The sequence below is a fragment of the Triticum aestivum genome, chromosome 1B, assembly GCF_018294505.1.
Source record: "Triticum aestivum cultivar Chinese Spring chromosome 1B, IWGSC CS RefSeq v2.1, whole genome shotgun sequence".
In the NCBI taxonomy this organism is placed as follows: domain Eukaryota; kingdom Viridiplantae; phylum Streptophyta; class Magnoliopsida; order Poales; family Poaceae; genus Triticum; species Triticum aestivum.
The window spans coordinates 424295298-424367386 of record NC_057795.1 but is presented as its reverse complement, the minus strand read 5'-3'; positions in this window follow the sequence as shown (position 1 = coordinate 424367386).

The following is a 72089-nucleotide window of genomic DNA, read 5'->3' as shown; positions in this document are numbered from 1 at the left end:
ACCGGTCCACCCACATATCAAATTATCAATGTACCGAACGTGATGAAAACTAGCTTGACGATAATTCCCATGTGTCCTCGGGAGCTCCTTTCTCATTATAAGAAATTGTCCAGGCTTGTCCTTTGCTAGAAAAAGGATTGGGCCACCTTGCTGCACTTTATTTACTTTCATTGCTTGTTACTCGTTACAATTTATCTTATCACAAAACTATCTGTTACCTACAATTTCAGTGCTTGCAGAGAAAACCTTACTGAAAACCGCTTGTCATTTCCTTCTGCTCCTCGTTGGGTTCGACACTCTTACTTATCAAAAGGACTATGATAGATCCCCTATACTTGTGGGTCATCACTGCCGCGCCTGCTCCCGTTAATCCAAAAATTAAAAATCCTGCCGCGCCTTCTCCCGTCAATCAAAAAATTTAAAATCCTGTCGCACCCAAACACGAGAGCAATGCCGCGGTGGATATTCAAATTTACCCGCCGGCAAGGAGATAAAAAGGGGTGAAAAAACAAATGTGGCGGTGGCCTAGCTAATCGATCGCACTAGCCCAACTAGCTAGCCACCGTGCTTCACTGATGTACTTGGCGAGAAAGGTGGTCTTTTGTGATTTGATGACTCATTTACTTGCTTTGGCGCTACGACCAAGGAGGACCCATAAAATGCGCGGTTGGACGTCCCACATCTCGGCAAGGAAAAATATATGCGTGCACCACCGAGGAAGACCCCGAAACCGCGCGGTAGGGTGTGCCACGTCTTGGCACGGAGGAAAAATGTGCGTGTAAAAATATACTGTATCAGATGTAGTACCTATGGTTCGACCTTGGGACCCAGCCAGTCGGTTGAAAACACCCTAATAGCCACACAACTTCATCATGCAAACATGGCACGGAGGATAGGTGTGGTTAGCTCCATCTCGACCAGCCACAACGTCTCTTGTTCTAGGCGATTCTTCTATTTTCCAAGTTTTTCCTAGTTATAATAACACCACGGCAAGCTAGCGCCACTCTTCATGTGTGCCTGTGCAAAGGTTAGACGATGGAGAGGAGAGAGACATCGCAGACCTGGGACCCACTAGTAAGTGAGTCAACGGTCACACACGTGTTGACAAGGCACTCCCTCTACTCTACTCAACGTAATACTGTATAAAATCAAGTTATGGGACAAAGCCAACAACCATTGTTGTTTCAGGCTATCGACTTACGCTTTGTAGTCCAAGTTGCCAGTTCGAATCTCGTCTTTCAGATTTTTTAGTTTTAGGTCCAAATTTGATTAATGAAAAGTGCGACCCCCGTGTGTTGTTCCGATATGTAGGATGTTTTTTTTGAACAAACACTTTGCGTGGTTAGACAAGTAACAGCACGAGTTACACGTATTTTGCAAGTTTACGAAGAAAAATGACAGCGGCATAGAATATCACATCCACCCCGCAGCTTAGATGCTATGGTGATACGAGTTTTTACATCGTTGGAAGTGAGATCCAATGGCTTGGGAGTAGTATTGGTAATTATGCGCAATTTCTAAACTCTCCAAAGGTTCTTTTGCAAATAAAACATTCAGGCCTCGTGTGTGTCGCTGCATCTTGGATCCAATGGCTCCCCGTTGCTCATATTAGGTGATCTCCATAGCTTAATTAGCTGCTACGATGATACGAGCATCTAGGTCGTATGATCAGTGATCAGATGGCACATGTGTAGTACTTGTACTTTCTGTGCAATTCCCAAACTCTCTAAGTCGTATATTGCAAAAACATTCAAACCTCCTATTGTGGGCCGTTAGATCTTCGTGAACTCGTATCACCATAGAATCTACGGTGCGGGAGCACCTCATATTCTCCCGTGCGAGAAAACATAAGGTGCTCTTGCAGCTTGGATGCTACGGTGGTACGAGCTTCAAGGTTGTTTGATCTGAGATCCAATGGCATCTGAGTAGTCTTTGTGTGTGTAAGAAGTGGCCGAACTCTTTGGGGGCTTTTCTGCAAAAAACCATTTGAACCATCGAGGAGTTGTTGGGTCACAAATCCAACGGCTCCGAAGATTGTATCACCAAAGCATCTAAGGTGTGGTAGCACATGATATTCTTACATACAGGAGAATATGATGTCCTCCTTCATCTTAGATGCTACGGTGATACGAGCTTCGAGGTTGTTGGATATGGGATCCAAGGGCATCTGTGTAGTTTTTGTACAAATAGTGTGCAATTCTCAAACTCATCAAGGTTTCCTGTAAAAATATTAAGACATCATGTGAGCTGCTATATCTCAGATCTACAAGCTCCAAGCGACTCGTATCGGCATATATCATCTAAGGTATGGGGGCACATGATATTCTCTCAGGGAGGAGGGGGGTTCACAACCAATCGGTGTTTGGGAGGGTGGGAACAAATATAATCTAAACAACCCTAAACAGAGCTTCATAATTTTATCTAAGGTCGAGGGGTTAACCTCCGACAATCTACATAGCTCCGCCTAAACACAACATTTGCACGTACTGTAGTACTAGACTTAATATTCATGTTTCAATTTCCTATTCATTTTAAATATTGAATTGAAGACCATGCATGTCTTACATTTTACTCCCTTTGTTCCTAAATATTAGTCTTTTTAGAGATTTCAAATGGACTGGCACATACGGATGTATATAGACATATTTTAGAGTGTAGATTCACTCACTTTGCTCCGTATGTAGTCACTTATTGAAATCTCTAAAAGATAATATTTAGGAACAGAAGGAGTATTTTTGAATTCATGTCATACATGCATGGTTTGGAAAAATAGATGCACTATACTTATTGGATTGTTGTTGTGTTCGTGGGTGTGTGTTTGTGCGTGTGTGTGTGTGTGTGTGGTCATATGCTTGATACGTACAAAGTTTTCTCACCACCATATTGTTCATCTTTTAAATTTGAATTTGCAATGAAAAACTTACTAGGGATACCTTGAAATGTGAAATCCACGTTGAGATCACTATATCACAAACTCACTCTAATTCAAGAACTCATCATAAATCAATTACCACGTTGAGATTACTATTTGCAAGGAAAATACGGGCATTGTAATACACATAGATTCGTTCAACAATTTAAAAGATTCCTTTCATATTCTTGAATGGTAGGACCCAACTGCGTACCAGCCAGACCTTGGCTCGTGTTGATCCTTAAAAAAACCGGGCTCGTGTCCTTCTGGTGGCGTACATGGTACGCACATTAGGCAATCCCAACCAGTCGAGCCTCCACGTTTTGAGTCGAAATATCTGGTGGCCAGAATTCCAGCCCTAGGAAATTCCCCTCATGTCCCCGGTCCATAATGACTACCGATGAACAATGGAGGTGAGCTTTAGTAACTGGACAACGTTACCTACCGTGCCAAGCACAGTTCAATTCCCTTGGTCGCCACTCCCCAAGGTCACCCGTCAACTGCATTGCCTAGTACTACTACTACTACACCAGGATGAGGACAGAATTGAGCCTGTTTGTTCGTGCCTAGTACTTGAGTTAATATATCAGGCAATGCACTGGTACGGAGGGATTATCCTTTTACTCTACATATATAACTTGTCTGAAGTCTAACTAAGAAAAATGTTTGACCAAATCCTTTCCTAAGAAATACAACAAGACAGATGTATGGCTTGAAAATTTATTGCATGATGCAGGTTATGATATTGTTTCGAATCCTGGATTTTAAATTTCAGAAAATCCAAAAGTGACCAGAAATTCATGAAGCTGAGCATGGTCATGTGATATGGCACAAATATTCCTTCATAATCTTTTTCTTCAATTCGAGACAAGCTACTTATGACAAGTTGCACAAATGAAGAGCCAGGGTATTTTGGAACAAAGACTTGTCACGTTAAGGAAAACACTTTAACTATTGAAACCATGGGCGTTTACGTGCCGCCACGAGCCCTGCTTCTCATCGGCAGGTGCCGTCCGAGCAAGCGTGTGAGTCAACAGGAGGCATGCGAGCAGACCGTTGCGCCAGCTGGCAGGGAGGCGTGCGAGCAGACCGCTGCGCAGGCTCACCGGGAGGCGAGCCCTTTGACCAGGCTCCGCTACCCACCTTCGTCCCAACTAGTCCCACTTTTAATGTCGCTTGCGCCGCAGTTTAAAATCAACCCCACACTACCCGGTATTGCTACAATCTTCTCTCTTCCTCTCCTATTCTCCTGTCGTCTACCTCCAACCAGCCTGACCTAAATGTATGCCATGCCGCATCACGATGGTCTGCCCTTAGTCTTCCAGTTTCCTGAGGAAGATACCCAGCCGGAGTCTCAAGAACATAAGACGCTTTGGGACAAGCTTGGACCGGCCTTGCGGGAAGATGTCGCACCTGTCCCTGCTCCCGTTATGGCTCCCATCGCCCCGACTACGCTAGTGCCCATCCCCGTAGCATTGATGGGCTTGGAGTCGCACATTGTCACTGAGCTTGATGCCACGGGGTTCCACGAGGTCCCCGCGACTTTCACATGTCCGTGCACCTGCCAGCGCATGCGCCTGCGCGTGCACTGACGCGCACGCCCGTACCGGTGTCCATGCACCTAACAGTGCATGCGCCTGCATGTGCACTGACATGCACGCCCGTGCCGGTGCCCGTGCACACGAATGTCTCTGCCGCGCTGTTGCCAGCATCTCTCCCCGCGCGGGTGCTAGTGCCCCCCTCAGCGGCATGGATGGCCGCCCTCGACCGCTTCCTTGCACCAACGCCAGTTGCCTCCTCCCGCCAGTTGAATCGCTCCCGGAGACCGAAGTCCAGAACATTGTGGCCTTCCTTGAAGCTTGGGCCAACGTCCAGGAGTACGCCTAGCACGCCGCAAGACGCCGCCATCGCCATCGTCGTTGCTGTCGGTCAGTGGCCCGACAACACATAGAGCACGACAGAGGAGCCGCTTCCCACCGCAAAATGCCCCCGCCACCGCCGAATAATCTAAATTTGCCATGAAAAAGTTCGGATTGCATGCTTAAAATCCGAATGTTTATCATTTCTGCTTATTTTAGAACGATCGTCGTATGAATGTAAAGTCAGAGTCAGACTGAATGTCGGGGAAACTGATCCACGAACACCTATGGGGCCGGCGGACCGGGCCCCTTTCGGTTCGGCGGGGGGCGGAGATCGCACGAAGAGCGGATCGAGGCGAAGCACACGAGCCGTTTACCCAGCTTCGGAGCTCTCCGGAGAGATAACACTCCTACTGCTGCTTGTCTGGTTATATTATCTGGTGTTCTTGGTCTCCAAAGCGAGAGGGTGATGTTCTCTGGGCTCGAATGAATCGAAGCTCACTGTCCGAACCTACGAGCCGAACCCCCCCTACGTTGCGCATGGGCCACCTTTTATATGCTAAAGGGGTCACCGACAGGTGGCAACGCAGAGGAGGGTAAAAACGTAAAAAGCGAGGTAGTTGATACAGTTGCTTGTACAGTGCACCCTACCTAACCCTGACGGCAGGGGACAAGGGCATTAAATGCCCGTCTGAGTCACCCGAACAGTGCAGAAAAGGACCGTTAGGGGCGCCACCGTTCGCCACGATGGTGATCTTGTCATCTTCGCATGCCACTGCGCACTGCTGGCTGCATAGCCTCCTGCCACGCGCACCCGGAGAGGCCCCCAAAGCGACACGTTGGTGGATGTGCTGGAGCATGGACGTAGAGTGGCCGCCTGCCGCGGCAAGCACCTTGCCGCTGTCGTTATCTTGTCGGGTCTGGAAGCTTATCGCTCACCAGGCCTCGAGGTACCTTGGTTGGTCTTCCCGGCAAGCTCCTCTTGCCGGGGCCTTGCTGCCTTGCCGGAGCGAGTGGCGCGTCGCGGCAAGTTCCTTGGAGCGCCTTGGTTGGCCTTCCCGGCAAGCTCCTCTTGCCGGGGTCTTGTCTCCTTAGCTTAAATACTTTGTTCTTGGATGACTCCAAGGGAACTTTGGGGGATCTTGGCGTTCGCCCGGCAAGCCTTTGCCGCGGGGTGCTGCAACTGCCCGTGCACAAGTTCAGGGTACTAGGGTACCCCTATTCTAGTACACCGGCAGGAGCCCCCGGGCCTGGGCCAGACACGGTGCCGAGCGCTGTTGGGCCAGGCCCAAGACAGGGCACGGGCACATGCGGGCTGGGCCACACCAAATCTTGTTCTGTATCCACCGCACTCTCCCATAACGGCACACGTTGAATGCGGCATCATGGGAGAGATTGTGGGTGGTTGTTTAAGTGGAAGGTCGAAACGTCCGCCCCATCCCTCTTTATAAGCAGAGGAAACAGGGGCAGTTCGTTCCCCCTCGCTGGTTGATGCTACTCCTTCTTCACAAACTCCGCCGCTCCCCCCTTCTTCCTGAAGCCGAGAGAGCAGCGCTCTGCCCCCCATTGCCACCAGCATCACCACGCCATCGACCTTCCCCACCACCTCCTCTATGGCCCCGAAAGCCGACAAGGGAAAGGGTGTGAAGTCGGCCGAGGCGCAGCGGCTCGCGGCGCTGCGGAAGGAGCGGGCGATCTTCACCCCCCAGCTCGGCGTGCAGGAGCTGAGGGAGTACTTCTACCTCTTTTGGGCGACGGAGACGCGTGCGCATCCGCGCACGAGGGTACTCCCGGACCGCTGCCTCGGAGTCGGCTCCAAATGGGTACCCGTTCTTCCCGCTATTCTTCTATTGCGGGCTCTGCCCGCCCTTCTCGGAGTTCTTTTGTGACATTATGAACACATATGGATTCCGCCTCCTTGACTTCACCCCCAATGCTGTCCTGACCATGGCGGTTTTCGCACACTTGTGCGAAAACTTTGTCGGAGTCCACCCTAGTGTAGCCCTTTTCCGCCACTTCTTCATACCTCGGGTAGAGAGAGGAGAGCCGCTTGCCGCAGGGATTGCCTGGGTCTCGAGAGTCGGCAAGAAAGAGGCATACTTGGAGGGTGAGCTTCGCAGCAAGTGGGAGGAGTGGAGAGTGGAGTGGTGTTGGATCGTCGAGGAGGATCCGCAGCCCTTCACCGCCGTGCGCCAAACTCCAATAGTGCACGGCAATGACTGGAGCAACATGGCCCCGGAAGACGAGAGGCTGAAGATCGCCATCACTAGGATTCTTCGCCTCAGGCTTGCCGGGCTCAACGTAGGTGCTGTCGGGGCAGATTTCCTCCGCCGCCGCATTGCCCCCCTACAGGAGAGGAGGAGGCCTGCCTGGGAATTCAAGAATTTGGCAGACATCATGAGGCTGCGGCCGGGCCTGAACTACAACTTCACTGTCTTGGAGTTGGACGCAATGCTCTTGGAATTATTTAAACGCGACCCCCAGCACCCATTCACACTGCCGAGGGGTGTAGTTCCTTTGTGCAATAACTCTTCGCTTGACCGGATCCGCGCCATGATGCCGTTGTGCGATTCACACGGCGTCGTCCCAACTTGGCAAGAGCCTGCGGATGACGTTGTGCGGGCGTTCTTCGACACCTTGGAGGAAGTGCCAGTCCGCGCCGACGAACAGAAGAGCCTCACCCGTGACACCACCGACGAGGAGCTGCAACTCATCGCTACTAGGGCGGAAGAGGCTGCGGCCGCAGCTGCTGCGGGTGTGTTTGGGTTCACTGTGGAGGAGGCGGAGGCTGCACAGGCGACAAACCTTGCCGAACGCGCGGAGTTCATGGGCGAGGAGGAGCCTGCCGGTTCCGAAGCCGAGTCGAGCGAGGCCGGCGAGGAGGAGGCTGAACCTTCAGAGAGCTTGCCGCAGGCGGAGCCCCCGGCCCCGCCAAGGAGGCGCCTTCGCAGGGCCAGGGACGCAGCAGGGCGGCAGCCGGCTCCACAGCCACCGAGCCACGCGACGCGCTCTACCGCGGCAAGCAATGTTGCCGCGGGAGTGCCTCACACAGCAGCCACAACTGGAGCGGGATCTTCCCGGGCCACTGCCACTGCCCCCGTCAAGCGGGCAAGGGATCCTACTCCTCCACCTCGCCGCACTGGAGGAGGGCTGGACTTCGATCTTTCCGCGCTCAGCTCCGACGAGGAGGAAGAAGAGTGAGTTTCTTTGGTGCTCTTATAATCCTTCAATCTTGCTGTTTATATCTTGTATCTGACTTGCTCCAATCTGGACTCCTTTCTTTTCAGAACACTGGCCTAGAGAGCGGCGAAGAGGGCCAAGGCCGCGGTGATCGTTATCGAGGATGACCCCATCACGTCGGCAGGAGGTGGGTCCGAGACCACCTTGACGGACCCGACAATCACCCCTCGGAGCAGCCCCCAGCGCAGCCCCCAGCGTAAGTTCATAGTTTAGCCTTCTGCTGTCGGGCGCGCTTGAGTGCTTTTTCCTTTGTTGATATCTTGCTTGTTGACTTGTGCAGGAGCAGAGCAGCCTCATCAGGAGCGCCCGGAGGCCGATCCCGAAGTGCCACCTGCTTCGACTGTGCCGCCACGGGAGGAGTCCCCGGCAAGGGAGCGCTCTCCGGCAAGGGGGGACTCTCCGGCAAGGGACAGCACTGCTGATCCTGCGGCGACCGAGGCCGCAACTGAAGATCTTGGCGCAGGTAATCCACTTGCCCAAAAACTTTCCCTTGGGTCCTGCTTCTTCTGTTTTTCCTTTCTTGAATTTTTTTTTATTGATTTTCCTCCCCTCTTTGTTCTTCAGACCCATCTTCGGCTGAGCCAATGGAGACAGAGGGCGCCGGCGAGGAAGGTGCCGGTGCTGATGAGACCGCCGGCGAGGAGGCCGCCGGGGCTGCTGCTGCGGAAGCCGACGAGGGGTCGGGCGATTGCACTGACGACCCTGAGGCCGCAGGAGCGCCGGGCGCTACACCGACCGCCGAACCCTCTGCCGCTTCCGCGGAGCCGGGCTCCGAGGAGCCCCAGCCCGACGCCTACTTGCAGGCCGGTGACAACATCTTCATCAAGCTACCCTGGGCGTCGAGCTCCAGGGCGTCGGTCGAGGGGGAGACTTTTGACGGGGAGGTGCTCGCCTCTGCTGGGCTGTCATTGGTTGATGCGCCCGGCAGCAGCAGCGGCGAGGCTGAGGAGGAGCAGCTGCTGCGGAAGCTGCTGTCACTCTACCGCACCCGGCAAGCCAAGCTGGCTTCCCAGGAAGCACTTGTCGCGAAGGCGGGAGTTGACATGGAGAAGCGCACGGAGGAGCTCCGGGGACAAAATCAAGAAGCTCTTCGGTCCCTGGCGCAGGAGCGGGAGCGAGTAGATGAGGAGCGCACGGCCTTTCTTCTCGAGAAGGCCGAGGCTGAGGAGGAACAAAGGCTTGTTGCCGAGAAGCAGTCCACGCGGGAAGGCGAGCTAGTGCAGCGGAAGGCCCACCTCGACAGCTACGAGGAAGAGCTCGCCGAGCGTGAGCGAGCACTTGGCGGGGCGCTCAAGGAGGCAAAGGACGCCGCGGCAACTGCAGAGGCCGCCAAGAAAGAGCTAGAGGAGAAGGTGGCGCAGCTGGAGGCCGACATTGGGAAGAGCGGCGAGGAGCTTGCCGCGCTCAAGCGTGAGCGCGAGAAGGATGTTGCCGCCCACGGTGAGCTGCAAGGCCTTCTCGCTGAGAGGGGCAAGGAGCTCAGCGCCGCCAAGGATTCCAAAGCAGACCTGGAGCTGAAGCTGGCCACGCTGACGCTGACGCTGGGGGCCGCCAAGGAGCGGGAGAAGACCTTGGCGGAGAAGGTCAAGGCTGACGCGACACTGCTGGAGAGCATTGCAGTTACCCAGAACTCATTCAGAGACACGGTGGAGCACTGGACCGAGGGTATGGTGAACACTGCCGCCGTCATCAACGAGGAGCTGGCGCAGCTGGGGATGGATGACTTTGGGTATCCTTCCGACGAGAGCCTTCAACCCAGCGCCAAGCTCAGCCTATTCTTCAAGGGCGTGGCGATGGCACTCCAGCGGCTCCGGGAGAGGATCCCGAAGCAGCTGGCCGACGAGTCACGCAAAATCTGCGCCGGGGTTCTCCAGAAGGTGCTGATGAAGGTAGCCTTCCGCAATCCAGGCCTCAGCTTCACCAATGTCCTTCGATCTTTGCCGCCTGACGCCGATCTGGATGCACTCAAGGCCCTTGTCGCACCCATTGTGGACGAGGTGAGCGAGATCAAGCGAGTCGAGGGCGGACGCGTAGATTAGGCCGCCCATTTCTTCTCTTCCCTTGTCGCTGCTAGTCATGTTATGAGAACAGTCTGTTAGAGCTGCGACAAGTTATCTTTGTAATATAACTTTATTTCTGTTATCAATTGCAATGTTATTTCCTCTACTAGATTCCTTCCTTTGTATGTTTTCACCCTACGCTTCTAGGGAACTTGTCGGCGCAGGCGCCCGAGCCATGAGCGCTGAGTGCGGAACTTCAGCAGCCTGCTGGCGGCACTGCTTCCGACAAGAAACCTTGTCGCGACTAGATGCAGCACGCTTAAGCTGTTGAGCGGACTCGAAACAAAGTAAGGGCGCAACTAGCCACGAGCTGGTTCCTCCGTGCCATACAAAGCAGGGTCGTTCAAGGAAGATAACTCAAAAATTTAAAAAGTGACTGCTCAAACTTTGGCAACTTAGCTTTTCTGTCATTTGCTTCCCGGTAAGGCAAGTCTTTGCTTGAACGACGCCTGGCCCACATTTTCCGGTAAGGCAAGTCTTTGCTTGAACGACGCCTGGCCCACACCACAATCTTCTCCTGCCCCCCCGGCAAACTTGTGTGCGAGAGAACCTTCTTTTCCTTTAAAAGAAAAAGAAAGGAGAGAAAATAATAATATGGAGCTCTTCGGCTCGTTACTTCTTACCGGATGTAGGTGCTGCACAAAGTGTCAGATAATTGCATGCAAGAAAGGAACTAACGCATGAAATGGACAAGCTGTGCGGAGCACATGGGGTTTTACTTATGCACGGGATCTTCGCCCGGCTTTGTACAAAGGATTACATGCAACAGCGGCAAGACTTGTACAAAAGGTGGTTGCCGGAACGGGTTCCGGCAACCGCGCCTTATGGGAAAAACTTACGAAGATGTTCTATGTTCCAGGAGTTGCTCACTGGAATGCCATCTTCGGTCTCAAGGCGGACAGCGCCAGGCCTTGTGACTTGTCTCACCCAATAAGGGCCTTCCCACTTCGGCGTCAACTTGTTAGAATTCTTGGCGGATTGAACGCGCCGAAGAACAAGGTCGCCTTCCTCGAAGCTTCTGGCTTTAACTTTGCGGCTATGATAGCGGCGCAAAGCTTGCTGGTATCGAGCAGCTCGTACAGCAGCCTGAAGACGATCTTCCTTAAGGAGCAGCGCGTCGTCTTGCCGCAGCTGTTCTTGCTCAAGCTCATCATAAGCGAGCACTCGAGGTGATCCGTATACGAGTTCCATGGGGAGAACTGCCTCTGCTCCATAGACTAGAGCAAAAGGTGTCTGTCCAGTGGCTCGATTTGGCGTCGTTCTGATCGACCAAAGAACCACCGGCAGCTCCTCGATCCAGTTCCTTCCGCATCTGTGCAGCCTGTCGAAAGTTCTGGTCTTGAGCCCGCGCAGCACTTCAGCATTTGCCCTCTCTGCTTGACCGTTGCTTCTCGGATGAGCAACAGAAGCGAAGCAGACCTTGGCGCCAAGGTCTTGGACGTACTACATGAAGGTGCGGCTCATGAATTGCATGCCGTTGTCGGTGATGATCCTGTTAGGGATCCCGAAATGGCAAACAATTGACCTGAAGAACTTGACTGCTGACTGTGCTGTCACCTTCCTCACTGGCTGCACTTCCGGCCACTTTGTGAACTTGTCGATTGCGACGTACAAGTACTCAAAGCCCCCGACAGCTCGGGGGAAGGGGCCGAGAATATCGAGCCCCCAGACCGAAAATGGCCAGGATAAAGGGATCGTCTGGAGAGCTTGAGCTGGCTGGTGTATCTGTTTGGAGTGGAACTGGCACGCTTCACACTTGGTTACTTGTGCAGTTGCATCCTGGAGGGCTGTCGGCCAAAAGAAACCTTGTCGGAAAGCTTTGCCGGCAAGTGCTCTTGCGCCTATGTGGTGGCCACATATGCCTCCATGTATCTCTGCCAACAGCTTTTGTCCATCTTCTCGGCGAATACACTTCAATTTCATACTGTTGAGTCTTCTTCTGTACAGTATGCTATCGACAAACTGGTACAAACTTGACTGCCGGGCTAATCTTTCCGCTTCTTCTTGTTCTTCGGGAAGTTCTCCTGTCTGAAGGAAGTGGACAATCTGCTGTGCCCATGCTGGAGCTTGTGGCTCGACAACAAGGACTAAAGGCACATCTTCTGCTGTGGGAACATCTGCTTCCACGGCAAGGACTTGTGGTCCTGCGGGAGCTTGATGTTCCCCGGCAAGCTTGCCGGAGCAAAACTTGTCGGGAGTGTCTGCTTCAACGGAACAAACCATAAGGTTTGCCGGAGCAGACTGCCCCTCAGCATCCTTGGTGTTGATCTTGGGGACTTTCTTGGCGGCGGCTTCGGGGAGCTCTGCCGGAAAGTAGTCACCGGAAACCAACTTCCTCTTCTTGCTTTGTCTAGTTGATGGTGCTATGGATGGTTGAGTCAACTTAAGCACAAAGATCCCCGGTTCCACAGGTAACTTTAGTGCGGCGCACTTTGACAGGATGTCAGCAATATCATTCTGAGCTCTTGGGATATGCTCCATTTGTAGGCCGTCAAAGTGCTCTTCTAGCTTCCTCACTTCATCAACATACGCTTCCATCAACGGGCTCTGGTAGTTCTTGTTCACTTGTCGGACGACAAGCTGTGAGTCACCCCTGACAATGAGCTTCTTAATCCCAAGGTCTGCTGCGATTCTGAGACCGGCAAGTAATCCTTCATACTCTGCTGTATTGTTGGTTGCTTGCTCTTTGGGAAAGTGCATCTGGACTATGTACTTGAGGTGCTCTCCGGTGGGTGCGACAAGCAGCACGCCTGCACCGGCGCCTTGCAGCGAGAAGGCACCATCAAAGTACATCAGCCACTCTTTGTTTGCCCCTTTGACGGGGATGCTCATTTCTGAAATTTCTTCATCTGGGGTTGGCGTCCACTCTGCTACGAACTCTGCCAATGCTCTGCTTTGGATAGTTGAGGTGCTCTCAAACTTGAGGCCAAAACTTGACAGTTCCAGCGCCCACTCAACAATCCTTCCCGTTGCTTCTGGATTTTGCAGTATCCTCTTCAGCGGAAAGCGAGTGACGACTGTGATCTCATGTGCTTGGAAGTAATGGCGCAGCTTTCTCGAGGCCATAAGGAGGCCGAAAAGCAACTTCTGCACACCAGAGTACCTTGATCTAGCCCCCTGCAGAAGAGAACTGACAAAGTAAACTGGGCGCTGCACCATTCTCCTTGGTATCTCATCATGTTCCTGCGCAAACCCATGTTTGTCGGGACCAGAGCTTGTCGACGAAGCCCCCTGCTTGTCGCTGGATAGATCTGCCGTGGTTGTTGGCTCATCATCTGCCTCCCTTTCTGCCACTAACGCAGCACTAACCACTTGATTGGTTGCCGCTATATACAGCAGCAACTTTTCTTGCGGCTTAGGTGCGACAAGCGTTGGAGTGGAGGACAGATATCTCTTCAAGTCCTGCAGCGCAGCCTCCGCTTCCGGAGTCCATTTCATTGGACCTGCCTTTTTCAAAATTTTGAAAAATGGCAGGGCGCGCTCAGCAGATCTAGAGATAAACCTGCTGAGAGCAGCCACGCAACCGGCAAGCCTTCGTACATCCTTGACACGCTTTGGTGCTTCGATCTGCTCAATGGCTTTGATCTTGTCGAGATTGGCTTCAATTCCCCGCTGAGACACGAAGAACCCGAGAAGCTTGCCGGAAGGGACTCCAAACACGCACTTCTCGGGGTTAAGCTTGAGGTTGATCTTGCGCAGGTTTGCAAATGTCTCATCTAAATCTTGAATCAAGGTCGCTTTGTCCTTGCTCTTGACCACTATGTCATCCATGTAAGCTTCCACATTTCTGTGTATTTGTGGCTCAAAAGCATGGTGAACTACCCTTGCGAATGTTGAACCAACATTCTTCAAACCGAAAGGCATCCGTACGAAGCAGTACGTGCCACACGGGGTGACAAATGCGGTTTTCTCTTCATCTTCTTCTGCCATGAAGATCTGATGATATCCTGAGTATGCATCAAGAAATGAAAGCAAATCACATCCGGCTGTGGAGTCAACAATCTAGTCAATACGCGGCAAGGAAATGGGTCTTTGGGACAAGCTTTATTAACATCGGTGAAGTCAATACAAAGTCTCCATTTCCCGTTAGCTTTGCGCACAACAACAGGATTGGCCAACCACGTGGGATGGAGTACTCCTCTGACAAGGCCTGCTGCTTCCAACTTCTTGATTTCTTCTGCGATGAATAATTGGCGCTCTACTGCCTGCTTCCTGACTCTCTGCTTGACAGGCCGCGCATGAGGACAGACGGCAAGGTGGTGCTCAATCACTTTCCTGGGAACACCGGGGATATCAGACGGTTGCCACGCAAACACGTCGATATTCGCCCGCAGGAAAGCAACGAGCGCGCTTTCCTATTTGGGGTCAAGAGTGGGGCTGATGGTGAAGGTACCACCAGTGCCATCCTCTTTGGCGGACACCTTCTTAGTCTCAGGTGGAGCTGCCATCGTCTTCTTACACTTGCCGGTGGAGCTCGATGGTGCGTCCTCGACGGTAGCGCAACACTCCGAAGAGGTGCGCTTGCCGGAGTGGGCATCAGAGCTCTTGCCGGACTTGGTCTTCTTCTTCCCCCCGGGAGCTTCAGCGGCAAGTGTCCTTCGTTCTGCTGCGGCTGCTGCTTTCCGGTAGATCTTGTCGGCATAGATAAGAGCATCCTTCTTGTTGCCAGGGACAGAGAAAACACTTATTGGGCCTGGCATTTTCAGTACGTTGTACGCATAGTGAGAGGCCGCCATGAACTTGGCGAGTGCCGGACGGCCAAGGATTCCATTGTAAGGTAATGGAAAGTCGGCAACGTCAAACGTGACCCTCTCAGTCCTGAAGTTCAGCTCACTGCCAAATGTTACCGGCAACGTGATCTTTCCCTTTGGCTTGCTCCTTCCCGGGTTGATTCCTTGAAATGTGCCGGTCTCTTCGAGCTCACTGTCAGGGATCTGGAGCTTCTGGAGCACCACGGAGGAGATCAAGTTCAAACCGGCCCCGCCGTCAACTAGCATCTTAGTGACCTTGAGGTTGCGGATTGTTGGTGAAACCAACATCGGCAAGCACCCGACCGCAGTTATGCGATCCGGGTGGTCCTCAATATCAAAGATGATAGGCGTGCTGGACCATTTCAGAGGCCTGCGTGATTCGACGGGTGGTTCTGCTGCATTAACCTCCCGCATCCACTGCTTGAGCTGGCGGTGCGAGGCATGCAGAGAAGCACCACCATCAACGCACAGGACCTATGTAGCTTTCTGGAACTCCTGCTCATCGGTCTCCTCATCATCCATATCTTCATCGTCGCCGTCATCTTCATCCTTGTCGCGGCCGCGAGGAGGTGTGTCTCCTTGCCGCTGCTTGGCCTTGCCGCGGCGTCCTCCTCGGCCGGGACGTTTCTTGCCGGATCCACCAGCTCCTTCCTGGGCCTTCTCCTTGTCGCGCCGCTCGTATTGAGCTTTCTGTTGCTCAACAAGCTGCTCGACCCTCTTGCAGTTCTGAAGATCATGGCCCTTGGTGCGGTGAATCTTGCAATACTGCTTGTTGGTGTCGTCCTGCTTGTCGGTGACCGCCACCTCCGCGGCAACCTCCTTGCCGGAGTCACCAGCTTTGGCTTCCTTGGCGCCGCCACCTTTGCCGGACCGCTCAACAACTAGCACTTCTTTGCCTTTCCTCCTTCTGTTGTTCCGCCGCCGGTTTTACCTTGTCGGGGCGGCATCTTCGCTGTCAGATCCTCCCGCTCCTATATTTTCTCCGGGGAGTCTCCTCCCTTCCTCAGCATGTGCACACTTGTCGGCCAGTGCATATAACTCACTGACGTCCCTGATCTTGGACATCGCCATTTCCTCCCGCATTCTGCGGTTCCGCACGTTCTGATGGAACGCGCTGATCACCGCGGCAGGGTGGACATCTAGGATGTTGTGCTGCACACTACTGAATCTCTGAATGTACTTGCGCAGGGGCTCTCCTTCCTTCTGGGTGAGCAGATGAACATCACTCTCCTGGCCATGAGGCTTGTGTCCGCCGGTAAAGGTGCCGACAAACTGGTGGCACAGATCAGCCCAAGAGGATATGGAGTTGTCCGGCAAGTGCATGAGCCAGGATCTGACGTTGGGCTTGAGCACCAGCGGGAAGTAGTTGGCAAGGATCTTATCATCTCGTCCCCCAGCAACTTGCACCGTGATGGTGTAGATGCTGAGGAACTCTGACGGATGCGTCTTGCCGTCATACTTCTCCGGTACGTCTGGCTTGAAGTTCTTTGTACTGGGCCACTGTACTTGCCGCAGCTCACGAGTGAATGCAGGACAACCTACCGCATACGGCAGATCGCCTGGTTCCCCTGGAGCATTCATGTCAACAGAGGGCCCAGCGCGCTTGTCGGATTGACGTCCCGCTTCTCTTCGGCGCTCGATGCGGGTTCGAGCGTCTTCTTGTTGTCGATCATAAAGAACTTGGCGCTGATCGCGACGAGCTCGTGGATCCGACGATGCAGTGGAGTCGCTGTCGATGTGGATCCGGCGAGTCGGCGATCTTGGCCTTCGGGGCGGTGATTGCATGGTAGTTGCACCTTCGCCCGTTTCGTTGCCACCGGCTCGCGTCCGCCGGTCCTGTCGCGGCGGCGACGCGCTCGGCCGCCATGGAGCGTCGCCGTTGGCGTAGCTGATGAGACTCTGAATGGTGGCTCTCCATTCGTCGATCTTGTCCGACGTCGGAGGGTAATCTAGGAGAAGTTGAGCTCACGCCAAAGCTTCTGCTGGAGTGGTGGGTGGCAGTGGCGGACGACGCGAGGAGCGGGACGTGCTCGAACTTCTAACTATGTTAGAAGGAGCAGTATCCCGTCCAGGCGACCGCGCCCCGCTCGTGCCAGCACGCTGGTGTGCATGCTGGTCTCGAGCTGCCCGAGATCCACCAGCTTGGTCTTGGGCTATCATGCGTATGGCACTGCTAGCGCCATGACGCTGTTGATCCTGTGCCTCCTGAGAGTGGCGTGGAACATGTACAGTCGCCGAGGTTTGTGCAGCCTTGTTCTTGGACCTGGCGGCATCATGAGCTTCCTCGTCGACGTCCTTTCTTCCGCCGGCGTCCATCCCACCACTCGTTTGCTCCAACGGTGGCGGAAGTGACGTGGATGGAGCGGCTGCCGCCGAAGTCTTCTTCTTCGGTGGCATGTTGATGAAGGGAATAAGGATCTAGCTCGGGTGAACGCCGGATCTGGTTCACACAATCTCGACTGCCCCTACCTGGCGCGCCAAAGATGTCGGGGAAACTGATCCACGAACACCTATGGGGCCGACCGACCGGGCCCCTTTCGGTTCGGCAGGGGGCGGAGATCGCACGAAGAGCGGATCGAGGCGAAGCACACGAGCCGTTTACCTAGCTTCGGAGCTCTCCGGAGAGATAACACTCCTACTGCTGCTTGTCTGGTTATATTATCTAGTGTTCTTGGTCTCCAAAGCGAGAGTGTGATGTTCTCTGGGCTCGAATGAATCGAAGCTCACTGTCCGAACCTACGAGCCGAACCCCCCCTACGTTGCGCATGGGCCTCCTTTTATATGCTAAAGGGGTCACCGACAGGTGGCAACGCAGAGGAGGGTAAAAACGTAAAAAGCGAGGTAGTTGATACAGTTGCTTGTACAGTGCATCCTACCTAACCCTGACGGCAGGGGACAAGGGCATTAAATGCCCGTCTGAGTCGCCCGAACAGTGCAGAAAAGGACCGTTATGGGCGCCACCGTTCGCCACGATGGTGATCTTGTCAGCTTCGCATGCCACTGCGCACTGCTGGCTGCACAGCCTCCCGCCACGCGCACCCGGAGAGGCCCCCAGAGCGACACGTTGGTGGATGTGCTGGAGCGTGGACGCAGAGTGGCCGTCTGCCGCGGCAAGCACCTTGCCATTGTCGTTATCTTGTCGGGTCTGGAAGCTTATCGCTCACCGGGCCTCGAGGTACCTTGTTGGTCTTCCCGGCAAGCTCCTCTTGCCGGGGCCTTGCTGCCTTGCCGGAGCGAGTGGCGCGTCGTGGCAAGTTCCTTGGAGCGCCTTGGTTGGCCTTCCCGGCAAGCTCCTCTTGCCGGGGTCTTGTCTCCTTAGCTTAAATACTTTGTTCTTGGATGGCTCCAAGGGAACTTTGGGGGCTTGGCGTTCGCCCGGCAAGCCTTTGCCGCGGGGTGCTGCAACTGCCCATGCACAAGTTCGGGGTACTAGGGTACCCCTATTCTAGTACACCGACACTGAATGAAATCTATGGTTTGATCGATTGAATGTTCTGCTAGAGTCATATCAAATTAAATATAAAACACCATCAAGCCACATGTATTCCTTCTCATCCAACGACCTAGACTGCTTCAATGTCGAGCACTCAACACATTTAGCATGCAATTAATTTCCTGCCAAAAATAGCGCTAATCATGTAATAACACGCAAATAATATCCTACTTAATATCCGCATGCACTTAATATACTTCCAAATTAACGTGCATTGCACATACACATTGACTAGTGCTACTAGTACGTGAAACTGGTGTCGTAACTTCTGAACGCGTCCAGATATGGTCAACGGCAACATCGCCCGCGAGTTCTTTGTGTTTGCCCATGCGTCTAAACGCAGAAGGGGAGGAGAGAGAGCACACATGGAACCCACCAGTAAGTGAAGGCGAATAGTACGTGCTAACGAGCCGGTCCCACTAATGTACTAAAAATAATATTACATGTTATCCATCAAATAGGTTGTGGTAATATAAAAACATTATATGAACAAAGGGGGGTCCAACAAACATTGATGTTCTACGTATGTTGCATGTTGACGTGCGGCTTGAAGGCCCTGGTCGCATGTTCGATCCTCGTCCTTTATTTTTTAATTTGTATATGGGTCCAAATTTGTTTCACGACAGGTGGGCCCCTCGGTGTGTAGTTTGTAGCACTTTAATTTGTGGGTCGAAACTTGTTCCATTCCAAGTGGACTATCAGTGTGTAGTTTTGTAGCTTATTTGTAATAATTAAATAGAACAATAGAGTTTTTTTGTAATAATACCATGGTGCAACGTTGAAGGCGAGAAAAGACGTGCGAGAGAGCGATGACCGAGCTAGAGGGAAATCAACTGGGGAAGGTGCGGGAGTTGCAACGGTGTTTGGAGTAGTTGTGGGCCGAATGCTACGAAAATATAATCTAAACCCACAGTAATAAATTCCTACACAAATTAATTCAAGGTTGGAGTCCCCCTCGCAATGTAAATAGCTCCGGCTTTGTGAGGGATGGAGAGGTAGATTCAATGTGTGGAAGATACGGCGTGAGAAAGCGAGGTCAATCGAGAGACATATAGATAGAGAGACAAAGTGAGTGTGGTCCGACATTCATTGAAAAGATATATATGCTCTGGAGAGATATTGTCTGATTGAGCTTTTGGGAAGGGTGAGGGCTGTAAGATAGAGCTTGGGAGATGATCCAGTCACAGACATGTAGATATATTTTGTGCGTGGGAGGAAGCAAGGTCAATCGATTACATATATAAAGGGAGAGATAATGAGCGAGTGTGGGTCGTCGTGCGATCGAAAGAGTGAGACGGGTTGGAGAGAGTGACCTAGATAGACAATATGCGTGAGAGAGTATACAATATGAATATGTCGAATTGGGCTCAAACATGGAGATATATCGTTTGTGTCCGAGAAAGAGCGAGGTCAATCGAGACATACAGAGAGAGAGAGAGAGAGAGGGAGAGAGAGAGAGAGAGAGAGAGAGAGATTGAGCAAGCGTGGCCCGCCATGAGGTCGAAAGAGTGGGGGCGGCTTGGATGGACTGACCTAGATAGACAATCTGCGTGAGAGAGTATATAGTGTGTCGATCGAGGACCGAACAGGGAGATATAATTTGTGTGTGAAAGAAAACGAGGTTAATCGAGACTCGGATAAAGAGAGCGAGATTGACCAAGTGTGGCCTGCCATGCGGAAGAAAGAGTGAGACAGTCTCGAGGGAGTGACCTAGATAGACAACGTGGGTGCATGCGCATGAGAGGTTGGGGGGCTAGATAGGCAATGCATGTATCTAGCGCGAGAGGGTGGGAGGGAGGGAGGGAGGGAGAGAGAGAGAGAGAGCTCGGCATGGGGTGCAATGGCGGGTGTGTGAGGTAAATACATTTGGTAACAGAGTGGAAAAAGGGGGTTGTGTAGTTGAGAGAGTGAGAGATCGAAACATGGAGAGAAAGAATGAACGTGTGTCGGAAACCGATAGCTTCCTAAGGTGGTTAGGAGAGGAAGATTGACCGATACAGGAAGTATGTAGCATGTGTGCCGAGGGTCTAAAAACAACATTTGAATGTAGATGGTACGAGACTTAATATCCATGTTTCAATTTGGTGTACATTGTAAGATTTGAACCGAGGACCATGCATACGGGTAATTATTTCGAATTCGTGCCATACTAGGTTTGGAAAACTTGACATTGACTCGATTGTTGTGCTATTTTGTAGGTAATATGTTTGAATCCATCCAAAAGTTTTCTCACTACCATGGTGTTCATCATATACATATGAATTTGTATTAGAAAAGTAGCATGGATGCAGTGAAATGCGGAATCCACGTTAGAATTGGAGATCGCCATGTGACACACACTCTAATTCAAATAACTAATTATGTGACACACACTCTAATCCACGTTAGCGTGGATACCATTTCGATTTTTTTTCAAATAACTCCTCATTAGTTAATTTATAGTATCTTGTTTTGAATGACTAAGGCCTCCTTTGGTTCATGGGAATATTGTAGGAATTGCAAAGGATAGGAACTTTGTAGGAAAAATTCCTTTGAAGCCCTTTGGTTTATAGGACTGGATTCCTATTCCTACGTAGGATAGGAATCAATCCTTCGCATTTCAAAGGGAAAAAACATTAGCCTAGACTCAATGGAAAAAGTCATATCCTATGCATAAAATGACATCTCTTTCACTATAGGATTTGAGATGCATGTCATCTCACTTCCTATGATTTTCCTATTCCTATATTATTCCTATCCTATGAACCAAAGGAGGCCTAATTATTTGCAAGGAAAACACGGGCATGGTAATACATACAGATTCTTTTGCAAATGAAAGAAGATTCGTTTGCATTCTCAAATGTAGGCGCACCAGGCAGACCAGGGTCGTGTCGTGGTGGTCGCGCGTGTCAGATGAACGCTTAGCACCCAACCACCCAGCCACCCCCCCCAAAAAGGACGATGACAAAATAAGTTCGTGCTTCCATGTTTCGGATTGAAATATCTGGCGGCCCCAATTCCAGCCCTGCAAAATATCCCTTCTCCATCGTCCCCTTCCGCGCCCAGATGGCTCAAATCCCTAATTTGCCGCCAACCCAAGCAAAGTTCGAATCGCCCCCCGTCTCGTTTCTTTCCCCACCTTTGTGTCGGACGACGACGAGGAAGACGATGGTCGCGCTTCACCACCGCACCGGAGCTACCTCATCTACGCCCTCGTCCACCACACCGGGTGGTCCACTGATTTCCACCGCATCAGGTGCGCTTCACCGACGCCGTCTCCAACCTCACCGGGGCTACTTCACCGAGCACATCGTTGCACCTCCGCCGCCCGAGGCCGTTGGGCTTCACTAACGGTTTCCTCCACCGCATCGTAGCGCTCCGCTGCAACTCAAGATCTGCATCCGTGCGCGGCCAACCAACGCTAGCGCATCACCCTCAACGGCTCTGAAGTGACCCACACTCTAGCTAGGCGAGCATGCCCAAACGCCGTCACGAACTAGGTATCCACACATCACTCCCTTGTGCACTGTTCCGATGATGTTTGGATATCGTTTCATTGCTCTCTTAGCTTACACACCTATGCAACTCTGACTTTAGCTCTTATTTCTTCTGGAGATATCATCTGAAACAAGCAAAACCATTTTTTAGCGAAGCATGACGGCGCTACGGGATCTGGTACACAACCTGCACACTCGTATAACCTTGTAAGTATCTGTCCTCTGGTACAATAGCAAAATCGATTCCTCTTATTTGATCAACCATTCGCCGTGTCAAAAATGTAGAGGGGGATGCAAGGAGCACAAGGCCTGCACATCCAAGCAAGTGGTAACATGGACTTGTACATGGAACATCCCAAACGCAAGCAGAGCTACAGTGAGCCTATACAACGAGCTAGCGTAAGTCCCTGCATTTCATTTAATTTGTACTGGAATGCTTGTATGATTTGTGTGTAGTGGCGGATCCACGAATTCAAGTTACCAGGGCGAACATTTAACTTAAAAAATACGAAGGCACTTGCACTCCGGAAATCAACATAACTTGAGAAATGTGAAGCTACATGCACTTTGAAAACCAGCTAATGATCCAAAGTAGTTCAGATTATAAAACACTAAATGATGCAAGCACCAAAAAGCACAAAATGCAACATGGTGTACAAGGACTACAAACATGGTCTATACCTGATTGAATTATTCGTTCTCTGGCTGAAAATATCGAATTGTAATTGCCCCTATAACCAGTGCACAAACTGCATATCAATATATCTATCCTGCACAAATATGCCAATAGTTTCAAACAACAGATTAGAAAAGTATTTATGCTACGTTGTCATGATACGGGGACTTTCTGGTAGATGGCCTCGACGTTTCCTCAAGCCATGAAATGTACTATAATTTGCTTGTCGTCAATGCCTGCAAATCTCTATGTCTCTCTCAACATAGCAGATCATCATTAGACACTAAATCCTTCGGAGCTTGCAAAATGCTTGCATTAGATCCCTCATTAGACACTATATGTTCATCACCAGGAGCATGTAAAATGTTTGTATCAAATCCTCCATTACCAGTCTGTTCATTAGACACTTTAGGCTCAAGAACAACATGAGCTTGTATGTTCGCACCGGAAACTTGCTTAGATACATCAGATTCAATCAGTTCAGTATTGATTGGGGGAGTTATAAAATAAGCAGAAATTGGTTTCATTTTCTCATAGATTCCCTACACACAAGCAGTTTTACAACACCGTCAGGTTTAACTACTGGCCAGAAATTGAACAGTTGAATTAGATATAATCAGGGATGTGATGTACCTGCTCGTTGCGCATGCTACACTTGCAAGCTGCGATTGTCCGTTTGCGCAAGCTCGATGCCATGCCCGTGCTGCCGCCACTGCCTCCCACGCAGGCTACACCCAGGGTTGGATCTTCATCTTCTTGTCCTTCCATTCTCTTGAAGCTTGGCGACCGCCCTCCAACAAGGGTGCGAGGAAGTGTTGTGTCGAGCTGTCCAGCGGTGGCTAGGTTAGGAGTGAACCAGACTGGAGGCTGGAGCAAACGAATTGGGATTTTTCCTGTTGTCGATCGATATGGGAAGCGCTCATTTGGGCTGTGAGCTTGCTATAGGGCCTGCCTTGCACTTATGTTATTGGACCATCCAAATTGAAACATTTTTCTTCATTTTTTATATTGTCTGCTCGTGCGTTGGGATGAACAAAACTAGCCTGGGCCAACCTGGATGACTCAAACTAGGTGCACAGTTTCCAGCCACCTGAGGCGTCCGCCCATTCCAGCCCCTATGGTGGCGTCGCCCATTTTTGCGTGTATGATTGGGGTAGTGAAAAATATTCCAGTGGCGCTTTTGATTTACCCATAGAATGGTTGAATTTCTTGTTTTTTTTAGAACATAGACGTCAGAGACGTCCGGCTTTAAATTAATAAAGCCCCCAAACTTAGGCAGAGTAGCACAACCACCGACCGAAACAACATAAGCTAACACGACTGATAAGAGGATAGGCCGCTAAATGAGCGCACAGTTGCGTTACAAGGCGAAGAACGGCCCAAAAGCAACGAGCACGCAGGCTCGGAAGGTACTAAGACCAAAAAGGGTGTTGCCCATCCCTATGCGGCACCCAGTTGAGCAGGCGACGGAGCTCGAGCCTCAGAGTAGACGGCACGGAGACGACAGATAGCTTGGCGGTGGAGATCAGAGTCCTGTTGTCTTCCCAGTGATGCCCATTGCTGCAAGAAAACGATGCATTTGAAGATAACGTCAGCGGGATGCGAGGGAAATACCCCCTCAATAGTATACTTGTTACGGGTATTCCAAATAGCCCATAGCATAGCCGCCGCACAAGTCCACATGATCCTACGAGACGCGCCTTGAAACCCAGATAAGGAAGATACGAGCTCAGGTCGGGAGCGTGGATCCCAATCCACTCCCGCGGCCTCCCGGACCGCGCTCCAAGCGAAACGAGCCAGGGAGCAAAGGAAGAAGGTGTGGTCAGCGTCTTCCGGGACCCCACATAGCGCACAGGGGCCGGAGGCGGGGCCGTTGCGTTTAGCGAGGTTAATAGAGGTAGGAAGGCGATCTTGACAAAGTTGCCAAAGGAAGACCTTAATTTTGAGCGGGATCTTTGCCTTCCAAAGCCCCGTGGCCGCCGTCGGGATCTGAGAGTGGCATAGCTCTCTGTACATGGATTTGACAAAGAATTTGCCGGAGCTCGCAAGTCTCCACGAGATCAGGTCCGCGGATTCCGACAGTCGGGCGTCCGCAAGTAGCGTCAGAAGGCGGTCCCAGTCTGCCAACTCCGGCCCGATTAGCTCACGTCTGAAGTTAATACAGGGGGGGAGGTGTTAAGAGCCGAGGCAACCCGTTGTTCGGGTTCGACCGCTAAGGAGTATAGTTGTCGAAACTCCGCCCATAATGGGCGCTGGCCAATCCAGTGATCAAGCCAGAGACGCGTAGAGCGTCCGTTGTTAACCGCAAACTTTGCGCCCCTGGCAAAGAGGGGTTTAAGGGATTGAATGGAATTCCAGAAAGGAGACCCACTGGGAGCCGCGTCAAAAAAATCTCCTTGCGGGAAATATTTTGCCCGAAGGAGGTCGATCCAGAGGCCAGTCTCCCCCTGAGTCATTTTCCAGATCCACTTGCACATTAGTGCGATGTTCATCAACTTGGAGTTGATGATCCCGAGACCCCCCTGGGTTTTGGGACGACACACGGCTTGCCATTTAACCATGTGGTATTTTCGTTTCGGTCCCGCTCCTTCCCAAAAGAAACGGGACCGCGGTGTGTCAAACTTAGAGTGTACCCCGTCCGCCAGCAAGAACAGACCCATGGCAAACATGGGCAAAGATGAGAGGCTGGTGTTGGTAAGGATTAGTCTTGCCCCTGAAGACATAAAACGGCCCCTCCACGGGCAAACCCTATTCGCCACCTTGGAGGAGAGGGGCTCCCAGTCAGCGATTGTACACTTCTTTGCCGCTATTGGGAGCCCGAGGTAAGTAAACGGGAACTGGCCTAGTTTGCAGTTAAGCAGGTTGGCGACCCGTTGACTTTCTGTCGCATCCATCCCTATGGACACCACCTCACTTTTGTGGAAGTTAATTTTTAGTCCCGACATGAGTTCGAAGCACAACAGTATGGCTTTGACCGAAGCGATACTATGTGTGTCGGGCTCGAAAAGAAGAAGGGTGTCATCCGTGTATTGCAAGTGAGACACTCCTCCCGGGATTAGGTTGTCCACGACACCCCTAATGTGGCCGGCTAGACGAGCCCTGTCTAGCATGGCACCTAAAGCGTCCGCCACGAAGTTAAAAAGCAACGGCGACGCTGGGTCCCCTTGACGCAGCCCGCGCTTGTTGCGGAAGAAGTTCACTACTTCTCCGTTCACCGCGATCGCCGTTTGGCCTCCCGAGACCAACTGCATCATGCGGTGAACCCAAACCGACGAGAAACCTCGGTCCAGGAGTACCTGTTGGAGGAACTCCCAGTTCACGCGGTCGTACGCCTTCTCAAAATCGAGTTTGAGGATAATCGCTGGCTGTCGAGCGCGCTTAAGGGAGTGGATAATTTCTTGAAGGACCAGCGGCCCCTCCAAGATGTTTCGGCCCCGAATGAACGCGGACTGGGTTCTACTAATAATGCGGTGGGCTATCGGGGACATGCGAGTAGAACAAGCCTTAGCACAAATTTTAAACGGGGCGTTAATTAAAGCAATAGGTCGAAAAAGTCTAATGTGATCCGCACCCGGGACCTTGGGGATCAAAGAGAGAACCCCAAAGTTCAGGCGGGAAATGTCTACCGTACCGCGCATAAAACCATTGCACACGTCAAAAATGGGGTTTTTGAGCACTTGCCAAAACCGCTTGAACATCGCCACCGGCCACCCATCCGGCCCCGGCGCAGTGTCCGATTTCATACCCAGCGTCGCCTTGTCAATCTCCTCCGGGAGGAAGGCTAAGCTCAGGTTCTCGTTTTCCTCGTCCGTGACCCGCAACGCAGGTTCCCACACATCCTCCCTCAGGCGAGCCCTGGGTTCCTCCCTGGAACCCATGAGTTGGATGTAGAACTCGTAGATGTGCCGGATGATATCCTGTTGCCGCAGTAGGAGCCCCTGCTCCGATTGAAGACGAAGGATAGCGCACTTACGGCGTCGGCCATTTGCGTATGCGTGGAAGTATTTTGTGTTCGCGTCGCCCTTGAGCGTCCACTTTATTCCACCGCGCCTACGCCAGTACTCTTCCTCGGCCCTGAGGAGGGATTCGACTTGGGCCTCAAGCGCGTAGCGCTGGGCCCAGTCCTGCGCGGAAAAGATGTGCAGATCTGCCGCTGCGTCTTGCTGGGCTAGCTCCTCAGTCAGGCGCACCCTTAACCGCTTATCCGCCCAACCCTGATTAGCTCCCCACCCTTTGAGAGCCGCTCGCATACCCGCCCCTGCGGCAATCCAGAACTCCATGGGGCCGCGTACGCGCCCGATGCGAGCAACGCAATTCGCCCACTTCGAAAGGAAGGTTTGCTCGAAATCCGGAGACTCCAGCCATGCTGTTTCGAAGAAGAAACGCGGGCTACATTTAAGCCTTTCCTCCCCCGAGGAAAGGATGAGGGGGACGTGGTCCGACCCGATCCTAGTTTCTGCGTGTAGAGAGCACAGGGGGAACAGCACCTCCCACTCCGAGGACATAAAAACCCTGTCCAAGACCGAACGCACCGGCGTAAGCTGTTTGTTAGTCCAGGTATATCGAGCCCCCACGCGGGCCACTTCCCTAAGGGCCATGGAAGCAATAGCATTATTAAACATGGCCACCCTTGACCAATTAATAATACCGTTGTTCTTGTCCGCTCCCGAGCGGATCAAGTTGAAATCACCCCGCACCAACAGAGGAAGGTTGCTCACGCCAACAGCCCTCACCTTTGTCTGAAGCTCTTCCAAGAACTCCAGCGAGAGCGAGTGATTGGCCGGGCCATACACGGCAATCACCACCCACTCCTGAAGAGTGGTGCGGTGCCGCACGTGGGCCGACAGGAAGAAGCGGCCGGCATCCCAAGCCACCACTTCAAGGCAGACTAGGTTAACTCCTAGCAGCAAACCCCCGGAGTGTCCTACCGCAGGCACCCAGTGCCAGACGAAACGCTCCAACGGGTCAACCGCAAGCAAGTCCCGGTGGTTGAAATTGGCCTTGATAGTCTCTTGCAATCCGACCACATCGATTTCCTCGTTCCTAATGAACTCTCGTAACTGGGTCCGCCTCCCAGCGTGGCCGAAGCCTCGGATATTCCAGAAGATGAAACGCATTAGATGATGCGGTTTCGTAGACGGATACCGCGAGCGGTAACCGCTTTGGCCACGCGCCGTGTCTTGGCAGGACGACGGTTGGGGGAGGACGGTGCAGCCCCTGCTACTTGGTCCTCCTGTTCGGGCCGCACACCTGGCACCAGAGGAGCCCCTGCTTCCTTTGCTACCGGCGCAGCGCGGGCCTGCGCTACCTTAGCAAGCACAGCCTGCGCGATTTCCTTCGCACGAATGAGAGACAACACCTCTTGCGCTTCCCCCTCATCAGCCATCGCGACGCCACTATCCGCTAAGATACCCCTCAAGCACTCATCTGGATAATCTTCAAAAATCGTAAAGCGGGGCATGGGGTTACCTTCGATTTCGAGGTTCTTCTGCGCCTGGAGGAGCTGGGCCCGCTGGAGGGACGGCATGTTGCCCTTGGCGCCCTTCGGACGGGAGCTCGTCCTCTCTTGAGTCGCCGGGGACGCCACCGCCTTGGACCGCCTGGCCGTGGGGATGGGAGCTACCTTGGCCACCACCACCCGAAGAGCGTCCGGAGGTGGGGGGGAGATGACCGATGGGGTGTCCCCTGCCCGCCCCCCTGGGGAGGCCAGAGCCATCACCACCGGCCTCTGGACCGACACGCTCGCACGGACCTCGGGGGTGCCCGCTGGCGCCACCGCAGGTGGTTTGCGGCCCGCCATCTTCTTCTGAAGCTTCAACACGCCGCCACCACTGCCGGTCACCACCTTGGGAGGGCTTGCCACAGCCCCTGACGCGTCCACCAGCGCAACCACCGGGGAGACCAGCGTCGAGCGGCCCTCCGAGTCGCAGGACGCCGAGACGCCCTTGTCGATGTCGAGGCTCATGGTCATGTTGGATCCGTACTGGTTGAAACCCGTCTCGTTGCTGCCCACCACCACTTGGCACATCTCCTGATCCTGCGCCACGCCCGCCGCCGGAGGCGCAGCCTGCCCATCCTTGTCCTTGAGGCCCAGTTTGTCCCAAGTAGCCGTGTCGATGGAGTTGTCCCTCGTGCTCATGTCCTGGTCCTTGTCCTTGTCCTTGTCCTTGTCTTCCTGGCCCTTGTCGAGGTCAGACGGCGGAGGGGGAGGGGGGGTTGGAGCCGCGCCCTGCTGAGCGCCCGCCTCTGCCTCAAGGCTTAAGGTGTATCCCTCGCTGTTGAACCAGATCTGCACGTATCCCTTGAGCTTATCCGGGGCACGACACGCGAAACGCATCCGCACCGGACCAAGGCCGGACAGCGACGCCAGATCCACCTCCATCGGGCGTCCAATCATCACAGTGGCGGCCATGAGGCGGTCCACGTGGCGGTGCTTGGGTGGCACGCCCCACAGCTTGACCTAGGTGTCTGGCATGAGCTCGGCCGTGGGCTCCTCTGGGCGCGCCTCCTTGATGTCCGCCATGATGTCGTGGAGGGAGAAGTAGAGCTTGCCGCTGCGGGTTGCCATCCTTAACATGGCCTTGTCGGGGAAGACGACCGAGAACCGGTCAGCTCCGACGGCCGAGACTTGCCAGTCCCACTCCCCTTCGAAGAGGTGAGGGAGTTCCGCCTCCAGGATGGGGATGGAGAGCTTGCCCGGCGCCGCCGAAATGATCGCCGTATCCGAGATGAGAGGGGCACAAACCTCCTCCCCCTCCGTGTCCACGAAAGGGAGGCAGAAGAAGCCTTCGCCCGGAATCGCATTGCCCATGATCTGCAGCGCCAGGGGCCTCCCCCTCGTGGGGCAGTAGGCAGACGCATGTCCTTCCCCGTGGCAGACGACACACAGGGGCTTGAAGGAGCACATGTTCTGGTAGTGCCCCACCCTGCCGCAATTGAAACACTCCGGCCCGTCGGCCTCTTCCACGGGGATCGGGGCGTCCGCCGATCCCTTAGAAGCCTCGGGGCCAGCCGCCAACTGCAGCGGCGCCGAGCCGTCCCCTTTATGCTTCGGCTTCTTGGCCTGCGGAACCCCGGCCCGCTCGCCGCCCAGAGGGAGCTGGGACTCCTTCCACTTGAGCTCCTTCTTCTGCTCGAGTCCCCGCCGCCGATACTCCTTCTTCCTGTTCTTTCGCTCTCGCTCCTCGTCCTTCTTCCGCTCCTGCTCAGCGATCCACCATGGAGGCGGCGGCCCCCAGCCCCCATCCTCCGCTGGAGACGCTGGCACCTTGGCGAGCGCCTTCGCCCGCAGATCCTTTTCACGCTGTCGCTCCGCCGCCGGGATCGGGGTGCCATGGGGGGCTTGTCACTCCGGCGGGACCCCATCCGCACCGCAGTGGCGTATGAGCACGAAAGGGGAGGAGGAGGGGCGGATCGGAGCAGACGGCGCGCGAGATGTCCGAAGCGCCGCACCTGCGTGGGAGAGGCAGGAAACCCTAGCGATAGATCTAGGGTTCCTTTCGGAACCCACATCCACCTATTAATAAGAGGAGATGGCCTCGGCTTCTCCGTCACGCTGGGCCCGGGCCGAGGCGCAGGCTCGCAACCGGCCACTTGGCCTGATTGGACTAGCCCCGACTCGGTGGGTAGCCCCTGCCCCCCTCCTGGCCCAGTCACGGTGGAGAGCAACATTGAGCCCACCGGCCCCGCAGGCGCTGAAGCCTGCTGGCCCAACGCAGGGTCCCCCAGCCCACCCCCTGGCAGGCTGGGCCAGTCACTTTGGCCCAACACCGGAACAGGCCCAGCCGTCGGTGCCCCGGAAACCCTAGCCAGGTTCCGTGCAGCCCCTGCCCGGCCAGCCCCGCCGCCGCCGTCGCCAGCCCCGGCCGGCTCCGGCAGGCACGAAAGGGCCCGAGGGGGCTCCGCCAGCACCAGATCTCGGTGGACCGCCACCGGAATGGCGCACGAGCGGCCTTCTGGGCCCGCATCCACCCCCTTTGGCGGGCACCAGATCCGCGCCGCCAGGCGGCGGCCTCCCTTCCCTCCGGGAGCAAAAGCACGCCGCCGACCAGCCACGAAGGAGCCCCCAAGCTCCTCCGCACGGGCGATGAAATCGCCCACCGAGCACCCATCCTTGGGCCTCGGCGAACCACCGGAACTACCTAAACTCACCTGAGAACCTACCTCGTCGGCGTCGATGTCGGAGTCAAACCCCTCTAGCGCCCAGAACCGGCTGCCGGAGAAGGACGGAGCAGGGGGCCGCCCCTCTGGCAGCGCGCCCCTCCGCGGCCGCCCCGCGGCAGGCCGCACCACCGTCCAGCCGGCCACCTCCGCCGCGGCGCTCGCTACGTCTCCCTTCGCCTCGCGCGTCCCAGACGCGTCGCCCTCCGCATCACGCATCATGCTCGCGTCCATACGCTCCAACCATCAAAGTTAGCTACAGTAGTCCTGGGATCTACCTCTTTCAATTGCTTGTTTCTATGAACTGAGTTCGCCAATAATGTGAAGGATGCCAGTCTTTTCATCCTATTATAGATTGCTTAGATCTCGATATGCCAAATGAAATCGCATGAAATATACAGTAAAAGCCAGTGTGATGCGTGTGGATACAACTAGTCTGACTACACGTCCTCATATAACATATCAAGGAAACACCATCTTACCATATTAACCATTCGACTTACCAATGCAGTGTGGGAAGAAAGAAGTATTGGGACTGTGTATCCAAGCAATTGATGACATGGACTCCTTCGTAGAACCTTGTAAGCGAAAAAGAAGTTGCAGTGTGCTTGTACAAAGAGCTAGCGTAAGTTCAGTTACCTGCTTCTCAGAATTTTAGTTAGCCACTTATTGCAAAATTGTTCAATTACATTGCTTGGCTTAATTTAGTTTGCTACTGGTTACATAATGCCATAGCCTGTTAATCCTATTATAGACTGCGCCTATCTATGTGTTTGATACTTACTGTTAAGAATTACCTGTTTGCCTGAACTTAAATAGCTACTTGTTTGTTTAACTGCTTTGCTGCTGCAACAACCTGTTACAATGATGTTAATAACTACTTTTTAGCATCCAATTGAAACTCTTTAATTCCTTGTTTGTTTAACTGGTTTGCTGTTATAACTCCCAGTTGAGATGTTTTGCTAACTTCAAATTTTCTGAATCCAATCGGAACTTTTATGGCAAAATAGGTTAGCTTAAGATCAAAGAGAGAGGTCCCCATGGACATTGTATCATCCCATAGCAGTGGCACCGGCCCAATCGCGTATTATGAATTGCCAACTACTGATGCGCTAGAGGCTAAACTAGTGGTAGAAAGAGATTCTGCTTCTGCACTTAGAGATGAAGTTGACATGGTGAGGAAGCAAACAGCACAATCACAAGCAGTACTCAAGACAACCATTAAATATTTGGTGGATTTCAAAATGAAGCAAGATGAGACTGACCGCATTGTTAAGGTCATGAAGGAAAAAAGGAAATTAAATGCCTACTTGGTAAATCATAGGTGAAATGTTCTTTCCATCGTTGAATAACCTTTGTGTTGTTTGTTCATGTAATCAATCAAACCATTTGTTTTAGAGATCATGTAATAATTGTTTTTTGTTTTTTGGTTTGTAATTTTATTTGAGCACAAGTCTGTATTAATTGATAAGACTTGGAGACATTTCAGTTTGATTGTTATGCCAGACCTACAAATATGCCAATCAGGCTGAATGTGCATTCAACAATAATGGTAGTATAGGTGGACCATAAGTGGCAAGCATCGGAAAGGGCCAAGATGTTGTACTAGCTTGGCTAAAAATAGGATGTTGTTCTAGCAAAAAAAAGTACAACGGCCTGGCTTATATATGTTAGTTGATATTATTGATCCATATACTATATAAGTATTTATATGTCTGTTAGTTATGTACATTCTTGGTTGATTGGCTCAGTATTTGAATCTTGATACATCGCTTGTGTACATATCTAAATGGGAGTACACATTATGCTGCGTGTGACATTTTAGTTGGACATAAAGTATTCCAAATATTCAAATTCACCTTAAACTGGATTCTAGCTTCTGAATTTGAGTACCAGCATTTGTAAATCATATTCATATATGATAGTGGAATACATCTTTGTCATGCTTTTGAAGATATATAAAAACACATAGAATGATTTATAAAGATTCGTATAGGAATACAAAATGAATTCGAATTTAGTTGCCAGGGTAAACGTGGATGCTTATTGTCCCAAAATTCGAAAGAAGCGGCAAAATGTCCACTCCCACGTCGGCTGCCCGAACCAAGTGTTTGGAAGATGGAAATTACTATCTACCCATTACACGGACAATCCATGGGCCCAATTTCCACTGCTCCAATAGGGGTAGGTTAGTAACTTCAATTAGACGTGACACGACCGCCTCTAAGCCCATTCCGACACCGTGGGCACCAGACATGGGAGGCAAAACACATTTGATTCAAGCTCGTCTGAAAGACCTCTGTTTCTCCCTCCATTTCCCCATTCATACACGGTGGGCGGTGAAACAAACTTGACTCGGCCGAAATTGATGTAGGCAAATATTTTCAATAGGGGCAGGTTTGTAACTTCATTCAGACGTGACACAACCGCCCTACCTGTCAGCCCTGTTCATACATCATGGGCGCCAACCACCTGGTACGTCTCCATCGTATCTACTTTTCCAAACACTTTTGCCCTTGTTTTGGACTCTAACTTGTATGATTTGAATGGAACTAACCCGGACTGACGCTGTTTTCAGCAGAATTGCCATGGTGTTGTTTTATGTGCAGAAAATAAAAGTTCTCGGAATGACCTGAAACTCCACGGAATATCTTAGAATAAATAATAAAAAATCCTCGCCAAAGATGAAGACCAGGGGGCCCACACCCTGTCCACGAGGGTGCCCCCCCCTCTGGGCGTGCCCCCCTACCTCGTAGGCCCCGTGGTGGCCCTCCGACGCCAACTCCAACTCCATATATTGGCTTTCGGGGAGAAAAAAATAAGAGAGAAGAAATCATCGCGTTTTACTATACGGAGCCACCGCCAAGCCCTAATCTCTCTCGGGAGGGCTGATCTGGAGTCCGTTCGGGGCTCCAGAGAGGGGGATTTATCATCGTCGTCATCATCAACCATCCTCCATCACCAACTTCATGATGCTCACCGCCATGCATGAGTAATTCTATCGTAGGCTTGCTGGACGGTGATGGGTTGGATGAGATTTATCATGTAATCGTGTTAGTTTTGTTAGGGTTTGATCCCTAGTATCCACTATGTTCTGAGATTGATGTTGCTATGACTTTGCTATGCTTAATGCTTGTCACTAGGGCCCGAGTGCCATGATTTCAGATCTAAACCTATTATATTTTCATGAATATATGTGAGTTCTTGATCCTATCTTGCAAGTCTATAGTCACCTACTATGTGTTATGATCCGGCAACCCCGAAGTGACAATAATCGGAACCACTCCCGGTGATGACCATAGTTTGAGGAGTTCATGTATTCACTATGTGCTAATGCTTTGTTCCAGTTCTCTATTAAAAGGAGGCCTTAATATCCCTTAGTTTCCAATAGGACCCCACTGCCACGGGAGGGTAGGACAAAAGATGTCATGCAAGTTCTTTTCCATAAGCACGTATGACTATATTCGGAATACATGCCTACATTACATTGATGAACTGGAGCTAGTTCTGTGTCACCCTATGTTATGACTGTTACATGATGAACCACATCCGACATAATTATCCATCACTGATCTGGTGCCTACGAGTTTTCCATATATTGGTTCTCGCTTATTTACTTTTCTGTTGTTACTGTTACAATCACTACAAAATACCAAAAACATTACCTTTGCTGTCTTTACTTTTGTTACCGTTACCACTACTATCATATTACTTTGCTACTAAACACTTTGCTGCAGATACTAAGTTTCCAGGTGTGGTTGAATTGACTACTCAGCTGCTAATACTTGAGAATATTCTTTGGCTCCCCTTGTGTCGAATCAATAAATTTGGGTTGAATACTCTACCCTCGAAAACTGTTGCAATCCCCTATACTTGTGGGGTTATCAAGACCTTTTTTTGGCGCCGTTGCTGGGGAGCATAGCTCTATTCTTTGAGTTTCTTGGGATTTATATCTGCTGGACACTATGAAGAACTTGAAAGATGATCGAACTACTATTTTGCCCTCAACTACGAGGGGAGGTAAGGAACTGCCATCTAGCCTTGCACTAGATTCTCCTTCTGTTATAAGTAAGCTTGCGACACCCAAACCTGCTACTGCTATGAATTCTGATATGTCGCATGTTATTGATGATGCCACTTCTGCTATGCGTGATACTTGTGATGAAACTAATTCTATGCTTGATACTATTGTGCCCCTTGGTGAATTTCTTGATGAGCAAATTGCTAGGTCTAGAGAAAGAGAAATTATTGCACCTGAATACGATGATGATAGTGATGATGAAAATATGCCTCCTATTCCTGAAGGTTATCTTTTTGATGCAGAATCTTCTGCAGCCATTTTTGCTTGCCAGGATAGATATGAACTTAAGAGGTTGCTAGTTAAATGGAGTAAATAATCTTTTAGAGATAGAATGAGACCCGACCCTGCTTTTGCTACTTCACCTATTTGTGTTCCCGATAAGGATTATTATGATTTTTCTGTTGATCTAGATATAATTACTTTGGTTGAATCTGATACTTTCTATGGCTATGAATCTGAAACTGTTGTGGCACATCTTACTAAGTTAAATGATATAGCTGCCCTGTTTACTAATAATGAGAGATCGCGCTACCTTTATTTACTCAAAATATTTCCGTTCTCATTAAAGGGTGATGCTAAGATATGGTTTAATTCTCTTGATCCTGGTTGTGTGCAAACTCCCCAGGATATGATCTATTACTTTTCTGCTAAATATTTCCCTACTCATAAGAAACAAGCTGCTTTGAGGGAAATATATAACTTTGTGCAAATTGCAGAAGAGAGTCTCCCACAAGCTTGGGGGAGGCTTCTCAAGTTACTTCATGCTTTGCCTGATCATCCTCTTAAGAAACCTGAAATACTTGATATCTTTTATAATGGACTAACCGATGCTTCCAGAGATTACCTGGATAGTTGTGCTGGTTCTCTTTTCAGGGAAAGAACACCGGATGAAGCTGAAATTCTATTGAATAATATGTTGACAAATGAAAATAATTGGGCACCTCCTGAGCCAGCTCCAGAGCCAATTACTGAGCCTATTCCTAAACCAACTCCGAAGAAGAGAGGTGTTCTATTTCTCAGTCCCGAAGATATGCAAGAGGCAAAGAAATCTATGAAAGAAAAAGGTATTAAAGTTGAAGATGTTAAGAATTTACCTCCAATTGAAGAAATACATGGCCTTAATTTACCGCCTATTGAAGAAGTATATGATCTCAATTACTTATTTACTGAAGAACCTCCCAATATCCCGACACAGGTAGTAAAGGTAAATTCTCTCTACAGATATGATACAGCTGAAGTTCCTCCTACTAAAATTGCTAGTCAGTGCTTGGATGAGTTTGATAACTTTATGTTTAAGCAAGATGACTTTAATGCCTATTTTGGTAGACAATTAAAACAAGATGCTTATATGATTAAACGCTTGGGTGATTATATGGCTGATATTAGAGGTGAACTTAAACTTGTTAGCAAACATGCTTCTATGGTTACCACTCAAGTAGAACAAGTACTTAAAGCTCAGAAAGAAGTGCTTGATGAAATGAATAGTAAGAAAATGATTATGCTGTTAGAGTGGCTACTAGAACTGGTAGAATGACTCAGGAACCTTTGTATCCTGAAGGCCACCCTAAGAGAATCGAGCAAGATTCTCAGAGAAATGATATTGATGTACCTAGTTCTTCAAGAAAGAAGAAAAAGAAGAATGATAGGACTTTGCAAACTTCTAGTGAACCTATTGCTGAGTCGCCTGAGAATCCAAATGATATCTCTATGTCTGATGCTGAAACACAATCTGGTGATGAACATGAACCTAGTGAAAATGTTAATGATAATGTTCATGATACTGCTCAACCTAGTAATGATAATGATGTAGAAATTGAACCTGTTGTTGATCCTGATAACCCACAACCAAAGAATCAACATTATGATAAAAGAGACTTCATTGCTAGGAAACATGGTAAAGAAAGGGAACCATGGGTTCAGAAACCCATGCCTTTTCCTCCGAAACCATCCAAGAAAAAGGATGATGAGGATTTTGAGCGCTTTGCTGAAATGATTAGACCCATCTTTTTGCGTATGCGTTTAACTGATGTGCTCAAAACAAATCCTTATGCTAAGTATATGAAGGATATTATTACTAATAAAAGAAAGATACCTGAAGCTGAAATTTCCACCATGCTTGCTAATTATACTTTTAAGGGTGGAATACCAAAGAAACTTGGAGACCCCGGAGTACCTACTATACCATGCTCCATTAAGAGAAATTATGTTAAAACTGCTTTATGTGATCTTGGAGCCGGTGTTAGTGTTATGCCTCTCTCTTTATATCGTAGACTTGACTTGAATAAGTTGAAACCTACTGAAATATCTTTGCAAATGGCTGATAAATCAACTGCTATACCTGTCGGTATTTGTGAAGATGTGCCTGTTGTGGTTGCAAACGTTACTATTCTAACGGACTTTGTTATTCTTGATATTCCTGGGGATGATAGTATGTATATTATTCTTGGAAGACCTTTTCTTAATACTGCAGGGGATGTTATTGATTGCAACAAAGGCAATGTCACTTTTCATGTTAATGGCAATGAGCACACGGTACACTTTCCGAGGAAACAACCTCAGGTTTACAGTATCAATTCTATTGGAAAAATTCCATCGATTATATTTGGAGGTTTTGAATTTCCTCTCCCTACTGTCAAGAAAAAGTATGAAATACTTATTATTGGGGATGTCCATATCCCCATTGAGGTAACATAGTGTTATTCAAAATTTCTCCGGTTCCATGTTAATCGGAATGAGTTTGTTAACAAGACTTGATCAACCTTGTTAGTGGATTCTTTTTGATGAGCATGAGATGGATGAAACTAGAAGCACAACCTTCTGTACCCTCTTTATATTTTCTGTTATCTAGTAGAAATAAAGTAAAATAATATTTTTTCTGTCTGTTTCCTGACTTATCCGTGCAATATAAAAATATCCCGAAAATAAAAGTCCTCAGAATGCCATGCCAATTTCCATGCCAATTTAATATGATTTTTTCGGGAATATTTAAGAATTTACTGTGCAAAAATCACCGCGGGGGGAGCTGCCGCCTGGTCACGAGGGTGGAGGGCGCGCCCTACCCCCCTGGGCACGCCCCCTACCTCGTGGGCCCATGGTGGTCCTCCTCCACTTATCCCTGCACCCATCTTCTTCCTCTGTCTCAGACAAACACGAAAAACCAACCCAAGCACGAGTTCTAGCCCCCATTGCTGTGATTTTTGATCTCCTTGCTCAAAGCACCTCTCGCAAAACTGCTTGGGGAGATTGTTCCTTGGTATGGGACTCCTCCATTGGTCCAATTAGTTTTTGTTCTAGTGCTTTATTCATTGCAAATTTGTGCTGCATAGGTGACCATGTTCTTGAGCTTGCATGTCAAATTTATATGGTTCCAAATAGTTCCAATGCTTTATATAGGCTCTAGGCACTTGTAGGAGTTGTTGCTATCAATTTTATTGAAGTTGGTTCACTTTTATTTGAAGTTACTAAAATTTCAGATTGTTTCAGAAAATAATGAAGAGACTTTTGAGGGGCTCGTCGAGCCAAAGCTCGAAGGAAAAACAAAAGGAAGAAGAGCAGAAGCCCAAATTTAATTTTCCTCGCACCGCGGAGGTCCGGCCATGTGAATGGCCTTCCGATGACTTCTTGAGGAGAGACAGGATATATGAAGATATCTATTTATTAATTGAGAATGCTGGCCTCACCGACTTCCTCCACGACCAACGTCATCAGTATCTCTTACTCACAAATACTTTTGTGCAAAATTTCTACTTCTTCCGTAAGAATTCACCTCCATTGGTAGAATTTCATTTATATGATGTTGTTAAGAGGATGCCATTAGCTGAATTTTGCGAGGTTTGCAAAATACCTTTTGAGGGCACCTTGGATGAACCCCACTGTAACGAAGTAGAAGCTTTTATTAACACTATCACTGTGGGAGAAACCAGGAAGGTTTCTGATGCAAGGATCACTAGCATACATTTTCCTGTTTTACGCTATTTTGCCTTATTTGCTAGTCGTTGCTTAATTGGACGCGAAAACTATGGGAACCTTAGTATTCCTGATATTATTATTTTGTTCCATAGTTTATACCGCAATAACTCTGTTAGTATGGGTGGAATTGTTGCCAGACGGTTGAGTCTGAACCGTACTAAGGGCCCCATCTTTGGAGGCATTTATACTTCACGCCTAGCTGAACATTTTGAAATACCAATTAGGCATGATGAGAAAGAAGAATCAGCACTGCCCCGTGCTTATTTAGATTATAAGAGTATGATAGCGCATGATTTTCTTGTTAAGAGTCGCGAAGGGGAGCTCAAATACAAATTATACTTTGATAAACATCACCTGAGACTATTACTTTGCCTGCTCCTTCTTTGTTTAATTTATCTGCAGAACCTCACATTGTTCCGTGGTTGGCTGTTCAAGCCTATCGGAATCCTGCACCAGTCCCGGAACCGGATCCACAAGATGAGCCTCCTGACTATCTGTTTATTCTTGGGATCCATAGGAGGTTGCCAGCCAGTGGCAGCCGGAGCCTTCTTCATCACAGTATGACCCCAGCTGCACCTACGGGTATCCGCCAGGCCATCCCTGGCAATAGTCCAACTTAGGCCAAAAGCCTAAGCTTGGGGGATTACGTATTTCCCATCGACATTACATTCATGTTCACACACACTCATTGCTAGATGTCGGTGTTCATACTTTTTCACTGTAATATCCATGCTAGATTATTTTCTTTTTCCTGCTTTCTTCTTGTATGTTTAATAAACCTTAAGAAAAACAAAAACAAAAAAATTAGTAGTAGTTTATTTCTTTGCTGTAGGATTAAAAAGGAAAACTCAAAAATATTTCCCGTTCTTCTTTTGCTTGTTGGGAGCTTTCCCGTGTAAATAGTTTTTATTTCTTTTCCTTTCTTTGGGGGTCGAGAAGACCATATTGAAAATGCTTAGTGGCTCTTATATGCATGAATGATTATTTAACTTAGAGCCCATATTACTTGTCTTCTCTCTTGAGTTGAATGCTTCTAGATTCCAGCTTAGTCCAATGCACGTGCACTCTTATCATTATACACTTCGTTCGGTCGTGCAAGTGAAAGGCAATAATGATGATATATGATGGACTTATTGGGATGAGAAAAGCTGGTATGAACTCGACCTCTCTTGTTTTTGTAAATATGATAATTCATCGTTCCTGAGTTAGCTATTATGAAGTAAGCATATTTGCAATGACATTTAGAGATTATAGTTGCTTGTGCCATGCTTGATTAGCTATGAGTTATAATGGTTTACCTTGTGTGCCAACATGCTATTAGAATGATCATGATGTGGTCTGGTGGGATGGTATCCTCCTTTAAATGAATTGAGTGACTAGACTTGGCACATGTTCACACATGTAGTTGAATCAAATCAACATAGCCTTCATGATATTTATGTTCATGGTAGATTATATCCTACTCATGCTTGTATTCAGTGTAAATTAATTTTAATGCATGTTTACGACTGTTGTCGCTCTCCCAGTTGGTCGCTTCCCAGTCTTTTGCTAGCCTTCACCTGTACTAAGCGGGAATACTGCTTGTGCATCCAAACTCCTTAAACCCCAAAGTTGTTCCATATGAGTCCACTAGACCTACCTATATGCGGTATTTACCTGCCGTTCCAAGTAAATTTGTATGTGCCAAACTCCAAACCTTCAAATGAAATTCGGTTTTGTATGCTCGAGCAGCTCATGTCTCAACTAGGGCTGCCCTTATCTTCCATGTTAGGCGGTTATTCTCAAGAGGAGTTGACTCCGCTCCGCATTCACGAGAAAATGGCTGGTCACCGGGATGCCCAGTCCCATGCTCTATGCAAACTAAATCAAAATAATTGCAAACAAAACTCCCCTTGGGACCCGTTGAATGTTGGAGGCACTCGTTGTTTCGAGCAAGCCATGGATGATGCCTGTGGAGGAGGGGGAGTATAAACTTTACCATTCTGTGTGGGAACCGCCTATAATTTGTTTAGCATGGAAGATATCGTCATCTCATAGTTGTTGCGTTGACAACAAAAGTATGGCGCTCAAAATGTTATTCAATCTCTATTTTAAAACCGAGCTCTGGCACCTCTACAAATCCCTGCTTCCCTCTGCGAAGGGCCTATCTCTTTACTTTTATGTTGAGTCACCATCCTTCTTATTAAAAAGCACCCGCTGGAGAGAACACTATCGTTTGCATTCATTATTATTGGTTTTTATTGGGTATGACTTGACTGGATCTCTTTTACCATGAATTACAATGTTTAGTCAGTCCTTGATCATTGAAGGTGCTCTTCATTTATGTTTTGCGGTCTCAGAAAGGGCTAGCGAGATACCATTTTGTTATATCATGTTATGATTATTTTGCGAGTGTTGTCATCCAAGTTTTATTATTATGGCTCGCTAGCTGATTATGCTATTGATATGATTAATTGTGAGACCTTTGTGTTATTGTTAGCATGGTTGATTCATAATATTTGCTGAAACTTGAATGCTGGCTTTTCATGTTACAACAACAAGAGCAAACGGAGTTTGTAAAATTTTTTCTTTTTCTCTTTCAGTCTGTCAACTGAATTGCTTGAGGACAAGCAAGGGTTTAAGCTTGGGGGAGTTGATACGTCTCCGTCGTATATACTTTTCCAAACACTTTTGCCCTTGTTTTGGACTCTAACTTGTATGATTTGAATAGAACTAACCCGGACTGACGTTGTTTTCAGCAGAATAGCCATGGTGTTGTTTTATGTGCAAAAAATAAAAGTTCTCGGAATGACCTGAAACTCCACGGAATATCTTAGAATAAATAATAAAAAATCCTCGCCAAAGATCAAGACCAGGGGGCCCACACCCTGTCCACGAGGGTGGGGGGCACCCCCCCCTGGGCGCGCCCCCCTACCTCGTGGGCCCCCTGGTGGCCCTCCAACGCCAACTCCAATTCCATATATTGGCTTTCGGGGAGAAAAAAATCAGAGAGAAGAAATCATCGCGTTTTATGATACTAAGCCACCGCCAAGCCCTAATCTCTCTCGGGAGGGCTGATCTAGAGTCCGTTCTGGGCTCCAGAGAGGGGTATTCGTCGCCGTCGTCATCATCAACCATCCTCCATCACCAATTTCATGATGCTCACCGCCGTGCGTGAGTAATTCCTTCGTAGGCTTGCTGGGTTGGATGAGATTTATCATGTAATCGAGTTATTTTTGTTAGGGTTTGATCCCTAGTATCCACTTTGTTCTGAGAATGATGTTGCTATGACTTTGCTATGCTTAATGCTTGTCACTAGGGCCCGAGTGCCATGATTTCAGATCTGAACCTATTATGTTTTCATGAATATGATCCTATCTTGCAAGTCTATAGTCACCTACTATGTGTTATTATCCGGCAACCCCGAAGTGACAATAATCGAAACCACTCCCGGTGATGACCATGGGTTGAGGAGTTCATGTATTCACTATGTGCTAATGCTTTGTTCTGATTCTCTATTAAAAGGAGGCCTTAATATCCCTTAGTTTCCAATAGGACCCCGCTGCCACGGGAGGATAGGACAAAAGATGTCATGCAAGTTCTTTTCCATAAGCATGTATGACTATATTCGGAATACATGCTTACATTACATTGATGAACTAGAGCTAGTTCTGTGTCACCCTATGTTATGACTGTTACATGATGAACCACATCCAGCATAATTATCCATCACTGATCCGGTGCCTACAAGTTTTCCATATACTGGTTCTCGCTTATTTACTTTTGCGTTGTTACTGTTACAATCACTACAAAATACCAAAAACATTACTTTTGCTGTCTTTACTTTTGTTACCGTTACCACCACTATCATATTACTTTGCTACTAAACACTTTGCTGCAGATACTAAGTTTCCAGGTGTGGTTGAATTGACAACTCAGCTGCTAATACTTGAGAATATTCTTTGGCTCCCCTTGTGTCAATCAATAAATTTGGGTTGAATACTCTACCCTCGAAAACTATTGCGATCCCCTATACTTGTGGGTTATCACCACCCTCTCCTCGCTCGAAGTCGCTCTGGGCAAATATTGGCGAGATGCGAGATTACCATCCTATCCCCAACCGACGAGACATCCAAATTTTAAACGGGGGCTAAGTTCGTAACTTCCCCATATTTCAGACAGGCGAGTCCCAAAAACATGGCTCCCCGTACCTCTCCCTCCATTTTCCCATTCATACACCATCCGTGCTAGAACACCAACCCCACACCAGCCTCCTCCATCCGCCAACCCATCCATCACCGCCATCCTCCACCCCATCCATCGCCACTGTCCTCCACCATGCTGGAGCGCCTACCAATACCGCGTCATCCACTGCTAGAGATGGACGTTTCTCATCCACGGCGACGGACCAAGAGCCTTGCATCGCATCCTCTCGCTTCATCAGCGTCATCGTCCTCTTTGTCGGCGCCGCTCACACGACCTTCTCTTCCACCACAACGGGACTTATCCCCCGATGCACCCGTCTACCATCACGATCTGCTTCAATGCCACCGACAGCCATCACACCCCTGATGCCTACACGGCGCCGCAAGAGAGGTGGTACTTCATATCTCCTCAACTTTTTGATCTCAACCAGAAAATAGATCGTAACTTGGTTACTCTACTTTCTTTTCATCTCTTAGAATTTAGTTCTTAGTTCGAAGGAAACAATGTATGCTAAATATCATTTCTCTAATTTGCAGCTTCAAATCTGCCATGGCATAGTCATAATACGGTTTAATTAATCATGCTTAGGGTTTAATTGATCATGTTGGTTCCGTGGTGGTTTCTTTAATAGAAATCGGAGGGGAAACCCTCTTTTGCTAAAAAATATGCTTAGGGTTTCCCCCTTTTATGATCACTATATGATCAGAATACATGCTTCGTGTCATAATAGCACTGCTCCACTCATCAAGCTAAACAAGCTTAGTTGTTCAAATACGAATATGATATTATTAAAATAGAGTCATTTAATTGGTCAGCTAAATGTTCCTAATTTAGTTTAGAAGATGCATGTTCGCCACTCAGGTGTGTATCTCTACAGGGTGCCCACGGTGGGCCGCGACCCACCCTGGGATTTTCGGTCGTGCCAGGCCCCGATTCCCCTCTATTCTGCTGCGCACTCCCAATCTCTACTCGCCCTCAGTCGCCTGCCTCGCCGGCGACTTGCCGTCCCCGGACGACATGACTCTAGGAGGAGACGCCGGACTAATAGGAGGTCAGGAGCCGCTCACCCAACAACGTCACCGCTGCCCGGGCACGCTATCGTGCCTACCTTCCCAGTCCGTTCAGGGCTCAGGCGTGCAGCACCCAATAAGCCAACCCGATTTATCCTGAGATACGTCCTCAACACTCAGCAGCCACTCCTCATCACCAATTTTCTAGTTGATTCATTACTCATTAGGCAGGACTGTCATTAGGGTTTGTTGTGTGCTGAGTGCTACCTACACTTAATGGTTCAGATGTATTTCGGTAATCTTTAGTACCTGTAAAGTTCACTGGGTTTCAAAATTCTGGCCCTACGAATAGACACTAGTCATTTTGGATTGTTGGTCGTAGTGACATTGACCCAGATTACTACTGCAAGCCAGGTTAGTTGACAATTTTACTTGTCTTTCTTACCCATTCGATATAATATCCAATTATTCATGTCGATTAGTTGCAAACAATAAGTGCTAGACAAACTTCTTGATTCAGATTTTGGACGGTCTCTTACTGCAGTTACAATTCTGCATACTTGTCCTAGAAAGCTCACAAGTAAATGATTGTTTGACTACATCTATGCTTGCCTTGTCATATTTGTTCTTGATATTCTTTTAGGGTGGACCACCCTGTTTCAAAATACTGGAACCATAGACATGAGTGAATAGTTTTTCTCTGTGTGATCTCTTCCATCATGTGTGGGTAACGAACACTGCATTGTATAGAAAGAAAGTGTCATTTCCAGCTTTTACATAGGATTCGATCTTTTACATGGAATACAATCTGCCTACTTGCTTTGTGTCACACTACCAACACTCCACCCTTGAAGCTAAACATTATGTCACTCATAATTCCTTAGTTTATTTGTTCAAATACGAATTTGATATGATTCTAATGTTCCTACTTCAGTTTTGAAATGTGTGTCTGCCTGTTATAGAGACATAAGGGGTTTGTATTTCTGTGTGTGTTCTGGTCAGCACGGTTGGGGGTGAACTTTGCATATGCAGGGGTTTATAGGGAGACACTCTTCAAGTTGAATCCGCAATACATTCCATAGATAATCTGACTACTTTTTATGTTTTCATGAATCTCAGATTCTGAACAGCATCATAATGATTATGAGCATGCGCGCATGAGAAGAATAAAGCAGAACAATGCCATGGTTGTCAAACTTGGCATTAAGGGACTGAAATCAAGTCTGGATGCAATGCAATGCAAACGCTCTCCACCTACGTATTCATGCTCAGAATGTGATCCTAACAGTGATTCTGAGCTAGAGGGAGACCTAAGTCAATGTAGCTCCCTAGTGGAGGAGTCAGAGGTAGATGCCCTATCTTATACACCCATCAAGGTGCTTGCTCTAACTTTCCAGGGTTATACTGGCCGCACATATCTTGTAACTGATGCTTTGCATTGCTTCTACTTTGTTGCACTGCCATTAGCTTAGTTTACACATTGTGTATGTGAATACGCCCTACCTATCTATTTTCAGTACATATTCCATCTGTCATCATACCATATTTATCCATTCAAATGTTGTTCTTGTGTATCAGACGTTCAAAAGAAGGAGGGCGATTGCTGATCGCAGAGGAGCCAAGCAAAGTATTTGGAAAAGGTAGTGGCACCTGATAAATCAAATAGCCCATTAGGTGTAGTTGCAATATCACCTGACCCACAAAACACCCCAACTCTAGCAAACTCTAGCCCTAGTACACTGGTCATTTCTGATGCCCCAAATCAGGAGACCCCAACTGCAGCAAACAATATGACGGTGCCAGTTGACATAGCACCATCTCTACGATGCAAAGCACCCATTCCAGCAAAGAGTACGCCAAATCCAGTTGCCAAATCCCTTTTCAAAATAGAGAGAACCCCAATTGCAGCAAATAGGACCCCTGTTCCATTTCTTCCCAGTTTAGAAGACGAAGCTTATATTGTTGTCAGGAACTTTGTGCGCATCTATCCTTCATGGAAAGATTATACCGCACACACATAACAACTTCCAGTTTTCCTCCGCAACTTACGCGTAAGTAATGTACTAATGTTATTCATGGTAATTACTGCATATGTTTCTGCTGACAGAAGACACAAGATTTCATTCTTTTAAATAGGTGATATGTCTCCAACGTATCTATAATTTTTTATTGTTCCATGCTATTATATTATCCGTTTTGGATGTTTAATGGGCTTTACTATACACTTTTATATTATTTTTGGGACTAACCTATTAACCGGAGGCCCAGTCCAAATTGCTATTTTTTGCCTATTTCAGTGTTTCGTAGAAAAGGAATATCAAACAGAGTCCAAACGGAATGAAACCTTCGGGAGAGTTATTTTTGGAACAAACGCAATCCAGGAGACTTGGAGTGGACGTCATGAAAGAAACGAGGAGGCCACGAGGCAGGAGGGCGCGCCCAGGGGGATAGGCGTGCCCCTGATGAGGACATCAATACCATTGTTACACCCACAACTCCTACTGCTACATATACTGGACCAATTACTAGAGCTCGCGCACGCCAATTAAATTATCAGGTACTTTTGTTTCTTGGTAATGATTCTAATGTTCATGAGAATATGATGCTACCTAAATTGGATACATTTGTTTTGCTCACAAATGAAGGGCCTAGCTTGGAGAAGGATGAACATTGGACCAAGAACAAGTATGGAGATGATGGCATGCGCAAGGGGAACAAGAATGGAGTTACAAGTGATGATTTCAGGACTTTGAAGCCACCATAATGGGTGCATGAAGCCTTGGACGAAATATACAAGATGCCACTTCATAAATTTCGTCCTGAGGCTATTCTAGGTGCTGTGTCACCTTATTACTGGGCCAGGCCCATGTAATTTCGAAATACATAAGTATAGGCTATTTTTAGAGTCCGTATGTGTGGGGAAACAAGAGATAGGGTTGATTTCGGACCCCTCCACCAAGGGCCACAAAATCCCCCCCCCCTCTTCCTCCATATATACAGCCCTTAGGGCACCATTTATACTTTGGGTTTTGTTTAGATTAAAGTTCGCCATAGCTGCAACTTCGCGTACTTCGTTTGTGTTCAACGACCAGACAAAGGTGTCACAGAACCCCACCTTGATCAATAAAGTTTTCCTCTTATATTCGCAATGTCCAGATTGCAATCTTACTTTCTTGCTTGTTCTTCGTTTGCCTGCAGGAAATAGACCTTCGTGGTCAAGTTGATCGTGCTCCGGCGTGGTCAATAACCTCTCGGAGTTGGTTTAGCGATTGCTAAGGCACGATGTCCTCGCACGTTGGTAGTCGGGTCGTCAAAGTCGACTTCCACCAAAATGATAGCCACCGTCTCATCAAAAGACGGGACACCTTTGCCTCTATCAAGTGGCATCAGATTTCCAGGTTGCTCGGTGAGATTTTACAGTTTTTTGTAGTTTAGATCGAGTCTGTTCTTCATACCTATAGTCCACGAAAAAGCCACAAATTTTTTTTAGGGTTAGTTCATCATATCCGAACCAGTCTGAGCCATTGTATAATCTTTTCTGTATTTGCGTTGTTGAATTTGTGGTTGCATCATCGTGTCTACTTGCTGGTCTTAGTGTCTAGTCCTTTAGAGTTTCGAGTTCTGTTCACAAGTTGTCACACCGCCGCCGCATCATCATCATCACCGCTGCCATATACCACCATCATCATCACCGCTGCCATATACCACACTCGTCATCACCGCTGCCATCTACCACCATCATCATCACCGCAGCCATATACCAATATCCACCGCCATCATGATAATCTGAGTCCACCTCCATCAAAGATTCGCCACCTGTCCGTGTTCCACCGCCCTACATATCTCTGCCACCAGTCCGAGTTTCCACCAGATTCATATCCGCCATTAGTTATAGTCCGGGTCCAGTATTTGTTGCTTTGTTTTCGACTTCCAGATCACGCCATACTCCGAGTCGTGATAAAGAAGGACTCCTGAACTTTCGTGTTACCCGCAATAGAAAAATAGCTCCAGTTTCAAAAAAAACTAAGTCTGGAAAATTCTGGCTAAGCAGTTTCTAGACCATTTGTAGACTTTTTCAAAAAAAAATTGTTGCGGAGCAAAAAAAAGTAGCTTCTCCACCATCTCCATGCTAGCCAAGTTGCTACAGCTCCCTCCATCTATGATGACGCGCACAGAACGTTCCTTCACAACTCCCTTTGTATGGAACAAATTGTGCCTCTGATTTTGCTCAGCTTGTGTTACCTGCACACTCAAAACACGTTGAGCAACTAGAAATTCATACCTGTCAGCGTTTTCAGGAGCCATGTATTGCGTCTCGTGATCAGAATCATCTCCACCATGTTCTTCACGTGTAATAAGAGCCAAAGTATCTTCATCATAGTCACTAGCGGACTCATACCCACCATCCTCAGTAGCAATCATCACATGCTGAGATTTACATTCTCTCGCATAATGACCTCTTCCCTTACAACGACGACAAATAATATCACTTGTGTGCCCTGTTGATGCCATGGAAGAAGAAGAACTTTGTGTAGGCCCGGCAGGTGCGCTCTTGGCAGATAATGGTGGTTGTGCCTGCTTTCTTGTATCACGGCTGGAGGTGGCACCTGATGGAGGTGCTAGTGCAGTTAAAGTAGAAGATGCACGCGGTGTCCATGATGAAGGTCGGCATGCAGAAAAGTTAGTTCGTGCCAATGCTTGTCGATCTTGCACTTCACGTTCAACTTTACAAGCAAGATGGATCCACCCATAAAACGTGCAAGCATAGCTTCATTCTCTCACCACAAGACCACATCCACATCCTTACGACATCCAATGGTTCAACAACAGTGGCAAGGTTAAGGTAACACGTACTGTTCGTGTGCATTTTAGTATCTCTACATATGCTGATTATGTTGATTGTGATGTGGTACCTATGCAAGCATGTTCCTTATTACTTGGTCGACCATGGCAATTTGATAAAAAAATTGTACACCATGGTAGAAACAATCAGTATACTCTTGTTCATAAGGATAAAAATATTACTTTGCTTCCTATGACTCCTGATTCCATTTTGAAAGATGATATTAATAGAGCTAATAAAGCAAAACAGGAGAAAAATAAGAGTGAAAATCAGATTGTGACAAAAGAATTTGAGCAACAAATGAAGCCTAATAGTAAACCATCTGGTGTTGCTTCTGAAATTAAATTGAAAAGTGTGTGCTTACTTGCCACTAAATCTGATATTGATGAGCTAGATTTCAGCAAATCTGTTTGCTATGCTTTTGTGTGCAAAGAGGCATTATTTTCATTTGAGGACGTGCCTTCCTCTTTGCCTCCTGCTGTCACTAACATTTTGCAGGAGTTCGCTGACGTCTTTCCACAAGACGTGCCACCAGGATTACCTCCCATTCGAGGGATTGAGCATCAGATTGAATTGATTTCCGGTGCATCATTACCTAACCGTGCACCATATCGTACCAATCCAGAGGAGACGAAGGAGATTATGCGTCAAGTATAGGAGCTGCTTGACAAATGTTATATACGCGAATCCCTTAGTCCTTGTGATGTTCCTATTATTCTAGTGCCAAAAAAGGATGGTACATCACGTATGTGTGTTGATTGTAGAGGCATTAATAATATTACTATTCGTTATCGTCATCCTATTCCTAGTCTAGATGATATGCTCGATGAATTGAGTGGCTCTACAATATTCTCCAAAGTTTATTTGCATAGTGAATACCATCAAATTCGTATGAAATTGGGAGATGAATGGAAAACAACATTTAAAACTAAGTTTGGATTATATGAGTGGTTAGTCATGCCTTTTGGGTTAACTAATGCACCTAGTACTTTCATGAGATTAATGAACGAAGTTTTACGTGCTTTCATTGGACGATTTGTGGTAGTTTACTTTGATGACGTATTGATTTATATCAGATCTTTGGAAGAACATTTGGAACGTTTACATGTTGTTTTTATTGCTCTATGTTGTTTGGTAACCTTGGGAAGTGCACCTTTTGCACCAACCGAGTATCTTTTCTTGGCTATGTTGTTACTCCACAAGGAATTGAAGTTGATAAAGCCAAGATTGAAGCTATTGAGAGTTGGCCGCAGCCCAAAACGGTCACACAAGTGAGGAGTTTTCTTGGCCTCGCTGGATTCTATAGGCGTTTTGTGAGAGATTTCAGCACCATTGTTGCACCTCTCAATAAGCTTACAAAGAAAGATGTGCCTTTTCTTTGGGGTACTGCACAGGAAGAAGCTTTCACGATATTGAAAGATAAGTTGACACATGCTCCTTTACTCCAACTTCCTTATTTTAATAAGACTTTTAAGCTTGAGTGTGATGCTAGTGGAATTGGATTAGGAGGTCTGTTATTACAAGATGGCAAACCTGTTGCATACTTTTCTGAAAAATTGAGTGGGCCTAGTCTGAATTATTCTACTTATGATAAAGAATTATATGCTCTTGTTCAGACTTTAGAAACATGGCAACATTATTTATGGCCCAAAGAATTTGTTACACACTCTGATCATGAATCTTTGAAACATATTACAAGTCAAGCTAAACTGAATCGTAGACATGCTAAATGGGTTGAATTCATTGGGACGTTCCCTTATGTCATTAAACACAAGAAGGGAAAATAAAATGTTATTGCTGATGCATTGTCTCGTCGCTATACTATACTTTCACGACTTGACTTCAAAATATTTGGTTTGGAGACCATCAAAGATCAATATGTGCATGATGTTGATTTTAAAGATGTAATGCAGAATTGTAAAGAAGGAAGAATGTGGAACAAGTTCGTCGTTAATGATGGATTTGTGTTCCGTGCTAACAAGCTATGCATTCCAGCTAGCTCCGTTTGTCTTTTGTTGTTGCAGGAGGCACATGGAGGAGGATTAATGGGACACTTTGGCGTGAATAAGACAAAGGACATACTTGCTACACATTTCTTTTGGCCAAAGATGAGACGGGATGTTGAGCGCTTTGTCGCTCGCTGCACTACATGTCAAAAAGCTAAGTCACGACTCAATCGTCATGGTTTATATATGCCTTTGCCTGTACCTAGTGTTCCTTGGGAGGATATATCTATGGAATTTGTTTTAGGTTTACCTCGAACAAAGAAGGGGAGGGATAGCATATTTGTTGTCGTGGATAGATTCTCGAAAATGGCACACTTTATACCATGTCATAAAAGCGATGATGATGTTAATGTTGCTGATTTGTTCTTTCGTGAAATTATTCGCTTGCATAGTGTGCCAAATACTATTGTTTCAGATCGTGATACTAAATTTCTTAGCCACTTTTGGAGATGTTTATGGGCTAAGTTGTGGACTAAACTGCTTTTTAGTACTACTTGTCACCCCCAAACTGATGGACAAACTGAAGTAGTCCATAGAACATTGTCTACTATGCTTAAGGCTATTTTGATGAATAGTAAGAAAATGTGGGAAGAATGCTTGCCTCATATTGAATTTTCTTATAATCGTTCATTGCATTCTACTACTAAGATGTGCCCTTTTGAAATTGTGTATGGTTTCCTACTTCATGCACCTATTGATTTGTTGCCTCTTCCATCTTCGGAGAAGGTTAATTTTGATGTTAAACAACATGCTGAACTGATTTTAAAAATGCATGAGTTAACTAAGAAAAACATTGAGCATATGAATGCTAAATATAAACTTGCTGGAGATAAGGGTAGAAAACATGTTGTGTTTGCACCTGGAGATCTTGTTTGGTTACATTTGCGTAAGGATAGATTTCTTGATTTGCGCAAATCAAAGCTAATGCCTCGTGCTGATAGTCCTTTTAAGGTGTTGGAGAAAATAAACGATAATGCGTATAAACTTGAGCTGCCTGCAGATTTTGGGGTTAGACCCACTTTTAACATTGTAGATTTGAAGCCTTATTTGGGTGAGGAAGATGAGCTTCCGTCGAGGATGACTTCATTTCAAGAAGGGGAGGACGATGAGGACATCAATACCATTGTTACACCCACAACTCCTAATGCTACATATACTGGACCATTTACTAGAGCTCGCGCACGCCAATTAAATTATCACGTACTTTCGTTTCTTGGTAATGATTCTAATGTTCATGAGAATATGATGCTGCCTAAATTGGATACATTTGTTTTACTTACAAATGAAGGGCCTAGCTTGGAGAAGGATGAACATTGGAGCAAGAACAAGTATGGAGATGATGGCATGCGCAAGGGGAACAAGAACGGAGTTACAAGTGTGATTTCAGGACTTTGAAGCCACCATAATGGGTGCATGAAGCCTTGGACAAAATATACAAGATGCCACTTCATAAATTTCATCTTGAGGCTATTCTAGGTGCTGCATCACCTTATTATTAGGCAAGGCCCATGTAATTTCGAAATACATTAGTATAGGCTATTTTTAGAGTCCGTATGTGTGGGGAAACAAGAGATAGGGTTGATTTCGGACCCCTCCACCAAGGGCCACGAAATCCCCCCTCCCTCTTCCTCCATATATACAGTCCTTAGGGCACCGTTTAGACTTTGGGTTTTGTTTAGATTAAAGTTCGCCATAGCTGCAACTTCGCGTACTTCGTTTGTGTTCAACGACTAGACAAAGGCATCACAGAACCCCACCTTGATCAATAAAGCTTTCCTATTATATTCGCAATATCCAGATTGTAATCTTACTTTCTTGCTTGTTGTTCATTTGCCTGCAGGAAACAGACCTTCGTGGTCAGGTTGATCGTGCTCCAGCATGGTCAATAACCTCTCGGAGTTGGTTTAGCGATTGCTAAGGCGCGACGTCCTCGCACGTTCGTAGTCGGATCGTCAAAGTCGACTTCCACCAAAACGGTAGCCACCATCTCATCGAAAGACGGGACACCTTTGCCTCTATCAGCCCCCCACCCTCATGGGCCCCTCGTAGCTCCCCTGACTGACTTATTTCACCTATATATACTCATATACCCTGAAAACATCCAAGAGCACCAGAAAACCCTATTTCCACCACCACAACCTTCTGTACCCATGAGATCCCATCTTGGGGCCGTTTTCGATGCTCCGCCGGAGGGGGAATCAATCACGGAGGGCTTCTACATCAACACCATAGCCTCTCTGATGAAGTGTGAGTAATTTATCTCAGACCTTCGGGTCCATAGTTATTAGGTAGATGGCTTCTTCTCTCTCTTTGATTCTCAGTACAAATTCTCCTCGATCTTCTTGGAGATCTATTTGATGTAATTCTTTTTGCGGTGTGTTTGTCGAGATTCGATGAATTGTGGGTTTATGATTAAGATTATCTATGAACAATATTTGAATCTCCTCTAAATTCTTTTATGTATGATTTGTTATCTTTCCAATTCTCTTTGAATTATCAGTTTGGTTTGGCCTACTAGATTGATCTTTCTTGCAATGGGAGAAGTGCTTAGCTTTGGGTTCAATCTTGCGGTGTCCTTTCCCAGTGACAGCAGGGGCAGCAAGGCACGTATTGTATTGTTGCCATCGAGGATAAAAATATGGGGTTTATAACATATTGCTTGAGTTTATCCCTCTACATCATGTCATCTTGCATAATGTGTTACTCTATTCTTATGAACTTAATACTCTAGATGCATGCTGTATAGCGGTCGATGTGTGGAGTAATAGTAGTAGATGAAGAATCGTTTCGATCTACTTGTCGTGGACATGATGCCTATATACATGATCATGCCTAGATATTCTCATAATTATAAACTTGCCTATCAATTGCTCGATAGGAATTTGTTCACCCACCATAATACTTATGCTATCTTGAGAGAAGCCACTAGTGAAACCTATGGCCCCCGGGTCTATTTTCCATCATATAAGTTTCCGATCTATTTTATTTTGCAATATTTACTTTCCAATCTATATCATAAAATACCAAAAATATTTATCTTATTATCTCTATCAGATCTCACTTTTGCAAGTGGCCGTGAAGGGATTGACAACCCATTTATCGTGTTGGTTGCAAGGTTCTTATTTGTTTGTGCAGGTACGAGTGATTTGAGTGTAGCCCCCTACTGGATTGATACCTTGGTTCTCAAAAACTGAGGGAAATACTTATGCTACTTTGCTACATCACCCTTTCCTCTTCAAGGGAAAACCAATGCATGCTCAAGAGGTAGCAAGAAGGATTTCTGGTGCCGTTGCCGGGGAGTCTACGCACAAGTCCAGACAAACCAAGTACCCATCACAAACTCTTCTCCCTCGCATTACATTATTTGCCATTTTCCTCTCGTTTTCCTCTCCCCCATTTAACCCTTGCCATTTTATTCCCCCTCCTTCCGTTCGATCTTGTGTTACCATGTGCCTTCTATTTGCTTGCATCTTTGCTTGCTAAAAATCTATTGATATGGATCCACTTAAAGTATTCTACTTGGATCATCTTTGATCCTTATGTGCTCGTGCTGAAACCCCAACTAGCCTAGTTGATGGGAAATCTTTAGATGAGCATGCTCATTTTGTGCGTCATCGTTTGTCCGAAAAGGGGAAGCTCTTATGGTATCAAATAAATAGTTTGCTATGCTATGCTTGGAATCTTTGTGAAATTTATGATTTTAATTGTTGCTCTAAGAACCCTAAAAAACACCTTCCCTGCCTATGCGAGTTTAATGATAATGAAATCTTCTCTTCTTATGGAAAGGGTGTTTATAGTTACTACAATATCGAACAAATTGAAGAATTTGTCGTTTTTAAGGGTGCTCATGAAGTTGCTTCTTTGATTGAAAAGTATGATATTGCTCTCTACAAATCTAAAAAATTCCGACATACTTAATTATTGATATGAAAACTATGCTCATAATGCCTATGTTAAGGAATTTATTGAGAGAACGACCATTGTTTGGAAGAAAATAATGATATGCATGAATCTATAGATAATTATGATTCTGATGATTTGATTGAAATATCCCTTGATGAACATGATGCTTATTCTTGTGGCCATGATGCCAATATTTACGAAGACGAATTTGCAATAGTTCCTTATGTTAAACATGAGATCGTTGCTATTGCACCCGTACTTGATAGTTCCTTCGATAAAAAGCATGATTGTAATAATCTTATTATAAATTCTCTTGATGTCAATTGTGCTAATAATATGCAGCACCCTAAGCTTGGGGATGCTAGTTTTGCTATGTCCTCTACTTGTTGCAATGATCATGATTGGGGTGATTCTTCTTATGATCTTGAAAATCTATTTAAGCCCCATGATGATTATGAGATTGATAATAATGTTTGCAATAATATTGAAAGTGGGTTTGAAAGAGTGTTAACTTTAGATCCAACATATTTGGAGAATGTTCAATCTTATGAATTTTTTGATTAAAGTGGGTTTGGAGAGGTCAAGACTTTAGTTAATGTTAATCCCACTATTTTGGAAGAGTGTCAACTTTGCATACATGTGGATCTTGTTAAAAATATGTTTTGTCATAGCTATATTGTTGAATTTTCTTATGATCCTACATGTAATTATTATGAGAGAGGAAAATATGGTTGTAGAAATTTTCATGTTACTAAATTATCTCTCGTTATGTTGAGATTGCTATTGTTTCTCTCTTCTTCCTTGAATATGGTAGTTTTTGCTTGCCTTGATAATTTGTTTGCTTATAAAATGCCAATGCATAGGAAGTATGTTAGACTTAAATGTGTTTGTCACATGTTTCATGATGCTATTTTTGTGTTTCAATTATTATCTTTCGTGTGAGCATCGTTGAAATCTTATGCCTAGCTAGGGGCGTTAAACGATAGCGCTTGTTGGGAGGCAATCCAATTTTATTTTTGTTCTTTGCTTTTTGTTCCTGTTTAGTAATAAATAATTCATCTAGCCTCTGGTTAGATGTGGTTTCATGTTTTAATTAGCGTTTGTGCTAAGTAAGACCTATAGGATCATCTTGGGTGACAGTTAATTTGATCTTGCTGAAAAACAGAAACTTTTGCACGCACGAGAATAATTTTCATAAATCACAGAAACGTGATTTTCAGTTGATTATTTTTGCAGAAGATTAATGGTCATATTATTCAGGACTTTCTATTTTGGTAGAATTTTTGGTGTTCCATAAGTATTCGAGAGTTACAGATTACTACAGACTGTTCTATTTTTGACAGATTCTGTTTTTCGTGTGTTGTTTGCTTATTTTCATGAATCTATGGCTAAGTATCGGGGGATATGAACCATAGAGAAGTTGGAATACAGTAGGTTTAACACAAATATAAATAAAGAATGAGTTCATTATAGTACCTTAAAGTGGTGGTTTGTTTTATTTTGCTAACGGAGCTCATGAGATTTTCTGTTGAGTTTTGTGTTGTGAAGTTTTAAAGTTTTTGGGTAAAGATATGATGGATTATGGAATAAGGAGTGACAACAGCCTAAATTTGGGGATGCCCAAGGAACCCCAAGGTAAAATTCAAGGACAACCAAAAGCCTAAGCTTGGGGATGCCCCGGAAGGCATCCCCTCTTTCGTCTTTGTCCATCAGTAACTTTACTTGATGCTATATTTTTATTCACCACATGATATGTGTTTTGCTTGGAGCGTCTTGTATGATTTGAGTCTTTGCTTTCTAGTTTATCACAATCATTCTTACTGTGCACACCTTTTGGGAGAGACACACATGAATCGGAATTTATTAGAATACTCTAGGTGCTTCACTTATATCTTTTGAGCTAGACAATTTTGCTCTAGTGCTTCACTTATACATTTTTAGAGCACGGTGGTGGTTTATTTTGTAGAAATTATTGATCTCTCATGCTTCACTTATATTATTTTGGGAGTATTTTAGAACAACATGGTAATTTTCTTGGGTTATAAAATTAGTCCTAATATGATGGGCATCCAAGTTGGGTATAATAAAAACTTTCATATAGAGTGCATTAAATACTATGATAAATTTGATACTTGATAATTGTTTTGAGATATAAAGGTGGTAATGTTAGAGTCATGCTAGTTGGGTAATTATGAAGTTGAGAAATACTTGTGTTAAAGTTGGCAAGTCCCGTAGCATGCACATATGGTGAACATTGTGTGACAAATTTGAAGCATGGGGTGTTCTTTGATTGCCTTCCTTATGAATGGAGGTCAGGATCGCGCGATGGTTAACTCCTACCAACCCTTCCCCTAGGTGCATGCGTAGTAGTACTTTGCTTCGAGGGCTAATAAACTTTTGCAATAAGTATATGAGTTCTTTATGACTAATCTGAGTCCATGGATTATATGCACTCTTACCCTTCCGCAATTTGCTAGCCTCTAGGGTACTGTCCGTTGCCCTTTCTCACCTTGAGAGTTGGTGCAAACTTCGCCGGTGCATCCAAACCCCGTGATACGATAGGCTCTATCACACATAAACCTCCTTATATCTTCCTCAAAATAGTCACCATACCTACCTATTATGGCATTTCCATAGCCATTCCGAGATATATTAGCATGCAACTTTCCACCGTTCCGTTTATTATGACACGCTCCATCATTGTCATATTGCTTTGCATGATCATGTTGCTGACATCGTATTTGTAGCAAAACCACCTTTATAATTCTTTCATACATGTCACTCTTGATTCATTTCATATCCACAGCCGGAGGCATTCACATAGAGTCATATTTTGTCCTAAGTATTGAGTTGTAATTCTTGAGTTGTAAATAAATAGAAGTGTGATGATTTCCATTATTAGAGCATTGTCCCATGTGAGTAAAGGATGATGGATACTATGATTCCCCCACAAGTCGGGATGAGACTCCGGACTTTATGAAAAATAAAAGAGGTCAAAGAAGCCCAAATAAAAAAAGAGGCCAAAGAAGCCCAAATAAAAAAGAGAAAGAAAAAAAGAGAGAAAAAGAGAGAAGGGACAATGTTACTATCCTTTTTCCACACTTGTGCTTTAAAATAACACCATGATCTTCATGATAGAGAGTTTCTTATTTTGTCACTTTCATATACTAGTGGGAATTTTTCATTATAGAACTTGGCTTGTATATCCCAATGATGGGCTTCCTCAAATTGCCCTATGTCATTGTGAGCGAGCAAGTTGTATGCACACGCACTCAGTTTATTTTTAATGAGCTTTCATACATTTATAGCTCTAGTGCATCTGTTGCATGGCAATCCCTACTTCTCGTATTGACATCAATTGATGGGCATGTCCATAGCCCGTTGATTAGCCGCGTTAATGTGAGACTTTCTCCTTTTTTGTTTTCTCACATAATCCCTATCATCATACTCTACTCCACCCATAGTGCTATGTCCATGGCTTATGCTCATGTATTGTGAGGGGTTGAAAAGGCTGAAGCGTGTTAAAAAGTATGAACCAATTGCTTGGCTGAAACCGGGGTTGTGCATGATGGGAGCATTTTGTGTGACAAAAATGAAGCATGGCAAAACTATATGATTTTGTAGGGATAAGCTTATTTGGCTATGTTTTTTGATAATACATAAATTGCTTGGTCATCATGCTTTAAGTATTACTATTTTTATGTCAATACTAGCAAAAGTGCCCGTGCGTTGCAACGGGAGAAACAAATTATCACCCCTAGCGCCCCCATCCCTATTGCCTCTTCTTTCCTTTGCCATCATTGTCGGTCATGATGTCCACTACATGCCAAACATTCCACCTAAACTTGGAACCAATAAAGAATTGCATTGCCTGCATGGACAGATAAGCGAACGATTGCGTTTGAGATCCCAGTCAAATCTGCATAATCTAATACTTACGCCTTGTGTTTGTGTGATCTGGATTTTACATTGTAGTAGTTTAGTACCATTCCGTGAATGACACAAACAACCACTAAATTCAACTTTAGTTGAAAATGATCAACACCTTTTTTGCGGATAACATGATCAGCACCAAAAACAGTGGGGGTTGAGAGATTGATTTGCAAAAAAAATATTTTTGCCTCATCTCCTAAACGGGGTGGTGGGTTTGATTTGTTGGGCCGGGTCGCATGGACAGGTTGGGAGGGCATTGTTTTTTTATTGGTGAAATGTTGCGTTGGTAAACGGGGTAGGGGCCAAGTGGCCCGGGACAAACGATTGGGAATAGCCTAGCTCAGTATGAAGAAACGCCATGGACATATGAAATGGGAGGACCAATAACATTATACCTCCATTTATATAAAAAATAGTATATATGCCAGTGAGTTACAATGGTAGAAACAATTGACATAAATTTAGTGAGGACTGTATGCGCAAACATAATGTTCAATGTGTTATAAACTTGGTGCAAGCTTAGTAAGGATTATAAGTGCAAGGAAAAAATGTCAGGTTGTCTGTTGCAACGAAAGAAAAAAGTTGGCTTGAATTAGTGATGATCATGTAGGAAAATAATGTCACTTCATCTTTATTCGTAAGATAAGATATGAATGAGGGCCCACGTCCTTTAAAAAATCTGTAATTACCATATATCTACTCCCCCTCTCTTTCCTTTCTCCTTCCTTCTTTATTTCTCATGCAATTAGTGTTTATTTTATTTATTTTTATTTCCTTATATCATCCATGTGACGAATCCTGTCGATTGCCTTCCTCTCTCTTTCCTTTCTCCTTCCTTCTTTATTTCTCATGCAATGTCTATTTCCTTTCTTTTCGGCTTCACATAATTGAAGTCTATTTCCTTCCTCTCTTTCCTTTCTCCTTCCTTTTTTTATTTCTCATATGCAATGTCTATTTCCTTCCTCTCTTTACCGTCTATTGCCTTCCTCTCTCTTTCTTTCTCCTTCCTTCTTTATTTCTCATGCAATGTCTATTTCCTTTCTTTCCGGCTTCACATAATTGAAGTCTATTTCCTTCCTCTCTTTCCTTTCTCCTTCCTTTTTTATTTCTCATATGCAATGTCTATTTTCTTCCTCTCTTTCCTTTCTCCTTCCTTTTTTATTTCTCATATGCAATCTCCATTTCCTTCCTCTTTCTCCTATTGCTCTGCCCCTCATTTGTTTCGTTAAGGACAAATCTTATTCATGCCATATTCTTTGCTTAATTTCTGAAGCAACTCACTGATGCTTGACAACCTAAGAATGTATATAAACTGGTAAATATTTATGTAAAATAGCAAGGTGGGACAATTTATGAAAAACAGCCTCCAGCCTGCTCCCCTTGTCCGTCCAATGGGCCGCAGCAGTCGGCTCGGCCCAGCGCGCCCGTGCTCATTGCCTCAGCCCATCTACGCCTCATCTTATATTCTTAAACGGCCAGACGACTATAGTAGAGCACTCATGAGCCTAGCCGGATTGGTTTGCTATGTTGTCATTCACCCGGTAGACCAGGGATCAAATCCTAGCGCCCACCATTTTTTTTAATTTTTTTAATTTAATTCAGACACAAATTCAAACTGAAAGCGTAAAATCAAGTGAAGAAGCGTATTGTGACGGTGAACCCACAGACTCAATCCATGCTTTATTATTAGGGAAAGATTAAACTTTTATCTTGAATCTTTTGGATCTGAACATTCATGCCACAATAAAAAAATTACATTGAGAAGTATGCTAGGTAGCATTCCACATCAAAAATTCTGTTTTTATCATTTACCTACTCAAGGATGAGCAGGAATTAAGCTTGGGGATGCTTGATACGTCTCCAACGTATCTATAAATTTTGATTATTCCATGCTATTATATTATCCGTTTTGGATGTTTAATGGGCTTTACTATACAATTTTATATTATTTTTGGGACTAACCTATTAACCGGAGACCTAGTCCAAATTGCCAGTTTTTGCCTATTTTAGTGTTTTGCAGAAAAGGAATATCAAACGGAGTCCAAACGGAATGAAACCTTCGGGAGAGTTATCTTTGGAACAAACGCAATCTAGGAGACTTGGAGTGGACGTCAAGAAAGAAACGAGGAGACCACGAGGCAGGAGGGCGCGCCCAGGGGGGTAGGCGCGCCCCCACCCTCGTGGGCCCCTCGTAGCTCCCCTGACCGAATTATTTCGCCTATATATAGTCATATACCCTGAAAACATCCAGGAGCACCACGAAACCCTATTTCCACCGCCACAACCTTCTGTACCCATGAGGTCCCATCTTGGGGCCTTTTCTGGCGCTCCGCCGGAGGGGGAATCTATCATAGAGGGCTTCTACATCAACACCATAGCCTCTCCGATGAAGTGTGAGTAGTTATCTCAGACCTTCGGGTCCATAGTTATTAGCTAGATGGCATCTTCTCTCTGTTTGATTCTCAATACAAAGTTCTCCTCGATCTTCTTGGAGATCTATTCGATGTAATTCTTTTTGCGGTGTGTTTGTCGAGATCCGATGAATTGTGGGTTTATCAAGATTATCAATGAACAATATTTGAATCTCCTCTGAATTCTTTTATGTATGATTTTTTATCTTTGCAAGTCTCTTCGAATTATCAGTTTGGTTTGGCCTACTAGATTGATCTTTCTGTCAATGGGAGAAGTGGTTAGCTTTGGGTTCAATCTTGCGGTGTCCTTTCCTAGTGACAGCAGGGGTAGCAAGGCACGTATTTTATTGTTGCCATCAAGGATAACAGATGGGGTTTATATCATATTGCTTGAGTTTATCCCTCTACATCATGTCATCTTGCTTAATGCGTTACTCTATTCTTATGAACTTAATACTCTAGATGCATGCTGAATAGCGGTCGATGTGTGGAGTAATAGTAGTAGATGCAGAATCGTTTCGATCTACTTGTCACGGACGTGATGCATATATACATGATCATGCCTAGATATTCTCATAATTATGCACTTTTCTATCAATTGCTCGACAGTAATTTGTTCACCCATCGTAATACTTATGCTACCTTGAGAGAAGCCACTAGTGAAACCTATGGCCCCGGGGTCTATTTTCCATCACATAAGTTTCCGATCTATTTTATTTTGCAATCTTTACTTTCCAATCTATATCATAAAAATACCAAAAATATATATCTTATTATCTCTATCAGATCTCACTTTTGCAAGTGGCCGTGAAGGGATTTACGCTACTTTGCTGCATCACCCTTTCCTCTTCAAGGGAAAACCAACGCATGCTCAAGAGGTAGCAATAGGCGAGGACCAAACTGGATTGTGAAGGTGAGCAAGGGTTGGTTGCGCTTTTCAAGCACTTCTTGATGAAGTATCATTCCTACCTGAGGCAAGCGCACTTCAATGGAAAGACTCTAAATGAAATTTCTATAAACTCTTCGGTGCTACATTTATCTGACGATGACTAGAATAACCTTGTTACACATTGGTCTCGTCTGCAGCGTAAGGTACTGTCTATGATATCAAATCACAATTTGAACTACATTTCTGCATTTGACTTAACGTCTCACTTGTACGAAAACTGTTAGGAGAAGAACATTCATTCTCAAGGGACCACAGAATCTCGCAACTATACTGCACACTGCATTAATCTTGTGAGTACCTCTTGCCCTGTATGACCATACTTACTTCCATAACTGTTTGATTATGTAGCATCACTACACATGTTAGCCTCATTATCGTCCATTTGGTGGATGTTATAAAATCCGTATGGACTCTTACATAAATTTAGAATCAACCCAATGCTTTTGAAGAGGTTTAGCTCTGCAGTCCTCTTGTAAGGACTAAACATCGTCTGTCACTCTACTTACATTAACAACTACTCCCTCTGTCCCATAATATAAGAACGTTTTGTACAGTACACCAGTGTTCAAAACACTCTTGTATTAGGGGAAGAGGGATTGGTTCATTATGTAGCATTCTGCATCCTATCTCCCTCACCCACCATTTACTAAAAAGATCAGATCTATATTTAATCATACCAAAAAGTAGAATACATAGACAATGCCAGTGCAGAAGTGTAGCCCATTGCTCTTGTCAGTACATTTTGTCCTGTAACGCTTGTACTTCCAGGGATTGGTAGTTGATTATGTAGCATCAATCTGCATCTTATCTTCATTATCCCCTATCCCTTCCAGTATTATCATACCTATAATTACTCTAGACAAAATGTAGAGTACATGCAATGCTTATGAAGAAGATTCTGTGCTGAAATTCTTGAGTTATCCTTCCCTTGACATGGAGAAGGGCATTATAAAGCCGGTGTTAACTATTAATGTAAGTCAGTCCTTCTAAAGCCTTTATCCTCAACTGCTGTTTAATTTTCTCATACTCCCTATCGTTTAATGTTGTTTAGTTTGCTGTTTCTATCAAAATGCATGTTCGCAAGCAAGTTTCATCGGCGTCGTCATCCTCTTTGCAAGGGCCGCTCACACCACCTTATTTTACACCGCAATGGGACTTATCCCCTGATGCACCCGTCTACCGTCGCAGTTCTGCTTCAACGCCACCGACAGCCATCGCACCCCCGATGCCTACACGGCGCCGCAAGAGAGGTGGTACTTCATATCTCCTCAACTTTTTGATCTCAACCAGAAAATATGTCGTAACTTGGTTACTCTACTTTCTTTTCAGCTCTTAGAATTTAGTTCTTAGTTCGAAGCAAACAATGGATGCTAAATATCATTTCTCTGGTTTACAGCTTTAAATCTGCCATGGCACAGTCATAATACAGTTTAATTGATCATGCTTAGGGTTTAATTGATCATGTTGGTTCCGTGGTGGTTTCTTTAATAGAAATCGGAGGATAAACTCTCTTTTGCTAAAAAAATGCTTAGGGTTTCCCCCTTTTATGTCACTATACGATCAGAATACATGCTTCGTGTAGTAATAGCACTGCTCCACCCATCAAGCAAAACAAGCTTAGTTGTTCAAATACGAATCTGATATTATTAAAATAGAGTTGTTTAATTGGTCATCTAAATGTTCCTAATTTAGTTTCTAAAATGCATGTTCACCGCTTGGGTGTGTATCTCTACAGGGTGCCCACGGTGGGCCGTGACCCACCCTAGGATTTTGGGTGGTCCCAGGCCTCGATTCCCCTCTGTTCTGCTGCGCGCTTTCGATCTCTACTCGCCCCCAGCCGCCTGCCTCGCCGGCAACTTGCCGTCCCCGGACAACATCACTCTAGGAGGAGACGCCATACTAACAGGAGGTCAGGAGCCGCTCGCCCAACAACATCACCGCTGCCCGGGCGCGCCACCGTGCCTACCTTCCCAGTCCGTTCAGCGCTCAGGCGTGTAGCACCCACTAAGCCAACCCGATTTATCCTGAGATACGTCCTCAACACTCAGCAGCCACTCCTCATCACCCATTTTCTAATTGATTCATTACTCATTAGGCAGGACTGTCATTAGGATTTGTTGTGCGCTGAGTGCTACCTACACTTAATGGTTCAGATGTATTTCAGTAATCTTTAGTACCTGTAAAGTTCACGGGGTTTCAAAATTCCAGCCCTAGTAACAAACACCGGTCATTTTGGATTATTTGGCGTAGTGACATTGACCCAGATTACTACTGCATGCCAGGTTTATTGACAATTTTACTTGTCTTTCTTACTCATTCTATATGATATCCAATTATTCACGTCGATTATTTGCAAACAATAAGTGCTAGACAAACTTCTTGATTCCGATTTTGGACGATCTCTTACTGCAGTTACAATTCTGCATACTTGTCCTAGTAAGCTCACAAGTAAATGATTGATTCACTACATCTATGCTTGCCTTATCATATTTGTTGTCAATATTCTTTTAGGGTGGACCACCCTGTTTCAAAATACTGGAACCGTAGACATGAGTGAATAGTATTTCTCTGTGTGATATCTTCCATTATGTGTGGGCAACGAACACTGCATTGTATAGAAAGAAAGTGTCATTTCCAGCTTTTACATAGGCTACGATCTTTTACATGGAATACAATCTGCCTACTTGCTTTGTGTCGCACTACCAACACTCCACCCTTGAAGCTAAACATTATGCCACTCATAATTCCTTAGTTTATTTGTTCAAATATGAATTTGATATGATTCTAATGTTCCTACTTAAGTTTTGAAATTTGTGTCTGCTTATTATATGTGTGGTCTGGTCAGCACAGTTGGGGGGGGGTCAACTTTGCATATGCAGGGGTTTATAGCGAGACACTCTTCGAGTTGAATCCGCAATGCATTCCGTAGATAATCTGACTACTTTTTATATTTTCATGAATCTCAGATTCTGAATAGCATCATAATGATAATGAGCTTGCGCCCATGAAAAGAATAAAGCAGAACAATGCCATGGCTATCAAACTTGGCATTAAGGGACTGAAATCAAGTCTGGATGCAATGCAATGCAAACGCTCTCCACCTACAGATTCATGCTCAGAATATGATCCTAACAGTGATTCTGAGCTAGAGGGAGACCAAAGTCAAAGTAGCTCCCTAGTGGAGGAGTCAGAGGCAGATGCCCTATCTTATTCATCGATCAAGGTGCTAGCTCTAACTTTCCAAGGTTATATTGGTCGCACATATCTTGCAACTGATGCTTTGCATTTCTTCTACTTTGTTGCACTGCCATTAGCTTAGTTCACACATCGTGTATGTGAATACGCCCTGCCTATCCATTTTCAGTACATATTCCATCTGTCATCATACCATATTTATCCATTCAAATGTTGTTCTTGTGTATCACACATTCAAAAGGAAGAGGGCGATTGCTGATCACGGAGGTGCACAAACAAAGTATTTGGAGAAGGTAGTGACACCTGATAAATCAAATAGCCCATTAGGTGTAGTTGCAATATCACCTGACCCACAAAACACCCCAACTCTAGCAGACTCTAGCCCTACTACACTAGTCATTTCTGATGCCCCAACTCAGCAGACCCCAACTGCAGCAAACAGTATGATGATCCCAGTTGACATAACACCAGCTCTACGACATAGAACCCCCATTCCAGCAAAGAGTACACCAAATTCAGTTGCCAAATCCCTTTTCGTACCAGAGAGAGCCCCAATTGCAGCAAATAGGACCCCTGTTCCATTTCTTCCCAGTTTAGAAGGCGAAGCTTATATTGTTGTCAGGAACTTTGTGCGCATCTTTCCTTCATGGAAAGATTATACTGCAGACACAGAACAATTTCAAGTCTTCCTCCACAACTTACGCGTAAGTAATGTACTAATGTTATTCATGGTAATTACTGCATATGTTTCTGCTGACAGAAGACACAATATTTCATTCTTTTAAATAGGCGAGGACCAAACTGGATTGTCAAGATGAGCAAGGGTTGGTTGCGCTTTTCAAGCACTCGTTGATGAAGTATCGTTCCTACCTGAGGCGACCACACTTCAATGTAAAGCCTCTAAATGAAATTTATGTAAAGTCTTTGGTGCTACATTTATCCGACAGTGACTGGAATAATCTTGTTACACATTGGTCTCATCTACAGCGTAAGGTACTATCTATGATATCACATCATAATTTGAACTACATTCCTTAACGTCTCACTTGCGCAAAAACTGTTAGCAGAAGAACATTCATTCTCAAGGGACCACAGAATCTCGCAACTATACTGCACACTACATTGCTCTTGTGAGTACGTCTTACCCTGTATGACCATACTTACTTTCATAGCTGTTTGATTATGTAGCATCACTACACATGTTAGCCTTGTTATCATCCATTTTGTGGACATTATAAAATCCTTATGGACTATTACAGAAATTTAGAATCAACCCAATGCTTTTGAAGAGGTTTAGCTCTGCAGTCCTCTTGTAAGGACTGAACGTCGTCTATAACTGTACTTACATTAACAACTACTCCCTCCGTCCCATAATATAAGAACGTTTTGTACAGTACACCAGTGTTCAAAACACTCTTGTATTATGGGAAGAGGGATTGGTTCATTGTGTAGCATTCTACATCTTATCTCCCTCGCCCACCATTTACTAAAAAAGATCAGATCTATATTTAATCTTACCAAAAAGTTGAATACATAGACAGTGTCAGTGCAGAAGTGTAGCCCATTGCTCTTGTCAGTACATTTTGTCCTATAATTCTTGTACTTCCAGGGATTGGTAGTTGATTATGTAGCATCAATCGGCATCTTATCTTCATTATCCTCTATCCCTTCCAGTATTATCATATCTATAATTACTCTCTACAAAATGTAGAGTACAGGCAATGCTTATGAAGAAGCATTTGTGCTGAAGTTATTGAGTTATCCTTCCCTTGACATGGAGAAGGGCATTATAAAGTCGGTGTTAACTGTTAGTGTAAGTCCGTCCTTTTAAAGCCTTTATCCTCAACTGCTGTTTAATTTGCTCATACTCCCTATCGTTTAATGCTGTTTAGTTTGCTGTTTCTATCAAAATGCATGTTCGCAAGAACCGTAAGTTCCAAGTTTTACTTGTAAAACCAAATTCCTTATTCATACCATGCACATTACTTAATACTCCCTATATGTATGCTTGTTTTTGTGGATCTATAATCCAGTGTGTGGTGAAGCAGCCCACGTTTGCACCTTGTCATCTCCTGTTTTATCTTACTTATGTGGCTGATGATATGAACAACATGCCATGCATATTAACCAAAATAGATACAATGATTGTCTTTGCCCTTCATCTATGCTTGTTATATTGACATGGTAATCCAGTAGTGTGGTGAAGCTTCCCGCATTATGAACAGTGCCAAATTGTGATATTGATATTTTGAACTTACTCTTTATTTTCTAATTTGAAATTGGATGGAATTGACAGCACAGTTATCATCTTTGTTTATACATGTGCAAAACCTGTCATCTCTCTGCTTGTTTCAAGGTGATATGCCTGATGGCATGCACAAGTCTGCTGAAGGTTGTGAGACAAACCCAACATATATTGCAGCAAAGAAGGCAAAACATCTTGAAGATAGAGAGACAACCCCAAAGTCTTGTCTTGATGCAGTGTTCAAGTTACTTGAGACTAGCAGTCAGACAAGCTCACAGAATTCGTTGTCTGAATCAGTTCGACTTCTTCAGTCCCAAGTTCTATTACAAAGGCATTCTACAACTCAACTTTGACTTGAAGTCCTATCTCTAAGAAAGATTGCGGCGAACACCAATGAGAACTTCATTGCTAAAAAGCTACACCTGGAAGCTATGACCGACATGCTAGGCCGGTCTCACAGCCTTGCTCAGCAGCTTGCACAGCAGTTCCCGCGCAATGCTAACCATTCTTGAACTGTCTTGGAAGTGATCTCGGTTCAGTATTATTTTGTTATGCTGCAATGGTGCCCAGTTTTTGTAATCTGCTTCTTCGTTGCGCTTTATGATCACTGGTGGCGAACTTCGATACCCAGTGGATGTAATATACCATAAATCCTTTATTGTATAGTATAGGTTTATTCTTAGTTACTATGCTATAATTTCTTTATTGTATAGAGTAGGTTTGTTCTTAATTCCTACTAGTTACTGCCATCATTCGCTATCCGAAAAAAAATCTGATGTAGTCGACCGGGCCGAAACATTCTCCTCTAACGAGCCTGGTTTTTAGCGGGCCACAATTGGGCCAGCCTACATCTTTCTTGGGCCCGAATGATTGGGGCCTTCACACTTTGCGCCAGGCCCACAACTTACTCCGGCCTATATTCGGCCCAAATTTTAGTTGGATCTTTTGTGGACCCAGCGCTTAGTTTGGCCCAGGTAGCATTGGCCATTAACAGGCTGAATATTCTACTAGCATGTTACGACCCAGATGAAACCATGGGCCTTTAGCAGGCCAAAATGCATGTTGGGCCTCAATTTTCACTAGTCGTCGACGGGCCTTCAGCAGGCTGAAATGTAGATCGGGCCTTTTTGGGCCCATTTATATGATGGGCCGTTACCAGCCCGAAACATATCTCTGGCCTTAGTTGGCACACTAATGCCTTTAAGAGGTTGAAAGCTTAGTACGGGCATCAATGGGCCAAATTATACGATAGGCCTTTAACATGCCCAAAGTCATGTTGGGCTGAACTGTTGCCACCTTTATCACAGGCCGTTTGTGGACCGGATGTCGCGTCGGACCATATATAGCACATGGGCAGCATTGGCCATTCCCAGGCCGAAAGACACACCGGGATGAAATGGGCCCATGTCTACATCGGTCCTCTAATAGGCCGAAACTCACTGGCTGTAATTGGGCCCAAATATTTGGTGAACAATTAACGGGCCAGATCTGGCTTCGGGCCGTAAATGGGCCTTTATTAAACAGGCCATTATTGCTGGCCCTTTAGTAAGTACTACGGGCCTTTGACTGGGCCGGCCTTTTTAACCTACATGGGCCTCTGTTGGGCCCTGCCACATGTCGACATATCATAGGCATGTCTCCTCCAATGGACTGGAGACATCTGGCCCACTGACGAGCTGACACGTGTTTCCTCCGGCCAATCAAAATTTTACACGTGGAAATTTCCCATTGGTCCAGGCTGTTAATGGGTTATCGGATCCAAAACCGGACCCGATAGCTTAACGGCGTTCCGTTATAGTGCATGCCACCTGTCGGTCACCCTTGACGAAAGCACTTCTGTGACGCGCGATTTATCGTCATGGAAGTGGACACTTCCGTGATGATAATTTAGGTAATGTCATGGAACACTTCAACGACAACACATGTATGACTATCTTGATTCTGTCATAAAATCATCATGGATGTACATGCATGACAGAAAACGCGACATACTGTGACAAACACGTATCATCACGGAAGTGTATTTTTTTGTAGTGTAATTATAAGGATTAGAGGATCTCGTTCTAGCTCTAATTACATCAACTAGGACCAACTAGAACAAGAACTAGAACTAGAGAGGACTAGATGAGGCTCCAAAACTTGTGTGTCAAGGGGCAAAAAATCCTCTAGTATACATTGGTTGGGAGAGGGGAGGGTTTGCCACACAAGGAGGGAAGGATTCCTTCCTTGGTGCGCCAGCCTAGGGGGAAGGAGGAGTCCCCTGTCCAATTTGGCTTCCTAAGGGGAGAAGGGGGCGCCTCCCCCTATTGGGCCCTTATGGCCCAATTCTCCCTCCATCGTTTGGCCTTGTAAGGCCCATTGATATTAAATTAAATATAAAAACCTCCTAACTTTTTTAGAGACTTTTATTATTTATTTAACATCTGTAGAAACATTTCTCACCCATATATTATTTATCGATAATATTTGGTTGCTCGATAAACTCTGAAACCCTTCTAGTCACCCCAAAACGCTTCCGGTTCCTCTCGAAACTATTCTGAATATTAATGAAAAAAATCCACAAATAAATCGTCGATATTCTTGTTGTATTAACACTCAGAAAATCGTGATTAGCTTAAGCTTGTGACCATGTAGGTTCGGTAAAACATAGACATGAAGAAACCCACTTTGTTTAATGACCGATAGTGGAACCATGGACGTCCATATCGATCCCTATGAGTACACAAATGGCATTCAAGTCAACCTTTGGCTATCATGTGATGCTCCCTTTGCTTTGTGATACTTCAAAAAAACCCGAGGTGAGGTGTATCAGTATCCGCTTGAGTCATACACATGCTCACGATACTGTTCTCCTCGTTACTAGTTTTGTTCTTCTTTCTCGTTGACATGTTCCGGCATCCCCATGACATAGTCACATGTGTATGGCTAGACAATGATGGATGTCATCATACCCAGAGGGACCTAAGAATATCTCTCCATTATTGGAGGAGCAAATTCCACTCTGGAGCTATCTAGGCCCTTGTCAAACTTTCTGATGAACCTGTAAGTTGTCGTTATGGTCACCGTGTTACAGACTACGTTTGAGCAAGCCCAAGGTCCAACGTACAATAAGAAGTGACTATGATACTCTCATGGTCTAAGGAACTAAAACACATGTTAATACCCCATGTTATAACAACTAATTTCAGACAATATTATCTCAAAGTATAACAAACAAGTTTTGGTCGATTCAATATGATCGCTCTTCTAACATCATGTTCTCAATGTTGTTTTAGGACTATTGGTACACTTAGTGGTCTCCTAAGATCCGAAAAACATGAGCACCGACAGCACTTGAACTAGTCTTAGAACCGAGACTAGGAACCATATTTTACCGTTTATCATTCCACACGTGCATATGAATTTTCCACGGACTCACAGATTCCAGGATCACATCTGTTATAATATAGAATATAAACTCTTAATAATGGGCATGAAAAATATAAGAATGCAATATTATTTCCTCTAGGGAATATTTCCAACATTTTCATGCACTAGCTACCTTAGAATGTACATCATCACCATGCCACTATCACCATTGCACCACATGTAGTCACTGGTGCAGAGACGTGTTATACAAACAAATTTTAACCCCTTTCCATGGTAGAGTTTTAAACCGTCGCCTTGCCTGTGTGTGCGATAGGGGGGTTCCTTCCCACATGACTCAGAAACCGTCGGTTATAGGTCCTCCATTCACACAGTCGGAGCAAAAAGAGCTCATGTGCGATCGGGCAAGCCACATTAGACAATTATACATGCTCAAACATTTCCGTTCGTATGTATATCATACACAATTTTTGTGTGGAAAGGTTTGTGCAAGGTGGTGTAACGCAAACATTTCTCGGGCGGAAGTCGAGTGTGATTGTTCATTGATCCAACACACCTACTTTATAGAAATTGTGTGGGTTGTTTGAGTTCAATTATTGATCATCCATTTAGTAATCATATTGACATTTCTTATCAAACACGCCCTATATTCCATATCCGTTTCATAATTGAATTACATTAGATAGCTTCAATACTCACTTACACCCTACAGGCATATAGCTAGCTATACCATTACACAACAACACCAAGTTTGACATGCAACATCTAATACCTTTAGAAAGGTAGCATCATACACGGTAAATAGACAGATGAATCTCATCTTGAAAACTACTAAGGTGGAAGGAGAATATTGGTCCATCAATGATGTTAATGTCCTTGCAACTTTATGCTAGTGGCTATGGACAATTGCCCGCCCAACCTTCATCCACTTGAGGAAGACTTCAATATTGTACCATGGGTGTTGAATGAATACTTTCCTAACCTCTTGACCACGCAGGTGGTTTGAGAGGTAATCATCAGTGAACTTCTTCAGGAAGGACTAAAAACAAAGTTATGCATAAATATATGTTCCAAATTTTGAAATGGCGCAAAGGAAAAAAACAAGGTAAAAGAGTTATTACCATCCTATATGTTAGGACCAGGAGTATATCGACTAGAGGGGGGCGAATGGGAGATTCAAAAATGCTTGCGAATGTTATGAACTGATCCCAAACACAGCAGCGGAAATAAGGTTCCATAGAAAAGAACTTAAGCAAGCACGTTATTGAGGAACATATCTATCGAGGTAGGGAGCAATAATGGTTCAAACATAGGATATCACAGGTTTGACAATAATGATGGTAATGCAACATGCAAACATATGTAGT